Source organism: Ipomoea nil, unplaced genomic scaffold, assembly GCF_001879475.1.
Source record: "Ipomoea nil cultivar Tokyo-kokei standard unplaced genomic scaffold, Asagao_1.1 scaffold1421, whole genome shotgun sequence".
Taxonomy (NCBI): Eukaryota; Viridiplantae; Streptophyta; class Magnoliopsida; order Solanales; family Convolvulaceae; genus Ipomoea; species Ipomoea nil.
Genome location: NW_017617849.1, coordinates 242,501 through 307,744, shown reverse-complemented (window position 1 = coordinate 307,744; position 65,244 = coordinate 242,501). Strand labels below are relative to the sequence as shown.

Here is a 65,244-nt window from a genome sequence, read left to right as displayed (position 1 = left end):
TAGCAATTAAAAAATGTAAATATTTTTTGATAAGTAAATTATCTGCTTATAAATTATTAAATCAATATGGATGTTTTGACTCAGGTAAATTATTTCCTTATAAATGTAGGTTATTACGTTATTATATTATATATATACGGAGTAAGGATTTTACTTAATTTCTTACCAAAGAATATTTTCTTATAAATTACGTTACTTTCTTACCAATTATGTTTTATTAATTATTTTATCAATTGCTTATATTATATGCTAGGGGTGTCTCCCCCGAGTCTACCCGTCCTTTCAATAAAAAAATGTTATATGCTAGGGGATTTTGGGTAACGGCCATGAATGTAATAACATGTATATATATATATATATATATATATATATATATATATATATATATATATGCTTGCTTATTAATGACTTTTTGATTTCCATGTATATATATATATATATATATATATATATATATATATATATATATATATATATATATATATATATATATGCTTGCTTATTAATGACTTTTTGATTTCCATGAATATCAAGTACCATATATATCAATTCCTTGTTTAAATATTTAATATTAGTATATTAGTATTATTAATTATTTTCTTATAAAATAATAGAATAATTATTAATTCATTATTTACTTATAAATTAAGTAATAACATTATAATAGTTTAGCATAATAACGATATATTATTTCCTTAATTAATGTTAAGACGGATGGGATATAGTACATATTCGTGCTGATGGGATATTATTTCCTTGATTAACACTAAGTAGCAATAACATTAGTTTCTTACCAATTATACTTTATTAATTATTTTATCAATAAATTAATTAATAAATTAATAGTATGACAATGTTAAATTATAACTTATGTGACGTACATACTAAAAATTTAAAATATTAAATTATACAATGTTATTAAAAACTATTAATGTTATTAAATTTTATATATAAAAATGTGATATGAGCTTTATTTATTCATATATATAATTTTGTAATTTAATAATTATGTTGATTTGATAAGAATAATTAATAATATACTCCATAGATATTAAAGGTATATTTATCATAAATAAACAATTATTAATCTAAATTAAATGTAAAATAATAACAGTTATCCTATTTTTTTAAAGACAAATTTTTATACACAGAGACAAAACCTAACCCTGCCCATCTTCTCTGCAGCCCTCACTCATTGCACTCTCTTAGCCTCTAACTTCTCTCATGATCTCTCTCTATCTCGCAGCATCGGCGTCTCCGCTTCTCCTCCCTCGGTGTCTCCAACTTTCTTCCTCGGCAATATTGTTAGAGTTACAATTAAAAAGAGTAAAGGGTCAAATAATAGCAAATAAAAAAAAATATTTTTATAACATTGCACATAACTAAAAAGAATAGAATTAAAATGTTAAGAGGATTCTGGGATAAATCTACGAAATTTAGATATTAACCATTATGAATAAAGCCTATTGAAGTTGAAGTTGTATATATACAAAATTTAAATACGAAAAATTGAAAGAAACAATATTAAACTCAATATTGATGTTTAACGAACTGGCTTATATATATGATCAATATATATTCATAGTTTATATAATATATGTAGATAGGTTTTTTTTTTTTTTTTTGAAAAAATATATGTAGATAGATTTTAAATTTCACCAATGGTATGATTTTCGATTATTTATCAAAAAATAAAAATAAAAATTTTGAAAAAATGATACATAGATTTACCAAATCAATGTGCAAGTGTGGTGCAACGACTCTTCTGGATATGGAAGCTTCGGCGGCCACACCTCACGCAGAGAAATGGGTCTTGTTCGTCCTCTTCTCGAAGCTCCATATTCTCTACACCATTGATATGCAGTTGCAGAGAATATTCCATTTCATTCTTTGTAACTTGGTACTATTTGTATTGAAGAGAAATGTGATGTATATATAGGTGTTTAGATATGATTAAGGGTAACAGTTATGGTTTTTATTATATTACCAATTAAAATTAGGATTTCCATTTTACATTTACTTACCAAATAAGTTTTACTACAAAAGTTTTGGCGGGAAAATTTGGGAAGGAGGATTTTACTTTTATATATATATAGATATATAGATATAGATAGATTACATTAATTCATAAAGCTAAATATTATTTTTAATGTTTTAGATTTCAACATTTTACCCTCAATTTGCTATTTATGGTGCGTTTGGAAATCCAGAAAATGATCCAAGTTTCCTATGTTTAATTAGAGGGGAAAAATAGAAGTCAATGAAAAATAAGGGTATCGTCAATGAAAAATAGAGGAGATTTTTCGGAAAATGACTTCACCTTTAATTATATAATATAAATAATTATAAATATTAAAAGAAAATTATTTTTGAAAAAGGGTTTAATAAGATTAAATTTATTTTGCAATGACATGGTATAAAATGATTTGAAATCAGTGTATAATATGCATCAAATATTTTCTCATTATTCTATTTGTAGATAGAAAGAATATATGTTTCGCTAAAAAAAATCATCATCCTTCTTCTCCAAAAACATATGACTGGATTTTTGGAGAACTAAGAGAAGTATATAACTATAAATCTATAATCACATTAGTAGACAACTAGACACTAAAACAAAACTTAATTACCATATTATATCTGAGGATGCTTCGTACCTGCTACGTTTTCGCCAAATAATGACTAATCAAAAATGGTTTAATTGAAGAGTAGAATGAGTATGTATATATAAATGTCTATAGAAATTCCAACAAGCACCAGTGGTCTAGTGGTAGAATAGTACCCTGCCACGGTACAGACCCGGGTTCGATTCCCGGCTGTTGCATCTCTTGAAGCGATGAAGATATCTGCGCACTTGTGGTGATTGGGTCGCCACGGTTTGTCCGACCTTAACTGGATGAATAGCAGCGCCTCTGAGTTTCAATTTTTGAATGAAGATTGACTAGTTAGAGACTAGGATAGATTTATCTTCTTAAGTTTTGAAAGAATGCTAAATGTTAGCTTGTTAAGCTTTGCTAGGAAATGTTTACAATACTCAAATTGTTTATCAATCATCGTATATCTCTCTTAGTTGAAGGAGTAGTCTATTTATATTTTACCATAGATAAATTTGTTTCTTTTAATTTTTCTTATTGGTATTCGTTTTATGATGTCTAGGAGAAGATAATAATCGTGTCTAAGAGATATATTCAGACTTTGTATTATATTTCTGGTTATTAATGTGCTATTCTAACTTTTAACACATTTTGAAGCTTTTTATGAGAACTGCAACGTAACTACTATTACTTTTCTTTTCATATGTTAGGATATATATTATCTTCTTTGATAGTTGAGTCCAACAATTCGATTTTTAGAAGATACTAGATATTTTTGTTTGCCTTTTAGAATACATTAACATTTTTCTTGTACTTCTTCCTCATCTTTGATTGATAGAGTCTGATCTTATGAGATTTAGTGTAGTTCAATATTCTATTTTGCCTCTTCTGAATGTTCTACTATTGTTAATCAAACGTTCTCTTTTGACCTTGAAACTTAGCCTCTTATGATGTTTTAACTCTTTTGGAAATAATACACTTTTATTTTTCTTTTTCTTCTAAAGGGTTAAGTTTTTTATACGATTACTCTTCTATTTGACCCTCCTATATTTTGTCAAATATTCTTATGCAGCTCTTCTATCAAAGTCTTTTGCTCAAGCAATTCTTTTGTTAGTCATTTTTCTAACAACTCTTCTACTAGATTGAGTTTAGTAAAGGTGCATTTACAAAGTGATACAATTAAGGACAATAATAGTTAATAATGTTAATATTATCGTTAACTTAGCTTATAGGGCGCTGACATCATTACTGTCACATCATGATATTTATATTCTAACTCATATATATCTTGATAAATATTTAAAACTAATTATTTTTACCTCCAATATATTAAATTAATATATCCAAAATAAATAATTATAACCATGCTCCCAATGAGATTTGACCACTTGATGTCAACATGCATGTAATTATTTATTTTGGACATAATAATGTAATATATTGGTGATAAAAATAATTAATTTAAAATATTTATAAAATCATATATGAGTTGGAATATAAATATCATGATATGATCACTTAATAATATTATTAACACTATTAACTATTGTCCTTAATTACACAATTTTTTACAGTAGAAGGACTAAATTGAACAAATTATTATAGTACAGGGACCTTAAAGATACTTTGACCAAAATTTTCATAACTTCATTAAGGGTGGCGTGGAATTTTATTTATTTATTTTTTTTTGAGAAAAATAAAATTATTTATGTTTGATTCATGGAATTCCTTAGTTATGACTTATGAGGAAAATGTTTTCCAAGGATAGGGGGCATTATTTTGTTTTTCATGGAACTCGAGAACAAATTATCACATGATAGGATTATTTTGCCCTTATAGAACATTTTTAATTACCTTAAATCAAAATGTATATAATAATTTTTATTATATTATTATAATAAAATATATAATTATAATATTTTAATTTATGATATTGTATTTTATAAATAATAACAATTTAATTTAAAAATGACTATTACTTTATATTCATAATAACAATTTAATTTAAAAAATGACTATTACTTTATATTCATTATTCTTTATCATTTTAAATTTATAACTTCAATCAAACAATGAAAACAATATTTCTAGTAATTTCTCTTCCACTAATTAAACAACAGAATCAACCTTCTTAATAATTTCTTTTTTTATGAGATTTTAATTCTATTTCTTCTCAAATATTTCCCACAAGCTAAACAGCCCAAAAAGTGTTTTGTTTCGTAGAAAATTAAAAAAAAAAAAAAAAAAAAAAAAAAAAAAAAAAAAAAAAGGGGAGGGACCATTTAGGATAACAGAATTTTGATGATGATCCATCTTTTAGCTGCTGTGTTTGTCTCTTCTTTTAATGTTGTTTTCCTACTTTACTGCTAAAGCTTTTACGTAGGTGCAGGTAGCATATGTTATATGTGCATGGTAATGTGGAGTTACATTGAATTGCCATCCACCAAACTTTTCATTTTTAGGTCGCTGGCGCGTTGTACGGTATGATGACAAAAGTTAAATTTAGGCAGTGTTCCGATCCTCTCATCTATCTTTTCCTTTATCTTTTTCTCTCCCTGAAAATAAGGCATTTTTTGTCCCCATCCTTTTTCTTCTCCCAATTAATAATGTGGAATCTTTTTATGTGTATATATGCTGCATTGCTACATCATATTATATTATATAGTTTATATAATAATGATCTTTCAGGAGTTTAATTTGAAATAAATGAACTCAAATTCTTGATATATATATATATAGGGTAGAGTTGCAGTGAGAACATGTGCTTAGGTGAGAACGTGAGAACATATCATGTGCATCCATCTAATATTTTTTAATGGTCAAGATTAGATTAAGTGTGTGCGAACGCGCATTAAATGTGTGCAAACGCGATTTTGTGTGTTTGCACACATTTAATGCGCGTTCGCACACACTTAATCTAATCTAGACCATTAAAAAATATTAGATGGATGCACATGATGTGTTCTCACGTTCTCACCTAAGTACATGTTCTCATATGATCCTAACTCTATATATATATATATATATATATATATATATATATATATATATATTATTGGGTAAATAACTCATCACATCTTGAGTCCCGAGTAAGTCAATTTGACGTTAAGGTCATTTAGGAGTTTTTCCAGAGAAACTTTGAGTGAGGAGAGGGAAATAAGAAGAAAATCATGATTTACGCAGCGGCCAATAAGTGGGCAAAATGCGCACTAGCGCGATTAATATATATTTTCTTAAAGTCTTAATATATTAGAAGGTTTTGATACGTAACCGTTGTCCTTCACATTGACAATCTGTAATAAAAATTAAGAGCCTATATTTAAATAAATTGAAAAATATATTATATATTTCAACATGACAAATATTCAAGAATAAAAAATTGACTTTCTAAAAAATGTTGGTTTAAACATTTACAGGGCGTTTGGTTGGATGGGGGGAATTATGTGGGAAAGGAATTGTAATTCTATGGGAGTTGAATTATTGGGAATAAAGTGGGAATTTAAATTCCAGTGTTTGGTTGACAGTAATAGAATTACTGGGAATTTCAATTCTAATGTTTGGTATACATGGGAATTGAAAGGGAATAAATAGTATAAAGTCCAAAATGTCAATTGTTGTTGTTAAAAGGAAAGATCAGACATTCATTTTCATTTTAGGTTAAAAAAGAGAAGGGTAATTTTGTCTATTCAGTATTTTTTTTTCTTCCTAAAATTTCAGGAATTAAAATACCGGGGGGACATGAGATTTTAATTCCATGAAAATGGGGGAATTGCAATTCCCTCCAAACAAACTACGGAATTTAATGATCTTTGAAATTATGTGGAAATTAAGTGGGAAGATAATTTAAAATCTCTCCAACCAAACGCCCTATTAGTGATCCAACATCCCGACTTGGGAAAATATGTCTAAGCTAATAGCTTTACACATTGTTTCCAAGAAAAAAAAAAAAAAACTGGAAAAGATACTTTCCAAATTATATTGAGGCTCCGACATCGTACACTTTCTAAATAAGATTAATGAATAGTTTAACCATTTTCATGCAGACAAAATTATGAATTTTCCTTTATGGGCAACTTGATAATAATGTAAGTTTATTAATAATTAAGGGAAAATTATGCTTTTTCTCCCCCTTCTGAAATAGCATACCCCATTCTTCATTAATTAAGGTGGCATTATTGTTTTTCAAAAATACATAAATAAAAAAAGTAATGGAGCTATGTGTTGGGAGAGCTCTTTTCTATAACAGGGCGTTTGGTTGGAGGGATTTTAAATTCCCTTCCCACTTAATTCCCACCTAATTCCAAAGGCCATTAAATTCCGTAGTTTGGTTGGAGGGAATTGCAATTCCCCCATTTTCATGGAATTAAAATCTCATGTCCCCCTGGGATTTTAATTCCTGGGAAAAAATAGATAGTGATGAGTCAAAATTACCCCTTCCTTTTTTAACCTAAAATTAATGTCTAACAAAAATAATGGACATTTTTGACTTTATACTACTTATTCCCTTTCAATTCCCATGTATACCAAACATTGGAATTGAAATTCCCAATAATTCTATTCCTGTCAACTAAACACTGGAATTTAAATTCCCACTTTATTCCCAGTAATTCAACTCCCATGGAATTACAATTCCTTTCTCACATAATTCCTCCCCTCCAACCAAACGCCCTGTAAGAGTTCAAACTTTCTTATCAATTAAATTATTGGAAAAATAATTTTAAGAAATGTATTTGATGGAAATAACTCTGCATTGAAAATTAATTAACATGTTTAATGTTATACTAAAAACATAAGAATTAAATTACTTAAAAATTAATTAAGATCTTTGGTTCATTTAAGCTTTCAATTCCTATATTTTTTTTAAAAAAAAAAAAATCTCTAAAATATATCATTGATATATACAAACATTAAAAAGAAAAATCATAACAAATAATTGATAATTTAATAAATCACTTGTAAATTATTAAATCATATGTCAAAAAGTTAAGTACCTATACCCAAGAATATTCAAAATTCAAAATAGTACATATGTAAAGAATGTTGTTAACCTTCATAATGATGAAAGAAACAAATTTTCTATATTTATAAGAGACTTTTAACATAACACTAAAAAAGGATAATGGAAAATGACACTTTTTTTCTCGTGAGTTATATGCTTATAGCATTTTCCCCCTGAATTATTTATGTATCCACATTTGCCCCTTAAGTTATGTTAAAAGTGACGATTTTCCCTCCTTTCCTTTTATGTTAGATGTACATTTTTATCATTAAAAATAAGTATTTCATTTATTTTTTTTATCCAACAAATTATTACTTAAATGTATGGATGATCACGGTTCGGTTCGAACCTAGGCTAACCATACACTGTAGCAGTCGAATCGAAACAGTAAGGACAGTTCTGGTTATGATTCATAACCGGGGAAAAATAAAATAAAATAAAATAATTATTGAATTTAGACTATTTTAAAAATAAAAAATAGAATTTATAAAAATAAATAAATAAATAAATTTTAAATTTGCGGTTCAAACCGAAATTGGAACTTTCCTAAAAGGTTCCATTCCGATTTATCATTTCCAAGAACCGTGAACTGGAACTGAACTAGCAGTTCAAACCGAAACTGGAACCTTTTTAAAAAGGTTCCCGTTACGATTTATCATTTCTCAGAACTGTGAGCCGAAACCGAATCGCAGACATATCTACTTATATGTGAAATTAGAATAAATGTGAAAATGATCAAACACTACTATTGGTAAATGATAAACCCTTTTGGTTTGGTTCCAATTTTACTTTTGAACCATTGATTCAAAATTTATTTATTTATTTTTGTAAATTCTATTTCTTATTTTTAAAATAATCAAAATTGAGCAATTATTTTATTTTATTTTATTTCGATCCTAATTAAATCGTAACCAAATCTGTCCTTACTATTTCAGTTCGATTGTTACAGTGACCGATTAGGTTCGAATCGAACCATACTTATCCTTACATAAAAGCAATAATTTTGTTGGAGAAAAAGAAATAAATGAAATACTTATTTTTAAATGTAAAAATATAGATTTAACAATAGGTATATGTGGGGGTGGGGGTGGGGGTGGGGGTGGAGGGGGGGGGGGGTGGATTGTCGCTTTTAACATAACTGATGACGGCAAATGTGGATAAATGAATAACTTAGGGGGGAGAAAGTGTCATTTTCCCCAAATGATAAATATATAATTGAATAAATTTGGTAGATAAACTCTGTAGATTAGAGAGGCTTTTTTTTTTCTTTTCATTTTTTTCTTTTTATAACTATTTAATGTGGTTAACAATTAGGGGTGTAAACGAGCAGCTTGAGCTCGGGTTGGCTTGAGCTAGAACTCGATAAACAATAGGTAGGCTCGAGCTCAAAAATTGAAGCTTGAGCGCGATCGGCTCGATTATGAAATGAGCCGGCTCGAGCTCGAGAGTGGAGCCGAACTTTGACTGAGTGACTCGTGAACCGCTCAGCTATATATATATATGTGTGTGTGTTGGGGGGGGGGGGGGGGGGGAGGGGGGCTCGCAAGCGGCTCGACGAGCCACGAGCCTAAAATATTTGAGTTAGCTCGAGTTCGGCTTGAGCTCGACTAATTTACACTCCTAGTTAACATTGGTGATTCATGGATGGATCAAATCCGTGAGATATTTTGAGTTTTGGAGATGAATAATGGTATCATGCATGCATAATGAGCAGATCGATGAAAGACAGATTTTAGAATAGCACTAGCTAAGTGCAGGATGAAAGTAGAATTATGCAATTAAAATGCTTAAAAGAGAAGGATGGGAGAATACAAAGATTTGGTAATTAGTGGTGAATTCTCTAGGAAGAAGAGCAGAATGCAAGAGAAAGCATAAATGCTATAGGGATTGACAATCATGGAGGTGAGTAAAATATTTATTAATTAACAAACTAAATAAATGGTGCATATATAAAGCATTCTATTCCAGTACGTACGTCAAGACGTACTCAATTAAGAATCCCTGATCTATCTTTCGATTATTTTATGCTCCATCCCTTTATATTTTGTGTTCACCATTTTGGATGACTTGCATGTGATGAACTAATTAAATTCCAATTAAACCAACTTAATTAGTTGACATGAGTATCGTACACTATTGTCCCTTAATAGATCTTAACTTTAACATGTCATTGTTATATTGATTTTTGAAAAATATTTGATTATTGTATGAATAATTATTTAATTTGATTACTTATTAAAAAAAATTATTTAGTTTGATTTGTAGTAAGATTGACCAATTTATTTACAAGTAATTTATAAATGTAAAGAGTTTTCAATCTTATATATAAAAGAAGGAGGAAATGACTATTGAAAGTGATTTTAAATTTTTTTTTTTTTTATGAAATAGTAATTAGGTAGGGCAATATATAGAATGAATTAAAAAGATTGAAATTGTTGTGGTTTTGTCCCTCAGCTCTTGACTGCAAGGCCGGCCGACAACATGACCTAATCTACAGTTTATTATATGTTATAATTAAATAAACAATTAACATTAAGATGAGATGTAAAGAAATAATAACAATAAAGATTATAATTCTTCCCTACCATGTGGCTTTCAGTATTCCACACTCTCTCCACTTTCAAAGAGACACTAATTAGATTGGATCTCCATCTAATTACAATATTTTATGCATATACTTAATTAAGTAAAATATCCAAATTCATTATATTCTTATATTCTTCTGCTGACAAGTGACAACTACTAAAGTACTAATACAGATCCCCATTTTCACTGAAAATAATGCTGTTAAGGTTTCATTTTCTGTCTTTTTTTTTAAAAAAAAAAATAGGGATTTTTTTTTTTTTTCAAAAAAGAAAAGAAAAGAAAAGGATTGAAGATAAATGGAGAGACAATGATAAATATGGTTTACGTAACGAGAGTTGACAAAGAGGTGGTGTATTTATTAGAATGAGTAATTGAGTTCTTAATTAAATAAAAATTGAGTAAAAATAAATTAATAACTTAGGTGATATTGTAAAAAAAAAAAAAAAAAGTAAAGTTCAACGGAATAAAATTTCCCCTCGTTAAGAAATTTTAAAAATTTGTTTAAAAAGTTGAGAAGTTCGAAAGCAAATGCAAAGGTGTCAGTTAACCCATGTTCTTTCATTTTATTTTTATTTTAACCCATGTTCTTCTACCACATTGAGGAGTTAATTAAAATCCCCATAACTAACATGTGGGATGACTCATCATTATATTGTGTACCACCACTATATATGTTATATATATGTATCTATGAATATGATGGACCATTTCTGCCAGCTCTCTTTATGGTACATTAGACTACGTACTGCAGAAATGGCTAAAAAAAAAGTCCATTTTCTCTTTGGTAAATCTAATGGACTTGGCAAATTTGCAGCACGTCCCTTTGTCTTTGTAAAATTACTTAACAATAACCCCTTTCTACTAATTCAAGAGTTTCAAATAAGTGAGAAGGGAATGTAGCTCAAATGGTAGAGCACTTGCTTTGTATGTGAGATGCACGGGGTTCTATCCTTCGCATCTCTATTTGCTATCTTCATTTAGGCTAATGTTAGGATCATAAGACGGGATGCAGTGGTTTACCCTATATAATTAATAGAATTAGACCAGTCATACTAATTATCACTTTTAATTTATTCAGTGTTGTAAAAATCGGCCTAGGCACCCCTAGGCCAAGGAGATTTCAGTCTTAAGCGGCTTTTAGTTAGCTAGCCGACTAGGCATCCTACCCCGAGTTGGGCGCCTAATTCTGCCGAGTGGTGCCCAACTAGACTGCATCGGCGGCGCCCAACTCGGCCGAGTGATATTTTTTGCCTGCTCGGTTGCTCATCTTCTATATTTCTCCAGCCATATACTCAACTATCTAATATATGTAGTTGAGTAGTTTGTGGGATTATAATAGTTGGGTGGAAAAATGGAAACGATATATTCGACTCCTAGGCGCTCCCGGATGCCGGACTAGCGCCTTCTGCAACATTACTTTTATTTTTAATGGATGACATTTTTACACATAGTATTGTAGCATTTCATGAACCACCAAATTAATGAGTATAATTAATAGGATTACCAAGATGGTATTCATTGGATCAGAAAGTTAGTGATAAGGCTTAAAAGATTGTTATACGACATCCATATTCAAGCTGGGCGGGTGGTTGATCTGCGCTCCCCTTGTGACAATGAAAGATCATATATTCATTGCTATAATAAAATAAAACATATGTGTGGGTCTGTTTTTTGGGAAATAAAATAAAATAAAATTTGTACAGTATAAATGCACACAATAAAATAGGAAAATTAAGGTTGTGCATTGTTCGGAAAGTGATAAAAATTCCAACCACTTTGATCAATGCTCAGAATTACTTAGAAGAATTTTTGCAGATCTCAATAGTGATAGAAAAAAAAAAACATATTTTTGACTGAAATTCTAACTTTTATGGCCATTCAAGTGGTCAAAAATTCACGAAATTCCAATAATGTTGGTGAATTTGTACAAAGGTAGAACATATAATATTTGAAGGAGAATAATTGATAGTTTTTAGTGTTTTGGGGTAAAAAAAACATAGACTAAAAAATATCTATGAAATTTAACACAAAGAAAAGATGATAAATAGGGAATGAAGGTTTCCATGGAGAATTGAAAACCACTAGTTTTGTTCCAACCGCTATGTCCAATAAAGACTATCCAAAAGCACAGTGTCATGGAGACAAACAAATATGCCTTATGAAAACAACAATCCAAAAACACTACTCGGAGGATTACTGCCATCAATAGACAAATTAAAGAAGCTGTAAAAATGAAAATAGATTGATTTACCCTCACAATTCTTCATCTCCCGAAAGGTTGAATCCCCAACCCCAAGAATCCCCACACCCCAATCCGACTGAGCATTTGGGACAATGTAAATTACGGTGACTCAATGATTCAGCAGACATGGTCAAATATCGGTGCGCACAAGGGATCTGCCCACTTTGGGCTTAAACCCCACACTGCAGTTGTCGATGTTCGAACTTTGGTTTCTTCTCTCAAATACTGCCTACTGAACCATTGAGCTAAGTCCGTCACAATCCTGTCGGGATGGGGTCTGGGACCTTTGGGACGAGAAATTTCGCCTTTTTGGACAAAATGAAAATAAAAAAATAAAACTAAAATGTGTTACTATTAAAAAATGAAAAAAAAATAATAATAAAGGCAAAGGAAGCCATCTGCATCAGCATTCTCCCAATCAACAGCCATTTCCCCAAGTACAATAATAATAGAAAATTGTAAGTTGTCTGGGATCCAGATCTTCTGGTTTTCTTGTATAAACAAAACATGGGGTTCCCCCCTCTACAATCCCAAAGAACTCATCACCTTCTTCTTTGCTCTCTCACCACTCACCAATGCCTGCACTTCTAAGAAGCCCTTCTCTTTTCTCCACCTATACCTTTCTACTTCTTTCACTAAACTCCCTCTTCTTCTTCTCTCCTGGCCACTCCATTGATGCACAGGGCCAAGCTCTTCTAGCATGGAAGGCAAGGCTGAACAGCTCAACAGATGCTTTGAAGTCATGGAATGCTGTGGACCAAAGTCCTTGTTCCTGGTTTGGGATATTCTGCAACTCAGATGGAGAAGTTGTGAAGATAAGCTTGAAGGCAGTGAATTTGCAAGGCCCACTGCCTTCAAATTTGCAGCCTCTCAGATCATTGGATACTCTGATCATATCATCTGCCAATCTCTCAGGCTCTATTCCCAGGGAGTTTGGGGACTATCTTGAGCTGGTTGTTCTTGACATAAGTGACAACTCAATCACAGGGACCATTCCAGAAGAGATATGTAATCTGGGAAAGTTGCAGGCTTTGGGTTTGAACACAAATTTGCTTGAAGGTGGGATTCCTGGAGAGATTGGGAGGCTCTCCAGCCTCAAGTATCTAACGCTCTACGATAACCAGATCAGCGGGGAGATTCCTAGGAGCTTCGGGCAGCTGAGCAATCTTGAAGTGTTCAGGGCTGGTGGGAATCAGGATCTTAAAGGCGAATTACCTTCTGAGATTGGGAACTGCAAGAACTTGCAAGTTTTAGGCCTTGCAGAAACAGGCATTTCCGGGGGGCTTCCATCCTCAATTGGCAAGCTGAAAAGGATTCAAACCATAGCTATATACACATCACTGTTGTCAGGCCCCATTCCAGAAGAGATTGGGAACTGCAGTGAGTTGCAGAACCTCTACTTGTACCAGAATTCAATCTCGGGTCCCATCCCCCGGACCATGGGGAAGCTCGAAAAGCTTCAAAGTTTGCTGCTTTGGCAGAACAGCATAGTGGGCACCATCCCAGAAGAGCTGGGAAGCTGCAAAGAACTCACAGTCATTGATTTATCAGAAAATCTCCTGACAGGCAGCATCCCAGCAAGCTTGGGGGGCCTTTCGAGGCTCGAGGAGCTACAGCTAAGTGTGAATAAGTTATCAGGTACCATACCTTCTGAACTATCAAATTGCACTGCTCTGACTCACTTGGAAGTTGACAACAATGCAATTTCTGGGGAAATTCCTGCTGAAATTGGGAAACTTAAAAGCATGACTCTATTTTTCGCCTGGCAGAATAACCTGACAGGCAACATTCCAGACTCTTTATCTGAATGTGAGAGCCTTCAGGCCCTTGACCTCTCTTACAACACCCTCTTTGGCCAAATACCAAAGGGGATATTCTCTCTGAGAAACCTCACTAAACTGTTGTTGCTTTCCAATGATTTATCCGGGTTTATACCGCCCGATATAGGGAACTGCACAGAATTGTATAGATTTCGAGTGAACAAGAACAGGCTGGGAGGCACTATTCCAGTAGAAATAGGGAATTTAAAAATCTTGAATTTTCTTGACATGAGCAACAACCACTTCATGGGTTCTGTTCCTCCCTCAATTTCTGGATGCATAAACCTTGAGTTTCTTGATCTTAGTTCAAACGCATTGAGTGGCCTTGTCCCTGATTCCTTACCCAAAACCTTACAATTTCTAGACATGTCAGATAATAGGCTTACTGGTCCATTGGGACCAAGCATTGGTTCCTTAACAGAACTAACAAAGCTGAATCTTGGGAAAAATCAACTTTCTGGCAGATTCCCAGCAGAGATAGTGTCTTGCACTAAGCTTCAGTTGCTAGACATTGGGAACAATGGCTTCTCAGGTGATATACCAAAAGAGTTGGGTAAAATCCCCTCACTGGAAATCTCTCTGAACCTTAGTTACAATGGGTTCACTGGAGATATCCCAGATGAGTTTTCCGGCCTTACCAAACTAGCAACTCTTGATCTTTCCCACAACAAGCTGACTGGGAAATTAGATGTTCTTGCACACCTTCAAAACCTTGTTTCCCTCAATCTATCATCCAATAACTTCGAGGGCGAACTACCCAACACGCCTTTCTTCCGCGGAATCCCATTGACAGATCTTGCTGGAAACCCATCTCTGTATATTTCTGGTGGGGTTGTAACTTCAGCTAATAGCAGAGGACATGCCAAGACGACCACAATGAAGCTAGCAATGCCAATTCTTGTCACTGCCAGTGCAGTTTTAGTACTTCTGGCAATATACATCCTGGTTAGATCCAATTTGGGCAACAAGGGATCATCAGGGATTACAGAGACATGGGAGATGACACTTTATCAGAAACTGGATTTCTCCATAGATGACATAGTTCGCAACCTCACATCCGCCAATGTGATTGGCACTGGGAGCTCTGGGGTTGTTTACAGGGTGATGATTCCTAATGGGGAAACTCTGGCAGTGAAGAAGATGTGGTCAACAGAGGAATCAGGGGCGTTCAGTTCTGAGATTCAGACTCTGGGTTCTATCCGGCATAAGAACATTGTCCGTCTTCTAGGGTGGGGTTCGAACCAGAGCCTGAAACTGCTGTTCTATGATTATCTTCCCAATGGGAGCTTGAGCTCGCTCCTCCATGGCACTGGGAAGGGAGGAGCGGAATGGGAGAGGAGATATGATGTTGTTCTGGGCGTGGCTCATGCGCTTGCGTACTTGCACCATGACTGTGTTCCTCCAATTCTTCATGGGGATGTTAAAGCTATGAATGTGTTGTTAGGCCCTCGAATGGAACCTTACCTTGCCGACTTTGGGCTGGCAAGAATTGTCCATAGCAATTGCGGCGCCGCCGCCGACGTCAGTTCAAAGCAAGCCCAAAGGCCTCACCTTGCCGGTTCTTATGGCTATATGGCTCCCGGTAAGTTTCTTCAATTCACACCAATATAAGTTATATTACACCCACAACCACTACTTAATCGTAGTGTGTATCAGGTAAATCCCGTCACTTTGTGAATCATGTGGTAAATGAGATAAATCAATCTAGTTGTCCAGTTGGTCAATAGGCGGTTCCTGCACCTGTAACTACTATTTGAGAGTATGTGCATAAACTACAAGGGGTAAATCAACCTAAGTTATCCACCTGACCGTCTAGGTTGTCCAGTTAGCCAATAGGCGGTTCCTGCACCTGTAACTACTATTTGAGAGTATGTTGCATAAACCACAAGGGGTAAATCAACCTAAGTTATCCACCTGACCGTCTAGGTTGTCCAGTTGGCCAATAGGCCGCTCCTGCACTTGTCATTATTATTCGAGAATGTTCACTGCGTAGACCACAAGGGTAAACCAGCCTAAGTTATCCAGCTGATCAGCTGAAACAAAGAAGGCTAATACGTCTCTTGTAGGGAGTATGTGCATAAACCACAAGGGGTAAATCAACATAAGTTATCCACCTAACTGTCTAGGTTGTCCAGTTGGCTAATAGACCGCTCCTGCACTTATAGTTACTATTTGAGAGTGTGCAATGCGTAAACCACAAGGGTAAACCAGCCTAAGTTATCCAAGCTGACTAGCTGAAACAAAGAAGGCTAATAATCTCTTGTAGGGAGTCAAATTTATAACATTGTGGTTACCAAGTAAACAATCTAACGAGTTTGATTGGGGTACGGTTATCGTCCTATTTAACCTATTTAATTGTTATAACACATGGTACTTACAAAAGTAAGTGTGCTTTAACAGAGCATGCTTCGATGCGGCGTATCACTGAAAAGAGCGACGTTTACAGCTTCGGGATAGTACTCCTGGAGGTGCTTACAGGAAGGCATCCACTAGACCCAACATTGCCCGGAGGAGCACATCTAGTGCAGTGGGTTGGGGAGCATTTACACAGCAAGCGCGACCCGGTTGAGATCTTGGACGCAAAGCTGAGGGGCAGAGCTGATCCCCAGATGCATGAAATGCTTCAGACTCTCGCAGTTTCATTCCTGTGTGTGAGCACCAAGGCGGAAAGCCGTCCCACGATGAAGGACGTTGTGGCGATGCTGAAAGAGATTCGACACGAAGATCCTGCGAGCTCGGAGGCGGTGAAGGGAGGCGGCGGTGGAGCCACGGCGGCGGTCCCCAAATCGCCTCCTACCAGCAGGAATGTGTTGCATGGGTCTTCCAGCTGCTCCTTTGAGTTCTCTGACAATTCAATCTAAACAACAGCAATAGAGGCTAAAACATGTGAATATATCCTCCAGGCCAAACAATAAGAGAATCCAATGGAATAGGGCGTTTCATGTAATGTAATGTTATATTGCATTATCCATTTATCCTTCAATTGAGAGGACTTCACAACTTTTTATATTCATTATTAATTAAAAAATGTATACATGTCTTAACTTAAAAGTTTAAATTGATAATTGAATTACACATTGATATTTATATATTATATATTTAAACTCCTAGAAATTCATCTTATGCTGAAACTCGGGAACTACAAAGTCATAAGATTAAAGTACATTTTCAGTTTGGAGAGAGAAATGTGTAAGGGACAAAAAGGACATTTCCTTGGGGGCGACAAGATGTATGGGTATAATTACTCTGTTTAAGGATGAGATCGAGTAGGGTTTAGGTTGAGTGTCTATTTGAGTTGAGTTTGTAATATAAGGACATGGTGGAATGGGGCAATGATTGGGTGGCCGCCTTAATTGCTTCTTTATTACTTTATTTTTTTTTAGTACTATTGATTCGTTTTATTGAAGTACAAAGAGTCAATACTCCTAACTAAAATTCAAAAGTGTGACAGCACAAACAGTCAATGTTCAGGTTTGAAATTGTAACTTTTTGAGAAAGCTACGGTTATACTTCTTAACTACAAAGTTTTTGGCATGAATCAAAAATAAAAAAATTGAGAGATTGTGTTGTGTAGCAGCAGTCACATGGCCCCACGCTTCCAGCTTCACATTTCCTTTTGCATGTGCTTTCTGAATCCAACTTTCAAGTTTGAAGTAATGTGGAGTCTGGGGAGATCTGCGTCCTCGCTAATTGCTTCAATCTTCGTTCACTTTTCATTTTTAAGTTATGCTATTTTGCTTTCTTAGTTCTGACATTATCTTTAATATTCCCAGAAAGCAATTATTTACAGGTATATCTTATGGATGTTTGCGGCTCACCATTGCTTCTACTTTAGTTGAAATGATTGAGGGGTTCTAATGCCAATGTACTGATTTGTTATCTTTTAAAATGTTGTGGAGTTATGTCAATTCATATGAAAAGTAATAAGTTTATTCATGATATGGTGTAATAAGGCTGTAAGGAGATAGGATTAGGTATTCCCGGGATACTATGTCATCATGTATCGAGAGAATATCTAATCTTATTTATGGTGTAGTTGAATTTGAAATAGTTGTGTTTAATATGTGTAAAAGTGGACAAGTGATAAATAATTGTTAGGCTCAAGTAACTTTGACTTTTTAGTGTTAGCGTTATAGGAAATGGATCCAACTCAATGATACTGACTCTATTACAAGAGGTAATAACGCCTCAAAAGTCCAACCTGGATGCCATCTGAACACAAAGTGCTTGGCAATCTATTTTAGAATCTAAGTCCATATAAAGGAGAATAGGACAAGGAGAAGTGGAACCACAAAGAGGAAGCGGCACACTAAAGGCCAAAATGGTCCAAACCACTCCTCTAGTCCTCTCTCTATGAGACTTCATAGTAGTGCTTTTCTCCTCTTTCACGCTTCATCTTCTTCACCAAGCAAGCCACCATTAATGGTTTCTAAGTGGCTCAATCATATTTTTTTTTGGGTATACCCAGAGTTTGTAGGCATCTCTTTTAAATGGGATATCTGACCTGGAAATTTAAAACTGCTCAATTTCCAAAGTCAAGGATCGAACCCTTGACTTTACGCATGTCATTTTTTCCTTTCATGTTTCCATATAAGAATCTCACGTCCTTATTATATAAGGTTTAAGATTTAGAGCTATAGAGAATAGATGAGAATAGATAATTATGAGGCATCAAGTGGATTGATATGGATGTATTTGGGTGCATGCCAAGTGCCTTGTGATCAGTTAGTCTATTATCGTTCCAAACGAAATGTCATAGGTTTAAGTTCCATCCTAACCAAGGATGTTGGCATAATCATGTTGAACATATACTATAGTTAAGGTTATATTGTAGTCACCAAAAAAGTTGGAAAATAGATTGTTTTACTGTTCTTGTTATCCTTGATTGAATGTACAAATTACAATGTGGAATTGTAATGTTCTCAACTTCAATTGCAGTACCATTTCTGATGAAATGTCAAATTTGCAGAACTAGTTAGGGACCATTTTCGGTCCTTTACAATTACTTCGCCATAATATACACACTCTACATTCACATCATATGCCAACTACAAATTGCAGGCTGCACAAAGACATAACAATTGTAGTTTTCCCCAATTAATGATTCCATCAACTGCCACCTAATCTCATCACAACAATAATTCCAGGCCAAACTGGACCCCTATTATGCCAACCACAATCATGCAAAACAAGCTTTCATGCATGGACCACAGTGACATTCTCTTCTCATGCAATGTCCCAACCCGTCTTGCCTGTTGACCCCAGGTGTAGAAAGGCAAGTGTCTAAAACCCGAGGTTTTAGTCGATGTTGATATCATTGATGGCATGGGCTTTAGGAAGGATGTTTGGATTCTAACTTCTTCAGCACGAAATTAATGACACTCCAGTTAAAGCCACGGTACTGAAGCCAATGGATAACTCTTGATTTCCGTGTCTCTCTAGGTGCATCGCGACTCCGTAGCCATTGTTTAGAGGCCTGGACAAGAAGATGATCCAATGAAAGCTTGGACATACCAACCCCTGATTCTTGCTCTTCTCCGGTTTCACTATCCTTGAATACCAGTTTTATTGCCCCGTCTGCATCCATTTCATTTACTCCCTTCTTGATCAAGGCCTAACTCAAATACGATATCCATTAGTCCATTACACGGTGAGAATTGCAGCACACAGGTTCAACCCAACTTAAATATCATGGAGGCACAACAATCCATTTCAATTATAAGAGTAAACTTACTTGTTTAATTCGTCTTGGACTCCAACTTAAGGAAGACCATCTAGATCTCGTATAAGTTTCTGCGTATAAGCAATCATTAATTAGACCCCTGCAGGAAATGACAAGTGTTAATAGCAATGGATTGAGTGTCATCAATAATAAGTGAAGTCAGATATGCATGGAGTAAAATACATTCTAATTCCCATACAACAATGAGCGTATGGGCAAACAAGAATAGATATTCATAACTATTAAAATAACATCTCCCACAATAATCTATGGTTAAATGGTTCTTATTCAAGATTACTTACCTGGTGCACAGGTCTGTTATCACCGAATCAATAGTATGAACTGGAAATCTCTTTCCTTGGAGTTTCTTCTTAAGCTCTACAGCTGTTAAAGCTCTGCATAGTAGGAAAACATACTTCATAAGAATAATAATAGAAAAAGGCACTCCATATCATTTAAAGCAAGATTGAGTGTTTATCATCTTTTTATCTCGGGAGATTTAGCTTCTGAACCCAAAAAAAAAAGGTTCAAATCAGTGAACTTCCAATTAATCATCTGTTTATCTCTGGCAATTTAGCTTCTCAACAAAAATAAGTTCAAATTAGTGAACTTCCAATTAATCATCTGTTTATCTCTGGCAATTTAGCTTCTCAACAAAAAGAAGTTCAAATTAGTGAACTTCCAATTCTTCCTATCCTTGTTGCAAATACGTAATCAAGTTGTAACCATAGTTTGAATTCTAAAGCTTGGCATTAAGGGTCCCACAAACATGATACTGCACATAAGAAGTTGAACTTAGGATTTCAACCTTGCAGCAAGTAATTGAATTGCTACTCTTTCCACATCTTGCCTAGATGCATGGTGATCATTAAAATCCGATATGATCTCTTCAGTCTCTTCCAAGAATTCACAGTTTTCAAACCTGAAATCACCATCAATTTCTTTCTCCATCCCTGAAATTTCATAAAGTGGTAAAGACTTTCAAATTTTCTGAACTTCCCCTCCCCTATTTCAAACATAGACCACATAAGAAACATGCATATCATTATATTTTAGAGACTAGAACTCTTCAGTAAAGCCACTACTTAAATTGTTTTTACCATAATGAAGCTCAGCTCTTTTGGAGTTCCGGTTCACACTATTATGCTTTCCTACATCCACCGGATTCTTTGCGGACAAAGAAGGAGTCTTGGATTCTTCGGAATTCAAAGGTTTCTTGGGAATGTATTTCTCTGGAATTGAAGCGTTGTAGTGTCTGCACTTTGAGCAGCTTGTGCTAATACTCTTCTGCAAACTAAAAATGAAATCTTTGCATAACAAAACTTAGCAAAATTCATATACATTTCACATAAACGAACTTAAATGTAACATGCAGTCATACACGTAACACGCGGACATGCGAATGCATATGCATATACAGAAATGCTTACCTGGGGGTGGGTGTCAGAATAAGTCGACAATGAAGCTGAATTGCATTTTTACAGAAGAAATTTCTCAGGGAAATCGCCATTTTTTGTTTAGGGCGAAGAAATGACACGGCGGTGAAGTGGTGAACTTCCTGATTGTTAGGGTTTTAGAAATTGATTTGGTTGGGAAGGGAGCACGCCGAGGGAAAGCTTGTATAAAATAATAAAATAGTTTTGATAAAGATGACGTGAAAATAATACTGTAACAATAATGCGGAGTAACAATATTGCATTTTTTGTCCTTAAATTATATAATAATTGTAAAATTTATTCATAAATATAAATTATGATCACTTTTTGTTCATAAATTATCATTGACCTTGCATTTTTCTTAGATATCAATAAAAAAAATTATGATTAGTATATTATTTTTTTTGCATTAATTGTTGACAAAATGTTTCTAATAATTTGGATTAAAGTTAAATGGGTTGAGAGAGTTAAAGTAAAATGTTGATTTTAATAATATTATAGATAATCCTCCATCAAATAAGGAGTATGTTACTCCGTATTATTTTATTTTAGAAAAAAGGTCAAATAAGTCCTAGAATATTACTTAAAAAGTCAATTAGGTCTCTAAACTTTTTAAAGTAGCAAATAAACTCATCAATATTGTATTTTAATGGTTCCGCAACCTTCAGCGATATTTCCGACGACAAAAACGACTGACGCCATTCACCATTGAAACCGAGAAAGAAGGCGACCCAGATGGTCACCTTCACGACTGAGTGGTTGTCTTCTCCGTTGATTCAAAGGAGACTAGTGAACATTCAACGGTCGCTGGTTGCTTTATTGTTGGAAATATTAACGGAGTTAGACGGAATATCGTTAGAGTTGGTCAGAATATTGATCGAAACCTTACTGACTTGTGATAGCAGGTCACTAATGAATTTTTGAATTTTATTGCACAAAATGAAATGTTGATGTGTTTAATTGCAACCTTAAAAAGTTCAAATGTCTAATTGATTTTTTAAATATAATTTGAAGGTCTATTTGACCATTTCCCTATCTCATTTTCAAAATCTCAACTAAACAAAGAGTAAGCATACTTTTTTTTTATTTATTTCTTTTGAAAATGGGTCTCACATAACTAGAGTTAGTTAATAGGAAAAAGTGTCAAATTAGCCCCCTAAGTCAAGTGGATAGTGCAATTGGATCCCCTAAATGAAAAAAGCTCCATTCAAGTCTCCTAAACCTGTAAAATTGTTCAATTAAGTCCAATATAACTTGTTTAACAGGTTAAATCGATATAGTGTTGACACATGTCTTTCTTATTTTATTTTTTAAAATAAATACTTTTTATGTATTAAAAATATTTTATTATTAATTAATTAATTAAAATAATAATAATACTTTAAATTTTTTTAAAAAAAAAAAAAAAAAAACCAGCCACCGGCTGTCCGCGCCGGACAGCCGGTGGTTGTCTTCTTTCTTCACGGACCGCCGTGGCCGTCCGTCTAAGGAAGACGGCCAGACGTCCATGGCCGCCTTCCTTAGACGACCGTGAAGAAGGAAGATAGCCACTAGCTGTCTAGTGCAGACAGCCGGTGGTTGTTTTTTTTTTTTTTTTTTTTTAATTTTTAATTTTTAATTTTTAATTATTATTATTATTTTAATTAATTAATTTATAATAAATAATATTTTTAATTTTTAATAAATAAAAAAACATTTGTTTTAAAAAATAAAATAAGAAGGACACGTGTTAGCACCATATCGATCTAACTTGTTAAACAAGTCATATTGGACTTAATTGAACAATTTTACAGGTTTAGGAGACTTGAATGGAGCTTTTTTTCACTTAAGGGACCCAATTGCACTGCCCACTTTGACTTAGGGGACTGTCTATCCCTAAAAAATACGGAGGTTTGGGCTTTAAACGTCTTCATGAATTTAACCTGGCGCTTTTGGCAAAACAGGGATGACGGCTTTTAATTTATCCGAATTCCCTTGTTGCTCGTCTGCTGAAGGCAAAATATTTTCCCCATTGCAGTTTCCTCGAGGCACAACTGGGCAATAACCCAAGCTACTTATGGCGTAGCATGTTGGCGGGTCAACCTCTTTTGAAACTAGGCGTATCCAGACGTATTGGCGATGGAGCAGAAACTAAAGTTTGGGGCTGGCCGTGGCTCGCGGAGTTGATCAACCGGCTTTGGACACCCCATGCATAGAAGCCTTAAAAGAGGCGACTATAAACGGGCTTCTCACGGCGCAAGGCGATTGGGATGTGGAGATTCTAAAAGATCTCTTTGTGGAGAGCGATGTCCCCAGAATTATGGCAACACCAATCTCGATCAATTACCCGGATTCCTGGAGATGGAGGGGTGATATACGGGGAGTCTACACTGTCCGGCAAGGATATTATTTGCTCACGGCTTCTAATGGGGAGATGCTGACGACAGGGGGGTTCACGAAGTGGCAGCTGTTGTGGAAACTTCCGATCCCTCCCAAGGTGAAGAACCTACTATGGAGGTGCGCACGTGCCATTCTCCCAGTCAAAGAGATCCTGAAGAGTCGCGGAGTATGGATTGGTGGGGGCTGCCCACTTTGCGACAATCCGGTGGAAACAATCGAACACCTGCTGTGTGAGTGTGCTATTGCGAAGCAGATTTGGGAAGAGGATGAGGTACTAAGAGGCCGGACTATTCAAGACTTTATGGAGGCAGTGATAAGAGTCGCCAACACAACGCAAGCGGTACGCATGGCAGCGATTTTTTGGGTCTTGTGGGGTGCGCGGAACGACCGGGTTTGGAAGGCGGAGACGAAATCTATCGAGACCATCTTCATAAGCAAGTCCAAGCGTTACAACGCCTATGGGATCCACTGCGTTCGCATACTAATGCAAGCTGTTCGAGTGTCGCATCCACGTCCCTTTGGAGCCTACCTCCTCGTGGTTGGATCAAATGTAACGTTGACGCCGCACTATTTGCGAATGGGGCGGGCTTCGGCGTGGTGGCTCGAGATCATGGCGGCAACTTCATCGCAGCGCATGGTGGTAGGTTGGGGCAGATTCGTGATCCCTTGCTGGCAGAAGCTACCGCGGTCGAACGGGCGTTGGCATGGATCAAGAACCTAGGTTTTAATAATGTAATTCTAGAGATGGATTGTTTGAAAGTCTCTACTGCTTTTAATTCTCGTTGTGTTGATTTTTCTTATGTTGGTTCCATTGTAAAGCAATGTTCTACAATTGCTAATGATATTGGGAACGTCAAAGTTCGCCATATCAAGAGGTCAGCTAATCAGATCGTTCATGCTCTTGCACGGGCAATCCATTCTCCGTCTGTCCTGGGGTCGTGGTGTAATCACCCGACCTCGTGTATTGCTTCTTTGTTGAGAATTTAATGAGATTGGTTCGTTTTGTTTCAAAAAAAAAATATATGATATTTTCTTAACCAAACACCCCACAATTGTGTACTTTGACAAACTAAATTCAACTCATGTGCATGGTCCCAATGCAAACTTGAAAAAAGGAACAATTTTGGAGAACCTATTTCAAATTAAAATAATAAGGCTAAGAATTTCAATCCATCCGTAATGAGAAAAACGTATGATCAGTAAATCAATTAAAAAAAAAAAGGGTTGAAATCCATTTAATCAACCTACATTAGCACATACAATGTTGTTTTCATAATGTGATAAAAGTGCTAACCCAAAGGGAGCATAATAATAATAAAAGGGCATTACATGAAGAATGTGACAAGAACAACATGAGGGAGGGGCAGGCCACATTGTTGGTCAGATCATTCAGTTTTCCAAGCATAAAAAACATGGCAGAATTCAGGTGGCCTGGATTGTGAATCATCACAGCTTTTTTGAGGAAGGCTATTGTCTTCTTCTCCTTCTCCCTTACCACCATTCCCTTGCTTGAAGATGAAAACCCCTGGCCCTGCTGCAACACTGCTGCTATCATCATTGAACATCCAATCATGCACATCCCAGAACACTTCCACTGCCACATTATCCACCATCACCGTTTCGTTCCCTCTGAATCTCCAGTTCAGGTTCATCACCCGAACCGACTCTATCCCATCCACACTGATCCACATCTCGGGCTCAGTAGGCCCCGAGAGGTCGGTTTCTATGATGATGTTGTGCTCCCTTTTCCCTCTCCCCAACATGGTTCTGGTGCAAAAGCATCTCTTTGCATACACACTTTCTTTCTTGTGCACCAAAGTTGCATCCACAACGGGAGGCCTCGATTTGGTTCTCTTGAAGGCCTCACTCTTTTGGTCACCTAGCAATATGACCACCTCCCCTCCCGTGGCCAATGCGACATAGAAGTCTGAATCGGGCTCGGGGCTGCTGGAGAATTTAGCAGCCCTGAAATCCCAGTAAACATCGACACGTTCTTGATCTACATTGAAGGACTTGAGGCCCTTCTTCCCCCAAAACTGCCAGGTTTTCAGGTCAATCTTGCATGTGTAGTGGTTGTCCTCTGAAGGGTTTTCCACGACGATGGAGAGGGCGTGGCCTATCAAAGATTTCGACCACGTTATTGTGATGGTTCGGAGCAAATCTGCAATTTTGGCTAGGTGTATACAGGTCACATAGCTTTGATCTGTTGCACTCTCTTCTGCTTCCTTTTGATCTTCTCGTCTCGGATTCATAGGTCTCAATTGTGCCATAGAAATTTGAGAATTTCTCATTTACTTTTTCAACAAAATCTACATCTCTCACATATTCTTATGTTCAAGCCCCATAAAAGTTTGATCCCCATCAGAACACACAAAATTAGATGAATGTCACCTGGTAAAAGATGATATCATGAATCCATGCAGGAGCCAGGAGTTATTGAATTTCATCAATTTCTGCAACATGAATACAAAAGGTATGACATGAAAATCAAACAGGTTATGAACAATCAATTTCGCGTGACAGATTTCTTTTTCCAGATGATAGAACAGACACAATTTGTTCTTGGACAACCTGTCTCTATAGGATTGATTCTAGACAAAAATTTGTGAAAGAAAATGGGGTTTGGGTGGAGAACAAGACAGGTGATTATGCATTATTGTTCAAATCCAAGGATGGATTTGTTTCCCAACCCAGGTTGTCTGTATTATTCTTTTTATATTTATATTGCATTTTTAGTGAAAAGTTAATTGTGCATTTCCTGATCTTGCGCATCTGTTTATTTTTACATTAGGAACTAAATAACTAAAAAATGTATTTTGTAGTTAATTAACATAAATTAGGAGTTCTTTCAAAAAAAAAAACATAAATTAGGAGTTTTAATTTCTTGCCACAAAAGGCACAATTCTCTCGCCCCTAGGGCTGCCACATCCTGACCCGACAAGATAGTGGATGGGTAAATCACAGTGACTCAGCAGTCCATTAGGTAGGAGGACCGGTATCTAAACCACATTGGATGTAACTCCCACGTTGCAGCTATCAGGACTCAATCTTGTGTCATTATCCACAATCTATCACTCAAGAGCCAACTAAGCTGTCAGGGCGGACAATTAAGTATGGAAAAACCAATCTGGCCAGTACTTTGCCCCTTAATTGGGCCAGCCCAGTGCAAACAGGGATTAGTCTGAGTATAGTACAGGGTTAAAGGTGCCTCCTACAGTTAGGGCCTACTTAGGACACCTCGTGGTCTGACAAAAAAAAAAATAAAAAAATCAGGAGTTTTCATACCTCATACATTGTATATGGACAGTTGATTGACTAGAAACAAAATGTAATCAAGAATAGCCTGTAAATCCAGCAGCAAAGCTCATATACTAGATTTGATGATCTCCCATTACTTTCATTTTCACATAAAAACACTTTCCATGTTCATACATCTTCCAGAGGCTTTTCATTCTACCCTTTCTACAAGTAAAAGAACACAAAACTTTGTATCTATGCACACCAACAAGCTCTAAAATGCGACAGTTTCACACTACAGCTTTAAATACAGTACACAACGTTTAAACTCGGCTTAAGAGCCAAATGATTGTTTCCAAACTCCAACAACTTCAACATCCTAACCTTCTTTAAGTGCGTACGGGGCAAGGGCTCCAAAGTATAAGTATAAGAAAGGCTGTACAAGAACTCTCAAGTGTGATATAATGGATCCAAAATAATGGCCTCAAGATGAAAATTTTTCTCATGGTTAAACCATAAATTTCCCTCGTGGTGTAGATCGGCTCCTCCTCAGCTCAGGAGCCGATGAGTTGTTCACTTCTCTTGCACTCCTTAGGGTGCTGGTTCCATTTGAAGGTTTGTCATTGGGTTTTCTTAATTCAGGAATAAACGAGATACCTGGCTCCTTAATATTAGGTAGAATGCTATTATTGCTATATGACGGTTTATCCAATAAGCTTTCCATTCTCTGTGTCATTTCCCTGTATATATGATAAAATTTCACCAATCAGAACTGTTAAGAGTCCCACATTGAAAAAATAAGCAAGAATATATGGGTTTAGACTAGCTAATTGGTTGGATTCAATCTTTTAGCGTGCATTATAACCCAATTGAGTGACTCTAGCCCAATAATGATACCTTGGTTCAACATTCTGAGAGTTTCTTGAGAAACTCCTTGGGAGGTTCTTCATCATCCTTATGGTACCGGCATGTGATCCAACAGGTATGTGGTCATTCTCGGCCTCGGAAGCATCACTTCTCTGAGCCTCATCGATCGAGCTCCCATCAGATAGCAACATCACAGAAACATCTGATGTTATCTGTATTTTAGTCGATAACTGATGCTTAGCCTTTGCCTTGCCATCATGTTTGCCTTTTCTAATCCCGCCTTGCCTTACATTAAGCACTTGCTTAAACTGCTCTTGTTCGGTGTCTGGTTGAATTTTCCCCGCATTCATCCTTTGGAGGCTGTAAAGAACGTCGGTGATGTTTTCCTGCTTCAACGACCCTCGTGAGCCATGAGGTCCTTGCAAGTTACCCGACGATGGAAATATAGAGGGTACACCCGTAAGAGACTTATTGACGGTGACAGGAACTCTAGCAGGAAAGGGTAGTTTCATAACTGGCGGGTTTTCACTCGTCTCGGGCTTGATCCTACTCTTGATATGGGCGCCTCTATCAGTCGATACTGACCTTCTAACTGGAGGAGAAGGTGATCTTGCCTTATTTGAGGGCACCGGTCCCTCTTCAGTAATTAACGACATTTTTGGTATAGAATCCTTGTCTATAAACTTAGAAGGGAAAGGCGACCTTCGTTGTTTACCCGAGGAAGAGCTTCTGACCTGAAATCGAGTTTTGTGAAAATAAAAATCGGTGAAAAGTTGATCATACTTAGGCAATAATTGTAGCTGAAAGTAATACGTGTTACCTCAGTGCTTCGAGTTTCATCATTCCTATGCATACGAAGAGGTGATGCTGCGCCTCTAGTGTTAACGCCTTTTTGCAAGTGTTCAAGTTCGGCTTCCTTTTTCTCGAGCGCTAACTTCAAGTTCGAGATCTAAATCAATCCAAAAATGCAAAATAATGTCAACTTCTTATAGATATAGAAGGTGTATGATCAAGTGATTCGAAAACTCAGACCTCTTCTTTCATGTCTCGAATTTCACCCGTTTCCTTGCTAGATCGAGCAGCCCCAAGATCAATAGAGGCAACCCTCTCAGCAAATTTCAGAGTGCTGACTGTCTCTCCCAATGCATTGAGATCGGGATTTATATGCACAAACATCAAGGTCTTCGCCTGGCCTCCTACAAAAAGATCGAAGATAACAGGAACACCATTATATGCTTCATTCACATAACTCTGCATCAACCTATTAAATTTGAAGAAATCTTGTAAGAAAGTGTACCTAGAGAATCTTGTAATACTTGAGTGAGCTTGCTATTTCGATAAGGAATATGCGAACTTTTCTTAGCAAGAGCAGATATGACATCTCCCAATGCAGACAACGATCTGTTTATATGTTGAGCTTCCTTCAATCTTTCCCCAACGGCTTCGGATTTATCCACTCTTTCACTTCCAGCTAGATCAACTAGGTGAAGACAACCCTTCAATATAGATCCCGATACCAGTTCTTTTCCTCGAACATGAACCGTTAGAATACTGCAAAATGGCATCACAAGCATGGGATATTGAGTGAAAATCAATGGCAAATGTTTGTGGATATCACTGGAATATATATATATTCTTGATAATTGAAGCATGTGCTCCATCTCAACTAAAAGTCTAAGCTGATAGTTAGATAGCAACACGTGGACCGTAGTCGCTTATCGGGTGACCTTTGGTCTGGCTCTGATACCAAATTGAAGCATGTGCTCCATCTCAACTAAAAGCCTAAGCTGATAGTTAGATTGCACATTAATGGTTATATGCTCAACATTGATAACAATTTGACAAGCATACCTATGAGAACGGCTACTCCGCTCATTTAGAGCAGTGGCACCTATAGCACGGTTTTTTTGTCCAATTTTCATCAAATCAAGAACATCTTCGGTACATCTAACTGGAATCAGACTCGCATCAGGAACATTCAGGCCATTAAGTTGAGAATTGTTGCGTACGTCTAATGTGAAGATTGTTAAGGTAGCACAGATAAAAACTTCATTAATCTATATGTATATATATATGGGCAATGACTTTAAAAGAGACAAGAAAAAGAATAAGGATATCTCCTATTAGTCCCATCAATGACCAATAGATCTCTCACTTGTTCATTGTATATCTCGATCATTTGTACTCCTACTTCATATTCTATAATGTCACTTCGAGTCTGTGAAATGTGGAACAGATCACGCAATGAACGATAATTCACACCCCAGCTATCCTCTGTAGTCATATCCGGGCCACTCTGGAAATATGAAAGAAATGTAGCAATGTGAAATATAAAGAATTCAGAAATCTGTCTAGAAGGCTCATGTTTATGAAGTATTGGATCAAAAGAATAGTAATTTCAAATTACCATTGTATATGTCTTTCCCGAGCCAGTCTGTCCATACGCAAAAATACAAACATTGTAACCATCAAGAACGGATCTAACCAACGGCTGAGTGTCAGCATATATTTGTGCTGCATGCAGAAAACACAAAATCAACGGTGAGAATCTTCTCGACATATGTAGCATTCCAAAAGCTTCAGAATGATTTACAGGAAATCACTAAGCTGAAAAGAAAGACATACATTGAGTCACTTGAGTTCCAAAAACCTTGTTGAAAGTGAAAATCTTCCTCGCATCTTTGCCATGTTTACGAGGATTGACTATCATGATGTCTCCATTTTCTCCAATATAATCTACACTGGACTGTGTATCAGATTGTTCAGGCAGAAAAGGCCTCACTCTACAATAAACTCTAATGGTCCCTGGCAAGAACCAAAAAAAAAAAAAAAACTTAAACTTTGGGTAAAGGGAAAATTTAAACTTGAGAATATTATTAAAAAAAAAAAAAAAAAAAAAAACTCACCTTTAAGGTCTTGAACTTGATTATAGAGCTGACGGTTTTCGTCCAAAACTTTGTGATAAGAATCAGCAGCTACTTCAAGGCCCTTAATATGGTGCTCTGAGAGGTCGAGTGGGGGATCATATTGTTAAAGTTCGACTTTTTAAATTCAGAACTAAAGGATAATATATTAGTGTCTTACCAAACCGTCTAAATTCTTCCTCCCATCCAGACTGATAATGCAGGACTTCTAGCCTCGTCCTTCTATATAAGTTTTTCAGTTCCTGAAATATTTATAGAATAATAAATAAATGATAAGAAATGAACTACGATATTTTCAATTAGTTTCGTAATTAGTCTTGATTCTTCTTCTTTTTTAGTCTCCTCAATCTATTACAGTAATGATCGAAGTTTCTCTAGATTTGTTAATAGTCATACCTCCAACTCTTTTTGGTGAAGATCGACTACTTCATTACTAGCAGAATAACTGATGCTATGCAAGCTGAGTTCACGTTTTCCACCACAAATGCAGAATTTGGAGATATCACTTGAGATCAAACTCGTTCTGTGGCTAAGGTAATTAGATATGGCTTCCAGAAATTCAGATCTTGATATAGGACTGCAGTTATCGCCCAATATTTGCTTGAGTAACACTCTAAGCTGCAAGTGATGAAAAGAGAAGAATGAATTTATTTGGACGCAATAAGACAACAATAAGCCATAAAGCTATAAACGTACCTGATTGCTTTGAGAAACCAGCAATCCAGATAAGTCCCTTACCACTTTCCTTAGCACAGCATCAATCACCTACAAATTTTCCACCTTTAAACTAAACGGAATAGAAAATTTGTTCCATAGCATCTTTTTTGAGTACTACTGACTCTGTTACAATGCAGTATCTGTTCATAACTTCTTTCACAACCTACTGAAACACAAAGAGTCAATATCGCCTCCACTGAGGGGCGAGAACCCACAACCTCCCATATGGAGAGCAACTTGGTGCCACTAAACCACAAGGCCATTGGCCCATAGCATCTAAATTTGAAAAGTGTACAACATTTTATAGGAGATTAACCGAAGAAATTGAGCTGGGCTTACCTACCATTGAATTCAAAGGCAAATCTTCAATCCCATTTCGTTCCGTTAAATAAGCTTTTAGAAGACTAAGACCAAAGCGATCAAAGAGGAAGGCCATAGCATTGGCTGCACTGGATTCTTCACCCGAGAATTCACTAGGTAGCTGCAGAAACTCGAGTAGTTGTTCGAAATTCGACGATTCAGAATCATCCAGTGACTCATCCGCGCTATCGCTGCCAGCAAATGAAGACGAGGATGCCTTAGGGGATGATGTGATCCTCACAGTTCCACCATACCTCCAAACTCCAATTCCTCCAGCTTGCTTCCATTCATAGTACCCTTTCAGGCATAAAATGCAGTCCACAACTTTGCTGGATGAGCCACCCTATGGATTCACAAATTTTAAACCTCTCAACACAAACTTAATAGCACTCTACCAATTAAGATCACATTTGATATTCCACAATCTGGATTTCATTGTTAAATAACAAGAGTATTCATAGCATTATCCTTGCATAGAGACTGAATGTATTATAATGAGGAATAATCAAACATAAAAACGGAACCTTTTCAAGATCAGATGCTTCAAACGTAAGAAGCTGCATTCGGCCAACAGCAACAAGAAAATTCCTCATATTTTCGAAATACTGGATAGCAGACTGGGCAGCACCCTCACAGGACACATCCACCATTGGAATTTCAACCACCTTTCAAGCACAAAAGAACAATTATAGTTAATAAAAAGATCAAGAAAACAACGAAACCATCATTATTTGATGACAAAATCTTGAAAGTGACAAACTTTCTGTTCATATCCAGGCAGAATGATGGAGGGTACCTTGAGAACTGCTCCGGGATTGACTTTGTTGAGGACATTGCAGAGAATGAGGCCATTGCGAAGAGCCAAACAGAACTCCTCTTCAGTGGGTTCTTTGGGGAGGACCGCTGGTGCACCGTGGTCCATCTGACGCAGCCACTCCGCCGCCTCGTACCTCCTTGCAGCTGCATTTTAATCAGAAAGTTCTTTATTTCGTATGAAGTTCAATACCAAATTTCTTCTTTCGTCTTCTTGGTTTTATTTTAGAGACTTGCGCCGCAGGGGAACAAATTATGGGGATGTTTGATAAATAAATATTTGCGCCGCAGGGGAACAAATTATGGGGATGTTTGATAAATAAATATTAACTGATTTAATTAGTAAGCTCGACTAGTTGATAGAATTAACTGATTGTAGAAAAATATTTGATAAATTAGCTGTTAGTTGATAATTGATTACATGTAAAATTACTTTCACAAATAGTTCCTTGGTATTTACTAAGGTTCTGTTTGGTAAAATAGTTAACCTATCAGCCAATTTTAATTTATTTAACCAGTATTAATTGTTTGACTTGGTTAAAAAATCAATATAAGTATTTGGTTAATTAACTTTTTGTAACTTTAAAATGCTAAAATTCAAAAAACTGCTCAAAACAACTTTTTCTATTAGCTTTTTGAGAAAATAAATTATAAGAAACATCTATAAGCTAACAGCTAATTTACCAAACACATGTCTACAATCAGCTAATGTTATGAACTAATTATATCCTCTAATTAACTCAATCAACTAACAGCAATCGGCTATCAGCTAACAACAATTTACCAAACAGGACCATAGTATTTATTTTAAATGTTTGATAAGTCAAATAACTAAATTTGATCAAATTTAAAAAATAAAAATAAAAATAAAATTGCCCAAATGTTTGATAGTATTTATTTACCACACACCTCCAAATTTTTATAATTTTAACTATTTACAAATTACCCAGTTTCACCCCATAATTAATAATCAAGTAAAATTGTTTCCAACTAAAGCAACATTTTTAATGCAAACAACATTGAATATAACCTGATAACAAATAATGTACAGTATACACTCTTAGTACATCATACATTTTCTCTTATCTTAAATCATCCTACGCAAATACATAATTTGATTAGTACAATTAACTTCGTATCATAAATCTCATAAATACTTACTATTATTAAGGTGCAAAATTCAAAATATAAAAATATAATGTACAGTAGCTTCCCATATTTAACATGATTAATTATGAATTATAATGAAGAGTAAGGCTTTGATTTGACAACTAATTGATCATAACGCACAAAGGTAATCGACATTCGACATATTAATTTTGGTTAGGGAAATAAAGCTTTTTGGTGGAGTGTATTTGAAGTTAGGTGGCAGCGGTGCAACCCATGATGATGATGATGAGATTTCCTTTTCTCTTTTTTCTTTTTGGAAGTGGTAAGGACAATTTTTATTTTTGAATAATTAGGAAAATTTAAACCCACTATCGAAGGTAAGGGTATGTATGGTTAAATTGTGCATTGTGATCTTAGTGGATAAAGAGTTACAAATAGGTAAATCAATCTAGCTAGGTTGTCTATAATTAACTAGTTCAAATCAAGAAGGTCAATTGACTACTCTCGTTCAGAGTCGAACTTATAACAACCTATTTAACTTGAATGGAGTGTCCCAATAATGACAATATTTAGTGAGGTATCAAACGCCATGAATGGACATACAAAAGATTCAGCATTGTAGCCTGTTGATCTGAACTTCTTTTTCTCTTCTCTCAAAAGGTTGAATTCTCGACTCTAAAAGCCTCGCACCCTGACCAGTCCTTTTTTTTTTTCAAACATTACGCCCCACCCGCGCACCTCAATTAGTCAATCACCCAATCAACCTCATGAGTCATGATTCTGGTGGACAATCCTGTTTTTCCTACCTTTCCCTTTTCCATTTCTTGCATCAAATATACTTTACGTTGTTTAAGGTGACAAGTGGGTACGTGGGTCACACCAAATTATATTACGCACTCTCAAATTTGTTTACCTGATACATACAAATTTATTTTTAATATAACATAAATTTATTATTATTTTTTTAGTAAGACATAAATTTATATTACAATTACCCATTCGAAACGATAACAGAAATGTCATTACACTTTCATAGTGTTGTATTATACTTTCTCAATTTATTTCTTCACAAGATCATTAATTATATAAAAAGGTGTTTAAAAAAAAAAAGATTGATACCCAAATCAAATGCCAAAAAATCTAAATTGCCGAAATTGGTATTTTTATCCAACTCAATTGTCAAGTTAAGAAATCATTCAAAGTAATAAAACAGATACGTGCATTAGTATTTCATATATAGCAGTTAACCTCAATGCTGATTTATCAGTTTTTTTTATTTTTTATTTTTTATTTGTTGGAAGTAAAAAAAAAAAAAAAAAAAAAAAAAAATACAGAACTAACCTGCTTCTTCAGCTTTTCTTTGAGCAAAGTCAAGGTCATTGAAGGTATCTTCAGAATGGAGCAAACTCTTGAGTCCTCTCAACTTCCCTCCAGGACTACTGTAATTGCTAAATGCAGAACTCAAGTTGCTCATTTCCTGCGGCATTTTTAATTTTTTTTTTTTTTTATGCCGGCCTGCAACAACGCAAACACCCATTAACAGCACAGAAAATTAACCTATATATGTTTCTTTGTCATTTTTCTTAGATATATTTTATCTATCTGGGATACTGACAAGACAAGAACAGTAATATAATATACTTACGTTGGTTTTGTCGTCGCCGGCGTCAGAAAAAGTGGAAGCTGGAGAAGTTAGAACTAACAGAGAAAGTGGTTGATTCGATCCAGTGAACTGAAAGTTGGGGATGGATCGCGTGGGGAGTTTGAATTGATGTTTCTTGATTTTTACGTACAACGACGACGGGTTTCTCGTGTTCTTCACTTAGTAAACAAGAAGAAAAGCAAATTCGAATTTTGGACGCCCAAGAGGAGAGAAGAAGATCATTTAATGCAGGCCAGGCAAGAGAGAGAGAGAGAGTGAGAGAGAACGGGGAGGAGAATCAAGAATGGCGTAAATTAAAATAAGGTGATAATAAGATACCCTACAAAAAGAAACTGAAAGTCTCTCCACTCTCGTCTTCGCCTCCTTGTTTCGGATTTAGACCGCTGAATTGAATACTGAATACTCAAATATTGTAAATTAATCACAATATTGTAAATATATGACACATTATTTACGTGAGTAATTAACCACAATGTTTTAAATTTGACTCTCAATGTTGAACAATTTAATTTATTGACATTTTTTAATTTGATCAGTTGGTAAGTTTATAAGTAATCTAAGCTTGTTGTTTTTGCCGATTAGGATCACAAGGCATACATGCTTTTATCTAGTGCACGGCATTGGGTAATGGTTGTAGATTTCTTTCTTCACCTAACAAAATGTGACACACTATTCATGTTGTGATAGCTCAAAGTTGTTGACTGATTAACATTTAGTCTAACTTCTAATGGTAATAAGGTGGTAGATGACTGATATGACCAGGGATCGAGTCGGCAGTGTGTGAGCAACCTTTCAAAGTAAGGGGATTCCTTGTGCGCAGTAAGCAAAGGTTTAGCCTCTGTGGTTCATGTTCAGTTGAGTTACCATGATTTACATCCTTCCAGATGCTCTGTCGGACTGAGGGGTTGGGGGCCCTTAGGGTTGGGGTTTAACCTTTTGGAAAGAAGATAAGATAGTGTAAAATTTCTAATACAGAGTAATATTTAGTGTGTCAAGTTTAATTAACATTAACTAAAAAAGAAATAGAATCAGTGAATTTGTGCTAATAAATATTGAAGATACGAAAATGTAATAATTTCTTAACTATATTTCTTAAAAGTTACATTTCTTAGCATTTTTTATAACTTCATATTTAGAAAAGTTTACACCTTACGGTGTACTAAGACACCTTATCATGTCAATACTTTGTATTAAGTGATGTCACACTTTCTTCCTTTAATATGTCACTAATTTCAATGATAGTATCGTAAAATATATAAAAATTTATCTAAAATATAATTTTCAATTCAATGGTCATAAAAAAATTATTGCGAGACGCATGACAATATTTTATTGAGACGCATGACAATATTTTATTGATATTGATGAATTTTTCACTGATTAATTAAAATAAATTTTGTAATTACTAATAATTTATTTAATTATAATTAATATTAAGTGATAAAAAAATCATAATTACTATTTAAAAGTGTGCATTGAAAAATTTTAATAGTTTAATATTATATAACAACTGAAAATGCACAGAGTAAATTTTATTCTACTACAATAATCTACCAACCACATAAGAAAAAAAATAAAATATACTAAAAATTTTATTTAACGAATTTGATTGAGAAAGTTAACAAAAACTAAACTCATAATAATTTTTTAATACAAGAATATTTTCAATTTATTTACTTGACTATTCTTGTTGGGATAATATTTCCGAGGTTGTAGGAAGAAATGGGGGTAGACTAGAGTTAAGTGACGTTTGAATTGGGCAACAGGGACATACTGCCACGTGGCGAGCGGTGAGGAGGGATATACGACGTGACAAGTGGGGCCCTCCGAACGTTGGACTGGGCGGCAAGATCTAGCTGAATTGATGAATGTTGATGGATTCATGCCCATTTTCCAATTACTTTCTCAAATAAAAGATGCATTTAGCTTCTTTTTTTTTTTTTTTTTTTTAAAGGTGGATAAATATTTAATTTCTATATGCCTCTCACCCTCTTTATTTATTGCAGTGAAAAAAATATATTTCAATTAACATATAGATGTAACAGCTTAGTTGCACATTGTTTGCACGAGTTTAACTCAATGGTTCAGTATATAATATCTGAGAGAAGAGACCAATGTTTGAATTTCGATAACGATAATGTGGGGATTATGCTTAAAATGAACAAATACCTTATACAGATCTGTAATTTAATTTCTCTCAAATACTCTGTCGGACCTTGAGGCCTCAAGATAAAATAAAATTAGAACTTAAAATTTATGCACAAATATTATTGTTGCATGTCCACTTTAAAGTGGAGAAAATGGCTGAAATGAGTACAACTAGCAGTCCACCCCCTCCAAAGCAAAACTGTTTCAATCCCAGGATGACAATTGTGCAATGCCCACAACATAGATCTCATACAATGAATAAATAATGAATTGCCATAAAAAACAATTAGGTGAGATCCAAATTAATCTCAGGATTCTCTGAACCTTGTTACAAAAATATTGACATATAAAAACATTTTACTCTACTTTTCAATTTAAAAAATACCATTAATTAAATAAAATACTAGTACCCTTGTATATTTATTAATGTTAGGCAACCTACAGGGGAAGAAGAAAAAACAAAAATATAGATAAAACAAATAAAAAATAGAATCATTCTTCTGGTAAAACTAATAAGAAAAATTATACATGTACTCTCGAGAATTAAAACTTTCGATGATGCAGCAGGATTTGGAAGAAGAGACCAAGGTTCAAACTTGGCGACAGCAATGTGGGGATTATGCCTTAAGTGGATAGATCCATTGTGTATATCGATATTTGATCATATTTGCTAAGCCATTGAGCCATTGTGATTTACATCCTCCCAAATGCTCTGTCAGGATTGGAAATCGATTCAACTTTTTGGGAGAAGAAGTAAAACTTTTGATGCATATTGGGAGAAGAAAATGAAAAGATAAAAATAACATGTCTCTTTTTCTTCTAGATCAATTAAAATGTGTCATGTTAGTAAGACTATAAATTAGATAAGAGTAAAAAGTGAGATACGTATAATATTATTTTCGTTGCATCAAATAAAAAAGTAAAAAGTAAAATGAGAGTACGTATAACAGATCAACGTCATTTTTGTGTTTATATAATAAAGGGAAAATGACACTTTTTATCCCTGAGTTATATACTTATAGCACTTTTTCCCCTTCAATTATTTAGGTAAGCACATTAGCCCCTTCAATTATTCTAAAAGTGGTGCATTTTCCCCCTAATATATTAAATTGACATTTATACCCTTAAAGTAAACATTTTATTTATTTTATTACTCCAACAAATTATTGCTTATACGTAGGGATGACCACGGTTCGGTTTGAATTGAACCGGATACTAAAGCAATTGAATTAATAGTTTACGGTTATAATTCAGATCTAGAACCCAATATTTAAATGTCAATTTATTAAAATTATGTATCAAAAAAATTGAATCTTGAACCGTGAACCGGCGGTTCCGGATCTTATTCGCGATTTTGAACCGTCTTTATTTTAAAATTTTATTTTTTATTTTAAAATAGTCTAAATTCAACAATAAATGTATTTTATTTTTTCAGTTCGGAACATGAACCGTCCGTTCCGGTTCACGATTTTAATAAACTCTAAATATCGAATTTCGATTCTAAATTGTAATTGGAATATTTCGGTTTGGTTGCTATAGTGTTTGTTTAGTTTGAACCAAATTATGGTCATAATTTGTTGGAAAAAAAATAAATTAAATATTTAGTTTAAGGGTAAATATGTCCATATAACATTTCAGGGGGAAAAACAACCACTTCAATAATTTATGGAGAAAAAATGTAATAGGTATATAACTCAGGGGGAAGAAGTGTCATTTTCCCTATAATAAATGATGAAAGAATATAAATGGTGAATTGGTGAGAGTTAGTATAGTGTAATTAAATAGTGAACGTTGGGAGATTTTGAAATAGAAAAGGGTCGAAAAACAACTTTAGTGTAGTGAGTAGTGTGTGGAAGAACGTTGGATCCCTCCCATTCAAATGATTTAAGAGGCAAACCTTTTTCATGCTTCTTTTAACCATAATGGGGACCTCTACGTACTTTCACTTTCTACTTTCACTAATCTCCCTATGGCTTCACTTCTACGCTGACATTACACTTTATATTTGGTCAACCACGCCGCACCCACCATATTAACCACCTTTAACTCTCATGTTGTGTTCAATAAGAGTCTATTGAAGTTACTTAATTACAATTACTCTGCCTTTATATGCTAATTTAATTTAGCAGGTGTTATTGAATACAATGTGTATATATATTCTTGTGACAAAAGGTGGAATCGTCCACATTGCCGGCACTTTCACACCCCGACCCGACAGTTTATGTAGAGGTAAATAATGGTGACTCAATTGATAAACAGAAAATAGACTTTTAATTTGCTTATTGCGCACAAGGAGCCTCTCATTTTAACGGGTTGTTCCGACGTAATTTATATAATTTAAAACTATTATGTAAGAGGTTCTCTTAAATATACAATGTTAAGTTTAAAATGAGCTAATAAAATATAAAATTTAGTTGATTTATAAACATATAAAAGTAAGCACAATTTATAAAAATTAATAATTCAAAGATCAAGTCTAGCTACAATGTGGGTATAATTAAAAGACCAAAACTGATTTTTTCCTTTGACTTCTAAACATTGAAAATGATTGGCGTGTAAAATGAATTAGATGGAATAATAATCATAAACTAAATTAAGGTAGAAAACAATAACGATGATGGGAGCAGGGTGTCAAAAGTGGTATGAGCCAAAAACTCCCGAGCCAACCCTAACCATCCCGTGATGGAATAGGTTAGAGTTGATCCAAAGTTTGAATATTACTGACTCTGTTATAATATAGAATTTTCTCACCTCAATAAGACTCAAACTCATGACATCCTATTTAAGAATATCACAAGACCACAAGGTCATTCACAACAATTAATTTTTTTTTTTATTTTATTTCTAAACACGGAAAAATCTAATATTATTTAAGTTAAATTATTAGAATATAGGATAATACTATAATAGTTAAAAAATAAAAATAAAAAATCTGAAGTTGGCTCATAGGCCCGTATGAGGCGGGTTAGGGTTGAGGAATTATAACCCACAAACTTTGCAGGTCAACTCGTAAAGTTTCGCAAGAATTTCAACTCGTTGTGGGGCAAACTAGCCTGCATTGACACCCCTAGATGGGGTTATGTCTCAATTAAGTTCATTCTTCAATGGGGCATGGTAAAACACAAACTAATTAATCTAAAATTTGAAGTCCATTAACAATTAATAAATTAATAAAATAATAATAATAATAAGAGAAGTTATGATGTTTGAAAAAGTCCATAGAATTGCGATTTGTCACACCGAATGCTTGAAAAAGCGCTAAAGGCGCATTAGACGATATATGGTAGTCGACATATAAGGTTCAACCGTAGCATTTGGTTAAGAAAAAGGCAAAGTCATAGAGTTTTGGTTTAATTTGATGGAGTTGGTGAATGTATATATGCAGACCAGAAAATCTGTCAAGAAAAATCACAACAACATCCTCAAGAAGTGGAAGACATATGTGACAAAATACGAGGTATAGAAGCACCAAATTAAACATTCAATTCGATCAACATTTGTAACACCAAAATCAATCTTGGAAAGTATATTTTCTTAAGCCATCCATATTATCATTTCATATTCGCACTCTAAATTTAAAGGTCTAAACAGCAATGCTAAAACTAATTTAGAGTAAATTAGGAAATCAATTCAGAACTTCCAAATTGAAATTTTCACCGTTTAATTTGACTACTAATGGAAAATGAAAAGTATTCATTATAGTCAAAAGAAAAATAACTCATTTTGGTAAAAAATGTTTTATGAGATTTTTACTCCGAAAATATTTTCGGATTCCTATTTTATGCTCAGTTCTCTCTCTTCTTCTAAGTGGTACGGTGTCAAGTGAGCTGGTTGACTCACCATCTGTCTAGTTATTATTTGAACTTGATTTACTACTCTTGTTAAAATGTGAGTTTTGTTGAGCTAGGCAAAACAATAAAAATCTTAACCAACCTATATTATTTATTTTTATTATAAGTTACTTCGTACAAGTTAAAAATTATTTATTTACATTTTTTATTGTACTTATTATTAATCTTTATATCTATTATAAATATTAATTTAATATAAATAATAGTTATTATTTTTAAATTTAAATTTTATTTAGTAAAAATATTAATAATTAATATCATTATTAAAAATTTATTTTTATAAGAAATAACTTGTTATAAATTTATGTTCATATTTTTAAAATATAAATGAAATAGAAAAATACAATTTTCTTATTTTCACCAAAATATATTTTTTAGGTAAACAAGATCATATCAATAAATAAAATGTTAAAGACATACAAGAACCAAATACTTCCAAAATATTTAATCAGGTTGCAACCTTCTTTAACTATTACATACATGCATAATCACAAGTATGTATTAGTAGCAACAAAGTTAAATTAAACCCACCACTGATGTGGACATTTCAAATTTTAGTCGGTAATTGTGATATTTGTTAGAGTTTAAGATTAATTTAGTATAAGCTGAGAAATCTAATGTATATATTAAAAAAAAAAAAAAAAAAAAAAAAAAAACACTATGACATTTGTTAAGGGCATCCAATATACCTCCAAGTCTCCAACAGCATAATTATAATCTTATCATGATTAATGTAGTGCTTAGACATTGTATTGAAATCACTAAACACTGTCTTCTAAATGTTGACAGTCATGAAGTCAACCAATGAATGCTTTGCTACCATCAAATTATTTTGTTGTACCTGTATGTACAGGAACTTAGCTTAGCTTAACTGTTACTTTATTGGATCTTAGAATTATATAAATAATCTCTAAAAATTTTAGTAAGCCAAATGGCCGGGCAATGGCCTTTCTGCCGCATGAAATTAAAAAATTATATTAAAGAAAGTATTTTAATATTTTTTTTAAAAAAATAAGAATATCATATTATTTTCTTGTAGGTTTGACGAGTGACGACTACCGGTAAAGCATGTTTTTCTAATTAAGAGTATGATGTGACATTGGAGTAATCTAACCGAATTGGTCAAATTCTTGATTTGATAACCTTAAAATTTATTGTTATCCTTAAAATATCTTAGTTGGTTAGAGTTAGAAATATAATTTTACCTCATCATCTCTTCTTCAACAGAAATCATAGTCCAACTCCACAATTTAATGGCTAGAAATACAAAATCTGGACTATTGACTTCTATTACAACAATAGAAAATTAAACATACAGAAAATGACATAACATGACATTTAATATTTTATTTTGAAGATTCACTGATAAAATTAGATGTTGGCAAGTTGCTACGAAAAAAAATGTGGTCTCGTTAGAAGCGAAAGCACTTGACAAACAAATTGTCATTAAAAGAAGAAAGAAAAGTAATTAAAGGAAATGAAAGGACCTTAAAATGAGATAATATTCCTCCGCAATTGTGGGGTAATTAGAGTTGTGCTATTCGATCGACAACAACATTGTTAAATTACTTGATGGCCTCATGTTTCATGCTCACAATGAAGAAATAATATGGATGTGCAACCTCTCAAAGTGATCGAGTCTCCTCAGCAACAGTGTGGGAGCAACCTCTCAAAGTGAGGGGACTACTTGTTCGATGTAAGCAAAGGTCTAACCTCTCTGTTTAACTGAATTACTATGGTTTTACATCATTCCAGATGCTCTGTCCAGTCAGGGCATAAAAGGTCCTTAAGGTTGAGGATTCAACGTTTTGGACAATAACAATATGGATGTGCAACTTTAAGTAAGTGGGTGGGGGGAAGATTTATTAACCCAAAGAGGCATCCACAAGGGGGCAATGAGTGTGTATAGCAGCAGGCCAGGCCAGGAGCATCACTAACCTAACAATTTTCATTCTGCTTTAACTGCCTTTTTTGACAAAATTAAACTAAGTTTAAAGCTATGGCTGGCCTGGCATTAGAAAAATATCATTGTTTGGGTCCCTCTTTTGACTTCCCTTTATTATGAAGCCATGCATGCCCGGCCCCCAAATGCTTTCTTATCTATCGCTCTCCCGCCCTGCACGCACCATAGGTTATATATTTACTTATTTTCCAAATAGGATTTAGGTACATTCATACGGCAAATTATGCCCTGGATCCGTGTCCACATTGAATTGTGGACACGGGCCCAAAACGACGTCGTTTTTTTAAAAAAACGCGTCATTTAGTTAAAAAAAAAAAAAATCGCGCGCGTTTTGCCGTTAACGGCGTTATTTATTTATTTTTTGGATTATGAATGTACAGTTATGCCGTTATGAATGTACAGTTATGCCGTTATGAATATACAGTTATGCAATTATGAAATTATGAACACAGAGCTCTAACATTATGAACATATATAGTGATAAAATTATGACCATGGAGCTTTAAAATTGTGAATATAGAGCTTCGAAGATTATGAATGTACAGTTATGGAGTTATGAATGTACAGTTATAGAGTTATGAATCTACAGTTATGGAGTTATGAATCTACAGTTATGAGATTATGAATCTACAGTATGGAATTATGAATGTACAGTTATTGATCGAATTATGAACAAAGAGCTCTAACATTATGAACTTACAATTATGAACATATAGTGATAAAATTATGAACATAGAGCTCTAAAATTGTGAACATAGAGCTTCGAAAATTATGAATGTACAATTATGGAGTTATGAATGTACAGTTATGGAGTTATGAATGTACAGTTATAGAGTTATGAACGTACAGTTATGGAGTTATGAATGTATAGTTATTAACATATAGTAATAAAATTATGAACATATACTCTTACAATGAAGCGGTCTGAAATTAAAAAAAAAAAAAAAAAAAAAAAAAAAAAAAAGGAGATAACAGTGCCTAACGACACTGTTACCCGTGTCCAGCAAGCATGCTGGACACGGGTCCAACGCATAACGATTGCATTCGTACATAAGGCACATACTAAAATCTACTATCTACTATACTAATAAGAGCCCAAGAGAGTTAGGCCTATAATGGGTAGAAAAAATGGCGGTCAAATTTTGTAATCAAATGAATGGATCAGATTGATCAGATTTTAATTTTTTCTTAAGATTTACTAATTTATCCTTAATGAATATGATTTTTCGTTAACTTTTCCGTTAAATATTATATTTTTCGTTAATTTCTGTTAGTTCACCGTTAACTTATTTATTGATTTCAATAAGAAAGGTCTTAGGTTCGAATTTCATCCCAATCAAAGTTGACATAATTAGTACTCTATTTTACTCTTATTAAATTAAATAATAATTTAGTAGCTACAACAAAAAATAATACATGCATATATATACATTTCTTTAATTTAGAATTATGTGTCTACAATGTCTTTATTCAAAAAAAAATTTATTCATTATCAATGAATTAAATAAGATAAATAATTTCATTAGTTATATTGTCTTTATTTTTCTCCAATATAAAAATTCTTTACATTCAATTTCATCAATTGATTATATCGCTACATTATCCCTACAATGTCTTTATATAAAAATTCTTTACATTCAATTTCATCAATTGATTATATTCGCTACATTATCCCTACAATGTCTTTATTAAAACAAAAATTATTCATTATCAATAAATTAATTAAGAGAAATAATTTTATTAGTTATATTGTCTTTATATTTCTCCAATGTAAAAATTCTTTACATTCAAATTCATCAATTGATTATATTCACTACATTGTCTATTATCTTTTTTGTGCACTATTGTTTAATTAAATATCAAAGTTATAATACAAAATAATGTTATATATTTATTTACCAAGTATTTTATTAATATCATGAAAAAATTAAAAAAATGTAATTAATAAAGCCAATCAAATTAACTACTTGAGGGATTTGTTGACAAAGAGAGTATTCAAATCTCACAACAAAAAATGAGAACTACCTCGCAATGTCCTTGTTTGACAATCAGCAGTTAGCGATTTGCGTTAGCGGATTATATTAACGGATTTGACCAGCGAATTATATCAACGGTGGGTAAAAAGATATTTAAAAAAATTAGCTGTTTAGATTAACATATAAAATGACGTAAGGGTATACATAATAATAATAATAATAATAATAATAATAATAATAATAATAATAATAATAATTGTTTAAAAAATATATATATAATTAAACCAATCATATTAACTACCTTAGGGATACTACATTGGGGAACAGATACTATATTGTAATAGAGCCAGTATCATTAAAAAAAACTACCTTGGGGATTTATTGACAAAAAGAGTATTTAAATCATTTACACAACAAATTGAAGTGGGAAACTACCTTGCAATGTCCTTGTTTGGCAATCAGCAGCTAGCTCTTCAATATTAGTATATATTTAATATTTTATGCCTTAATTTTTATTTGCTCTCTCTTATGTCCCGTATTTGGTTTCAACCATACCTATACAATTATTTTATTGACAATTATAATCAATCGTGACTATATTATCTTGCATTTGTAAAGTTAGAATTACCTATTTAAATACGCAAATTGAACATTTAAGTATCTATGCATGAACAATTCCAATATAATCTTGCATTTATATACTTTAGAGTACTTATTTAAAAAAATATTGGGCATTATTCCAATCGCGCAATGCGCGTAAAAAACTAGTTTTACAATACAGGACAGAAATTCATAACACAAAACACAATTACTAATTTGTTCCAAATACATAATTCATATTCATAAGGTATAAAATTTCATAACGCAAAATACAAAAAGTCATAACACAAAATACAAACATATAAACCAGGTTTATAGTATAATGTGAGCGGGACGTTATGCCATGGAACCGTGTTCACCATTCATGGTGAACACGGTTCCAACGGTGTTAGTACACCGTTATCTTCTTTTCTTTTCTTTTTTTTTTTCTTAATTAATTGCGTGACTTTTCTTCTTTATTTTCACATTTTGCGATTTCACTTTAATTTGAGGTGAACAAAGATTTCGGACATTCATAAATTATGAATTCATGCCTGCACATTCACTTTGGAACCATGCCTACACATTCCCGTCCGAAATCACGGACATTCATAAATTATGAATCCATGCCTGCACATTCACTTTGGAACCATGCCTACACATTCACTTTGGAACCATGAGATTATGAATTTTCTGTTATAAGATTATGAATTTTCTGTTATGAGATTATGAATTTTCAGTTATGAGATTATGAATTTTCTGTTATGCGATTATGAATTTTCTGTTATGAGATTATGAATTTTCATTACATTCATTATTTCGGACATTCATAAATTATGAATTCATGTCTGCACATTCACTTTGGAACCATGCCTACATATTCCCGTCCGAAATCACGGACATTCATAAATTATGAATCCATGCCTGCACATTCACTTTGGAACCATGCCTACACATTCACTTTGGAACCATGAGATTATGAATTTTCTGTTATAAGATTATGAATTTTCTGTTATGAGATTATGAATTTTCAGTTGTGAGATTATGAATTTTCTGTTATGCGATTATGAATTTTCTGTTATGAGATTATGAATTTTCATAAAATTCATAATCTCATAACAGAAAATTCATAATTTGATCAAACGCGCGCCGTTAACTCCACATCCGCGATTTTTTTTTTTTTTTTTTTTTTTTTTTTTTGCCTAAAAACGACGTCGTTTTGCCTTGTGTTCACCATTTTCAGTGAACACGATTCCATGGCATAATTTGCGAATGTGAACCATGATTCATGGTATAACGATTGCTCAAGGGCTGATTGGGCTTTGTAGGTGTAATTTGAACTTTATTGATTGGGCTTAGAGGATAGGATAGTTGGGCTTGGTGTGTTGTTTGACCCAGTCTGAAGTGGGTGATTGTTGGGTTTGTTTGTGTGCATTTTTATTTGCTTGCTTAATTTTGTGGGCTTGTCTTTAATTTCATTGGTGCTTAATGACAAGACAAATTTTACTGTGGCCATGGTCCACGTAGCAACGTGGATCATGAACTAAATCTATACCGTATATGAAAACAAAATTATAATTTTTTTTTTATTACAAAGGAAGGGAGATACCCATACAAACTACGCCTACAACGAGGCACGAAACCTAGACCTCCCACATAGGGGAGCAATCCAATACCAGTGGACCACAAGCCACTTGGTACAAAATCCTGAAATTTTAACTCTTCACCCAATTCTTAAAAAAATCTCTCTTCACAATAAAATATATTGATTTCTACTTTCCCATTCGTACAATAATTTTGGGTAAAAATTCTATTCTAAAATTATAAAATAGTATGCTTTTTTTTACACATTAAGTCCTTCCGGCTAATTTGCCGATAGATTTTCGCCGGAATTTCAATTTCATTTCTTTATTATTATTATTATTTTTTGGGGGGGGGGGGGGGGGGTAAAATCGTCACGTATCGTCTGAGAAAAAGGGGGAAAAACGGATTCCCATTTCCCACCTTAATTAACCTCCACGCAACCCTAATTTTTCTGTGAAAAAAGCGCGAAGACAGCAGAGAAGCGGGAAGACAGTGTGGAAGAAGGAAGAAAGCGGGAACAAAGAAAACTCTTCACTTCGCCTACTGCAATGCGTAACTCATTGGCGACTGGAATGGGTTCTGCCCCAAATACGCTACAACTAAGTAAGTTTGAATAATTTTTTAAGAGTTAAAATTGTATGAATTTTATAGTGAATGACTTTGTGTTGTTTGTGTGGAGTGTTTTTTGTGGAGTTGAATGGAAGTTAAGCATTTCTAGGGTTTGCCGTGTGGTTTATATATGCATAAAGCATAATGGAATTTGTACTTGTGTCTTGTGTCTTGTAATGTGGGGGCCATTTTCTGGATCATTATGTTGTTTATTATTGTTAGTATGAATTCTGATGAGTATGGGAAATTGTTGTAGTGGTCGGTGGGGACCAATACTACTGTTATAGTTTACTGATTCTTGTGATGTGCATATATAGGGTTTAGGAAACATTGTTGTTATTCTGTGGGGACCATTATGTTTCTACTTTTGTGATCAGGAAACATTTTCATATGACTTTATTGTTTTTCTGTCTTGTGGGTACCATTATGTTGACTGTTGGCTTTACAGGAGATGGTGTTGGCCCATTTGAAGTTGTCCTTTTCCATAATGGGATAGTAAATAGGGTTGGTGAAGTTAAATACTTGGGTGGTGATGTAGAACTGTATTAAAAAATGGAAGCTAATGAAGTGTGTCTAGATGTGTTGAAGGATAAGATAAAACAGTTAGGGTATACTGAGGTTGGTGCACTGATTTATTGTTATTGGAATGATAGTTTGAACTTGCTACAATCAGACAATGATGTTATATCTATATTGAATGAGGTCAACCCAAGTAAGATGTTGTAGTTTTGGGTTGAAACAATGGATGAGTTGGACTTGATTGAAGCTGATATGGAAGTACTTGAGCCAGAAAGTGATTGGGAAGATGAGATTGAGGTACAGAGTTTGGGGGTAGATGAGCAGGTTGATGTAGGGACTGGGGATGATGACCAGGTTGTTGTAGGGGCTGGGGATGATGACCAGGTTGTTGATTTCACTGTAGAGGATGATAAATTAGATGAGCAGGTTGTTGTAGCTGAAACAAAGAAAAAGGTTAAGAATTTGGATGACATCAACTTTTCTGATGAGGATTCAGTAGTGGATTCTGATAGTGATGATGATGGGGAAAGCAAATGGCTCATATTTAGAGCTGCAACAGACATGAAAGACCCCCATTTCACTTTAGGCATGACATTTGCTTCCAAACAACAGTTTAGGGAAGCAGTTCAAAATTATGCTATCAATAATGGCAAAGAAATTAGAACTCTTAAAAATGACAAGGAAAGTGTCATTGTTAAGTGTACACAGGAGGGTTACCCTTGGAGAATAGGGTTGAGGAAAGTAATAGGGTCATTCTCATGGAGGATTTTGAACATGGTAGATGAACATGAAGGTTGTTCTTGGGTTTGGGAGAACTCAATGGTGAAATCAAGTGTGGTTGCTAAGAGGTGGGCAACTCAATTAAAAGATCACCCAGATTGGATGATGAGAAAGTTCAAGGATAAGGTGTGCACAGAGGAGGGATTTTATGTGAGTGATTCACAAGCATATAGGGCTATTTGGAAGGCAAAGAAGATAAGAGTAGGTGATGAGGAAGACAACTTCAAGATATGTCCTAAAATTGTCAGGAAGTTGAAGCAAATAGAGAAGGCTGCATCTGGTTACTTAGCAACCCAATGTGATTTCTTCAAGTTTGAGGTTAGACACTTATATGGGGATCAACAGCAAGTTGACCTTGAAAGAAAACAATGTTCTTGTAGGAGGTGGGAGCTGACTGGCATTCCATGCAAGCATGCAATATGTGCTACATGGAAAAAATATAATATGGGAAGGGTGGAGTGTTTGACTTTGTGCATCCATGCTATTCAAAAGAAACCTATCTCAAGATATATAGTGCAAGTATCAACCCAATGGCAGGTCCTGCTGAGTGGCCTAGGTGTGATAGACCCCCCCCCCCCCATTGCCACCCTTGTATTCTGCCAAGGTAATTGCTTGATTGCTGACCCTTATCCTTTAACTCTCTAGTGTATCAAAACTGATTTCATTTGTTGATGCTATTCAGGTTGGGAGGCCCAAAAAGTTAAGGACAAAATCAGCTGTTGAGTTGATCCAAGATGGAAATAGAGTGTCCAGAAACCACATTCAACTGCAATGTTCTATATGTAGGAAAGCTGGACATAATGCTAGGAAGTGTCCATCTAATCCAAATAAAAAGGTGTAGTATTATATTCTGTTGCATTAGAGTAAACTGTGTATAAACCAATTGAAACTTAAACTGTTTGTTTTACAGTTGAAGCCAAAGAAGAGGGTCATCTATGCCACTCACCAAATCCCCATCAATATGCCTACAAGAGAGCACCAAAGTGGATTAGGACAGCAGCAGCATGTACAAGGGGAACATAGTGGGTTAGGGCAGCAGCGGGTTGATGACCAGCATGGACAAGGGGAACATAGTGGATTAGGACAGCATGAGGTTGATGACCAGAATGGACAGGGTGAACAAACTGGATTAGGACAAAGTGCACAACAGACTGGATCAGGAGAACATCAAGTGAACCAACAGCAAGCCAAATCCAAGAGGGGAACCAAAATGAAGCAATCAAACAGGAAAAAGCCATATTATACAAGGAGCAAGACAGTAATGAAGTCCAAGTTCTTTGGCAACCATGATGACCCAATTGACATTGAGTGAATGCATGTGAATATTGATTTGGTTTTGGAAACATTTGGTAATGTAATGATGAAGTTAGTTTGTATGTTTTGGTAACTGTTTTGGCTGCTAAATGATTACAAACTGTTTTGGTAATAGCAGCTCTTTTGAAAGCAGCTTGTTTTGGTCATAATGTATGATAACTATGAGATTATGGTTATGCAGTGTTTTGGTAAAACAACTCTTTTGAGATTATGGTCATACTGTTAAATCATAGGCTTGTGCAGTGTTGCTAAAACAGTCAATCATTGGTGAATTGTAAACCAAAACATACCATCATCCTTACATTAACAAAACAAACCATAATTCTTACATTAACAAAACAAACCATAAATCTTACATTAACACAACATACCATAAATCTTACATTACCATAATCCTTACATTACCAACCATAATCCTTACATTACCAACCATTCCACAATTCTAAAATTACCAAAATACATTACAACTACTGAACACTTCTTTGGATCAGTTCACTACCAAAACCTACAACCAATAATTAGTGCAACTATTACAACAAAAACTGCTACAAACTTGTTCATCCACTTAGAACTACCAACCACTTTGCCATCAGCTTTATTACCTTTAAGCTTTCATATTTAATTTCTGTATCTCATCATCTTGTCGGTTGATGCGTTTTAGCAATCCCGGAATTATTCTCTTTGAACGATAGCACATTGGAGGATCATATCAATCAATAAATCCACATCCCACATTACCCTGGATTAATTCAAAGAACATTTATTCAATTTCATTCATACATCCCGTACAAAAACTTACAATAGCACCGGAGGCAACATTGCCAAAATCTACGACCGGGATTTTCATTTGTCCATGAAGTTCGAATTTTCAATTGTTCACCACATCTACAATGGATAATTGGAAACCTTTCTCCAAATTCATTGTACTCAGTAGCAGAATTAGAAGAACAAGAAGAATATGAATTAGCCATACCCAGGACGAGCTGATGGAGAATGGTGCGTGCAAGTGGTGCGACTGCTTTCTTCTCTTCCAAATCGTCTCATGCTTCCTTCGCCTCTCCCAGAAATCCAAAAACCCTACTGCTGCTATCTTCTAAGGTGGAGGTTAATTAAGGTGGGAAATGGGAAGCCGTTTTTCCCCTTTTTTCTCAGACCCTATGAGACGATTTTACCACCCCCCCCCCCCCCCCCCCCCCAAAAAAAATAATAATAATAATAAAGAAATGAAATTGAAATTCCGGCGAAAATCTACCGGCAAATTAGCCGGAAGGACTTAATGTGTAAAAAAAAAAGCATACTAAAAGGACTAAATTTGTAAGTTTTAAAAGTCACGAACTGAAATTACCACCTCCCCTATAGTCATAGGACCAAAAGTGTAATTTTCTCAAAAATCTCTCTTCCCAATAAAATATATTGATTCTACTTTCCCATTCGTACAATAGTTCTGAGTAAAATTCTATTCTAAAATTATAAAATAGTGTAATACAATTCCCTTTGCACATTTATATCTATACTATATATAAAAACAAAATACTGAAATTTTAACTTCCCGCCCAATTCCTAATAAATCTCTCTTCCCAATAAAATATATTGATTTCTACTTTTCCATTCGTACAATAATTCTGGGTAAAAATTCTATTCTAAAATTATAAAATAGTGTAATACAATTCCCTTTGCACATCTATATCTATACTATATATAAAAACAAAATCCTAAAATTTTAACTTCCCGCCCAATTCCTAAAAAATCCCTCTTCCCAATAAAATATATTGATTTCTACTTTCCCATTCGTACAATAATTCTGGGTTAAAGTTGTGAAGTGCCAAAAGTTCGGCAAGGCATAACTTTTGACTCGGTTGTCCGTTTTTGACAAATATTTTTTTGAAATCGCGAATTTTTTCGAGATCTATCCACCGCAAACTGCCGTAGGCGGTTTGGCCCACCAATTTCTAAAAAAAAAAAATGCTTTATTAAATAGTTTCTAAGAAAAAATTATGAGAACCTTATGTTTTATTAATGAATTTTTAAATTAGAAATCATTTAAATATTAAAGTAAAACACTAATGGGCTGTTTGGTTCACGGAATAGGCATGAAATGACATAGCATTCTCTGTAATAGACTTATTTCTCTATTTGGTAACCACATGTATTCTCAGGAACATTGTTCCCGGGAATGATCTATTCCTCTTGCAAGGGGAATAGAGATTCCTAGGGGGGCCCTGGTATTAGGCTATTCCTGAGTTCTCAAGAATAGCCTAAAGTTTCTATTTCCTATTTTACCCCCCCCTCCCCCTCCCCCTCCCCACCACCACCACCACCACCGCCACCAACATCACCACCACCACTATCGCTGCTACCACACCGTCGCCACCACTACCACCACCACCATCGCCGTCGCCGCCACCACCACCCCACCACCGTCACCAGCACCCATCACCGCCACCGCCACCGCCCGCCGCTGCCACAACCGTCGTCGCCGCCACCACCACCACTGCCACCGCCACCACCACCACCTATTTTTATAAGAGTATTTATGTCTTTTAAAACATATTTCATTTTTATTCCTAAAATCAACCAAACACTGTAATATAATTCATAAAGTCTATTCCTTCTGCGAACCAAACAATAGAATACAATTCATATTCTATTCATTACCTATTCCATTCTTTATGGAATAGCGTTCCTATTACCTCAAAATTCATTCCGTGAACAAAACGTGGTGTAACAGTAAAGTTTGAATAATATATAAGAAATTAGCAAAACACGTAATTAAAAAGTTCCAATAAAATCAAGATTCATCCCAATGAAAGACAAACAATATCAATACAACAAAAAATGTTGAGTTCTTATTTAATTTGATGCATCAACTTTACATAGTCCCTTTTGAATTTAAAATTACTTCATTGACATGGTTACTTAAAAGAATCCAACATTTTACATACCAAAAACAAAAGGGAAAAGGGTCAAATAAGCCTTAAACCTTATCCAAAAAGTTAATTAGGCTTTTAAATTCTTAGATGTTGCAATTAAATTCACAAATATGTTATTTTGGAGCAATGAAACCCACTAACTTATTGGTGCCTTGTAATTGCAGGTCAATTAGGGTTCCAGCCAACTTTGGCGAACTTCTGTCCAAATCCTGGCAAGCTAGGTCAAATACAGGTGGAGGCCGGTAAAGGACCAACAAGACTTAACCAACCTAGCTTCCCCCAACAATCCTCTAACTATCAATTGCTGGACTTGGCCTTTTACCCGCTTACACCCAACACATTTCAATATAATTTGTGTAATATACAAGGATTCATGATTTTTATTATTGAAAATGCAAGTTGGATTACACAATCAAGTCTTGATATATATTTTACAGGGGAAAAATACTTGAAACAAAACATGACTATTACTTACGCAGATCAAGCACAGCTATAACAGTCTGTGCAATAGTGAGCGAAAGAAGAAATACAGCTGCAATGGTAGAAATCCCAGCCCAGGGAGTGTTGAAGTAATCGTGCCTTAGTTTTGCCATCATCACATTCCATGGTTTGTTGTAGTGTCCATTCAATTTGTTGCACACATCACTGTAATAGAAGCCATCACAAGAAGAATACACAACCCCTTTACAAAGCCTGTTAAAAAGATCAGTCACTTCTTTGTCATCGCCCAGCCAATTTACGAGCACTCCATTCATCCGAAACAAGTTCACATCTTTCTCTGTGTTGATCAGATTATCCATCAACTGGGCATAATCTGTGAAATACATGTTATTCTTGTCACACGAATGTTGCTCGTAGGCTATCATGTTTCTGAAGAATGTCTCTGTTGGATCAGTGATATGGAACTTGGGGATCTCCAGTTCAGCATGATTGAACTTTATGTGGAATAGACTCGAGCTCTTGACAACCTTTTTAAGGTTAACTCCTGCTTCTTGGAGCTCGGTTGCTGTTCGTATATCGGATGATCCAACTTTAGAATCTTGTGATTGTTTCCCCAGGCTGCAAGGGAAACATAATGTCCAATAATGCCTCTCTTCCTGAATCCCACCATTTTGAGGATTGCAAAGATTGTGAACTATCTGAAGTAAGTGCCCCTTCATCTCTGTGGCATTATTATCCCCAAGATTTGGGACAATTGGGGGAATCAACCTTACCTTTGTTAGCATACTTGCAAATGTGATTTTCACTATATCCAAGAATTTTGGTTTACTCTCATCATAAACCATGCCATGGAGTTCTTGCAGGACAAAAAATGGAAGCTGGTTTTCCAGGAGCAACAGGTCTCGAAAAACTTGAAATTTCATCCCAGTAGGCATGAAAACAGCATTATTATCACATTTCTTCTTGTTTAGCTCCTCCTCCTCTTCTTTCTTAGTTTCTTCATCATATTCCCTGTAAAGAAATTCTGCTATAAAACACCCATCAAGCAACAGCATCTTCACGAATTTATCGCCTGCAGAATCGAGGAGGAGTTGTATGTCCTCATCATCACCATAATAGCTTGCTGCTTTTTCTTTCGAATCCTTTAATTTCTCCCAACACTGCTCCATACTGGGTTGTTTTTCTCTTTTCAAAAATAAGTCTAAATACATAAGCTTCAAATTTTCCATTTTGCTCAATTTGGCATTCCCATGGTGGTAAGGGCCGATGGAGATTAGCAATGGCGTATAAGCATCTGTGTTTGTTCTACGTAGCCCTTCATGCACTTTGAATATGCATGCTTCTGAAGATAACTGTTTCAAATTTTTTATATCCCTTTTTAATGACTCGTAGATTGGTAAATCTTGTTGATCTCCCTCCGTGTTTTCTATCATACCTTCCAAAAAAAAAAAAAAAACATATGTGTTGTTTATGCCAAAATGAAAAAAGCATATGTTGTTTGTAGAACAATTTTTTTTTTTCCGTTTGTTTTTGGTTGAAATTTTGAGTAATTCCAACCATGTATCTTATATTTCATACATTCGTTTCCCACTCAACTAAATGATTCACTCTACTGGCGATCATTTGTGTTAAATTTAAATAATCTTTTAGTTTACCCATAACCCATTAAGTTTCAAAGTTGCCACATCGAAATTCATGAACAAATACAAATGGACAAATTATTAAGAATCAAGGAATAAGGTTCAAATTGGCCACTGAACGTAATCTGAAAGTGCAATTAGGTCACTGAATGAAAAAAAAGTGCAATTAGGCCACTGAATGAAAAAAAAGTGCAATTAGGTCATTGAACACTAAAAAAATGTGTAATTAGACCACTGAACTCTTCAAACGTATGCAATTTTACTGTTATCATCAATTTTAGCAGGTTACCTGCTTACGTGGCAGCTTAGTTGACATTTTAATAATTTTTAATAATTAATTTTAATAATAAATTTTATAAAAAAATTAGAAAAAATTAAATAAAAATAAAATAAAGTCGTTTTTATTTTTTAAACAATTTTTTAATAAAAAGTTATTATTAAAATTTATTAAAAATTAATTAAAATTTATTAAAAATGCCAACTCAGCTGTCACGTAAGCAGATAACTAAAATTGAGGGTAACCTGCTATCAGGTGAAATTGCACATTTTTGGAGTGTTCAGTGGCCTAATTGCACTTTTTTTTTTTCGTTCAGTGGCCTAATTGCATTTTCAGGTTACGTTCAGTGGCCAATTTGAACCTTATTCCAAGAATCAATTACGAAGAACTGCAAGCAAAAGGGTAGGATCTAAAGAAATAAATTAGAATCAATAATGAATAAATAACACGGAATATAATAGTCAACGAACAATGATAGGAGGCCAATGAAGAAATAATACCAGATCAGACAAGATTTCCAGAAATATATGACAAGGAAACAATAATAAAGAGTGAATTATCAATGAACAAATAGTAAAGGAACAAACATCAATTTTTTTTTAATTTTTATTTTCAACACTCCCTTTTAAACCTCATATTCTCATATTATTAAACACCATAATACGTACTAGATTGATAAAATTATAAAATTAATGAATCAACTAATTTATATATATAAAAAAAATAAAGTATTTAAAAGATCATAGGATCAACTTTATATACCTTACTGTCTTTGTAGCTCAGAAATATATATATATATATATATATGTGTGTGCGCGCGCGCGCAAAAGGATAGAGTACGTAATTTGGCAGTGGGTAGCTCTATACGTGAGAACTGGCTGGATTTGAAGCTTTTATAGCACAGAGCCACAGATTGAGAGATAAAGCTTTTAGTTAACTTCGTCACAACTATGACGTTATCCATGACGTTGACATCCAGCGACGTTCACATGCGTGTTTTGCGCATGGATGGCCACACCCACCACGTAGAATATAGCATATCCAATTGGACCAATTAATTAATTTTAAAATACTACTAGACATATTTTTTATATTAAACATTAAATGCATAAATAATAAATATTAATCCAATTGTCACAAAACACAAAGGTTTGTCTATTTGAATAATACTCCGTATATATATATATATAGGGGCACACTCTCGTGATAATCACTACCCATGAGAGACCTATGAATCAATCAGAGCTGTCGTCGAGAAGAATCGAACAAATCTGAAGCAATTAGAGAAAACCATTTGGTAGTATTTTTGTAAATAATACGAATTTTAAAGTACAACTTTCAACACTCTAGAGTGCCGGCCACTAATCAAAACTAGAAAGTGTATTTGTTGAAAAATATGGTGTCATTTTCATAAATAACTCAAACTTTAAAGTGCAACTAATAACACTATAAAATGCAACTATCAACACTACAGAGTATAACTAAGCAAAGTTATAGAGTGCACTATTATTACACATATACATATATATGACTAGAAAACTTTATAATGTTAGTTTTTTTTTTTTTTTTTTTTTTTTTTTTTTTTTTGGGTGAGATTTATAATGTCAGTTGTATGTACTCTATAATGTTGTTAATTATACTTTAAACTTTGAGTTATTTATTAAAATGGTATTGCATTTTTTCCCATCATTCCATTGCTTTAATACTGTTAGATCTTTTTAGATTAATGACTATGAGTGGTTCCTACTTCTCTCAAGCGATAATATTTTTATTTGACTATGGGATAATTGGGTAAATTGGCATACCCGACACGACGAATTCAGGACCAAGCAACAATCGTGCACTTAAAAGGAGACCATACATATTATGAGGCACCGCCTCATTAAAGGAGTAAGAGACCGCTTGATGAAGAGCGGTAGGCTAATTATTGCAGGTCCCATTATAGTAAAAGAGTCGTTGATAAGTATAAATAGTGGACCATGTAACAAAATAAGGGACACGCTAAAAAACTTATATTCATAATCATCAAATTACATTGCTTGTTGCTTCTTTCCAAATATACTTCAATAACATTCTTACCGTCACACACACACACACACATATATATATGTATATATATATATATATATATATATATATATATATATATATATATATATATATATATATATATATATTCCGTCATATATATAGTCTTATTTTATAATAGAAATTCTCCGTCATTATTAGGTGTAAAGGAATATAGTTTTTACCAAATTGTCAAATGGAGACAATAGTGTAGTTGGTAGGGTGAGCATTATTTTGTCTCATATAATCATATGCAATGAGATTGAAGCTTTTGGGTGGCGTTGACGCTCCCTACGTATGAGTATTCCATAGCATATGAATCTTAATATAGAGGCTGATGCGAGGCTCCTTGGACCTTGGCTTGGTTCAAACTGAAATAACCTTGTGGCATTTTGTGTACTAATTGGTACTTTAATTTAAATACCGTAAATTATTAGTTATTCACTCAACAATATTACATTTTCTCATATAAATAATAAAATTTTTATTTCTGATTTATTACATTTGTTAATTAGTATAAATATTATATTTTATTTTGACCCGACTCGTCTTACTGACTCACACAAGTTTTTACCTTACTAATAAAACAATAGATATTAAATAAAATAATAAATACTCCGTATATGAATAAATTAATAGTGTGATTTAGTTGTTTGAATTTCTATTAATTATTCAAGTAACAAAGGTTGAATTCTTAATAGTATTAATGTTCACATGATATGATTTTGTTAAATAAATAACAAGACGAAAAGTACTTTTATTTAAAAAAATTCGTGAAATTTTCAGTTGCATACCCGGTCCCCGGCCTTTATGTACAGCGACATATATATATATATATATATATATATATATATATATATATATATATATATATATAGAGAGAGAGAGAGAGAGAGAGAGAGGCACAAATTAAATTAGCTGTCTCACCTTGATAAAACATGCAACAACCACTGCTGACTTTCAATGTCTTCATGCCCTACCTACCTACCTATATATTAATAACGACATATTTGCAATAATTTACTTGTGTCGGTCCAATAATTATAAAGAATAATTATTGCGTTTACTCTTGTCACTCTGGTGTGAAACTATATCATATATGTTCCTAAATTATATTATGAACCAGGGATCACATTCTATTATTGATCCTGATCCAAAACAATATTCAGATTATATACATTCAATTAATAAATTATATACGTGTAAATATATTAAAGCTACATAATATATTAATTGTAATAGATACATAATTATATTTATTAACTGAAATTGCATAATATGTTAATTGTATGTACATAACCTGGATATATGGTGGACGCAAATCAGCAATATAACAATTGATGTGCGAAAACATAACACTATTATATGTCAATGTAGTTATGTACCTAATATATCACTATATTATATGATTTTGTGCAATTTAGTTTATGTACTTTAAGTTTGTACAATTTAATCTTTATATTTTAAAAATAATTAAGAAGAATCATTAATACTAATAAAATTGACTGTTTATTTTACTGACCTTACACTGACATCATATGATGTCATCAAATTCAAATTTTATTTTATTCATTTAAAGACTAACATATTAATATCAAGATTTACAAAATAAATAAGCACTAATGCCTTAACAACTAGGTTCAGTGTTCTAACCTATCATGAAAATATTATTACCTCACTCCACGGGCTGGGGTGCAATTGATTAATCATCATCCCATCCGATACTTTTGAATAGATTTTGATGGAAAGATAATGAAAGTGTTTGGTAAAAACCTTAATTTTGAAAATACATACACAAGGAAACATATATATCCCGAGAAAAATTACACTTTTGGTCTTATGACTATTAAAATCTTGTTAATTTCAATTCATAACTTAAAAAATTAACAATTTAGTACCCTAATTATGCAATTTTTAACATATTTGGTCAATCCGACCAATTGTCGCCGGAATCTTTTAATCCATTTTAATTTGATTAATTCAGGGGCAGATCAGTCATTTAAAGTTCTTCATTCTTCTTCCTTGCAAATTGGTTACCAGAGAAAGAGAATTTCAGGGCAGCAGTTGCGGCGAGCGAGAAGTGTTACAGGTATCGGGAGGTGTTTTGATCTTCTAAGAAACCGAATCGGACCAGGGTGTTCCCGCCGCCCCTGACGTCAATCAGCGGCAGCGATGAGGTCCAGGTCAGGCTCCGCCGTGAAGGCGGTCGGTTAGTCATCACCGTTGTCGTCGTTACCCTCTGCAGGCTGCAGCTCTTTCGTCCAGGCCAAAAGATTCGACGACCACCCCAGGCTTTCATTAAGAAAAACAAAGAATGAGGTTCTTGAAACCGAGGAAGAATTAGACGACGAGGTGGTTTCTCAGCTTGAGATTTACGGCGACAGTAATGATAGAGAAGGAAAAGGTCATAAAGCCAGTGCGGCACCGATGATGTTGTTCCGATAACAATTTCGGCCAGCAGGTGTAACGAAAGTGAGATTCCGGCGAATTAAACCTAGAATGGCCGATTTGCCCTCGAATTAAACAAATTAAAATGGATTAAAAGATTCCGTCGATAATTGGGCGGAAATTTGGCTAGATGGACCATATCTGTTAAAAATTGCATAGTCATTGTACTAAATTGTTAATTTTTAAAATCGTTGATTGAAATTAACAAGACCCTAATAGTCATAGGACCAAAAATGTAATTTTCTGTATTAAAAAAAAAAAAAAAAAAAAAGTGAAACATTTACATCTGCTTAATATGCTAGAAATTCATTTCACCAATAATAAAAAAGCGATAACTAAGTTGTTAGAGTTAATCCACAATAATTTGGCTTTTTTTTCTTTTTTGAGTAAGGGAGGAAATATGTAGTCACTACACGATGGTATACATTGAGTCAACTTCGTCTTTTGATCCTAGATGGCAAAGGACCACAAGAGTAAACTAGCCTAGATTGCCTATAGCTAACTGACTCAAACCAAGAAAGTCAATATATAGACCGCTCTTGCTCAGAGTCAAACTTGTAATTTTGTGATTTCTTAACACCTTGACCAACTTGGCTATAATTGTCCCATAATATTACATATTTTAATAATACAAAAAATAGGGGTATAATAGTGATATTCTGATCTATATCCTTTAACGATGATCTTTTAAAGTTTACTAAAATCTAAAGATGATGATGCAGAATAAAAATTCATTACTTATAAGGTTAAGGTAGAAAATCAATAGTTGAACCGTAAAACCGTCTACAGTGGTGAAGAATATGGGACAATCTCACTTAAAATGATTGTGAAAGGCATCTTCTAATCCCTTCGGAATTTGGAAATTGGAATCAAGATTTAGTTGCATAGTAAAGGGGTTCTTCATGCTCTTCACTATCTTTATTTTTTCTTTGATTTCTTTTGTTTTTTTTCTTCTTCATAATTAGAGTAAATTTTTAGTGTTTTAAAAAAAGAGAGTAAATTTTTAGTAAACTTATAAACCCAAAAAGAAATTATGTAACGATAACATATAAATCCCAGCAGGAGGGCATTGTTCAGCCCAGTAATGTGCAAACTGATATCCAGCAAGATAAAGACCAAGTTGAAAACATGTCCAAAGCCTTAACTCCACCAATTCATAAGACAACTTTCAGCCCATTTTGAATCAATTCAAAATTCTACATCTTAATGAAGCCCAACCCACTGTTTGTCAATTGCAATCGTTATGCCGTGGAACCGTGTCCATCTTGCAAGGTGGACACGATTCTATGTTCATAAGTATTAAACTATATGTTCAAAATTATAAAGCTGTATATTCATAATTTTTGAACTTTATATTCATAGTTATTGAACTCTATATTCACAATTACAAAACTCTATGTTCATAATTGCTGAACTATATGTTCGTAATTATAAAGCTATATATTCATAATTTTTGAACTTCATATTCACAATTATTGAATCTCTATATTCATAATTACAGAACTATATGTTCATAATTATGTTCACAACTCTATGTTCATAATTTTTGAACTTATATTCATAATTATGAACAATTTTGAAACTGTGTCCACCTTGCAAGGTGGACACGGTTCCACAACATAATTTGTATGTCAATTGTTATATCGTGCACTAGGCGCACAATGCATTGTGGAGTTGTTATGCCGTGGAACCGTGTTGTCCAACTTGCAAGGTGGACACAGTTCTATGTTCATAATTACTGAACTCTATGTTCATAATTATAAAACTTTATGTTCATAATTTTTGAACTTCATATTCACAATTATTGAACTCTATATTCACAAGTATAGAACTTATGTTCATAATTACTGAACTCTATGTTCATAATTATAAAACTCTATGTTCATAATTTTTGAACTTCATATTCACAATTATTGAACTTTATACTCACAATACAGAACTCTATGTTTCATGATTATAGAACTCTATGTTCATAGTTTTTGAACTCTATATTCACTAATTCACAATTATAACAGATTTGGAACCGTGTCCACCTTGTAAAATGGTCACGGTTCCACAGCTTAATTTGTCTGCATTGTGCGCTCTAAAAATCCCATGTTTCGTATATACATAATTGTATAGTAGAATACACATAAACTCCTAACATAATACATATAATCTAACATAATGCATAATACACATAAACTCTTAACATAATACATATAAACTCTTAACATAATATACATAAACTCTTAGGGCTCGTTTGGTTCGCGGAAAATATTTTAAGGGAAGTGGAATTGGAATTCCATGAAAAAACAATTACTAGGAAGATAAATTCCATTGTTTGGTTGGTGGAAAAAGAATTACTCAGAATACTAATTCTATTGTTTGGTTAGATTTTGAATTGTAAGGAATAATGAGTATAAAGACCTATATGTCCCTACAAATTAATAAAAGTAATATAATTAAAAAAGAAAGCAATGGTAAAATAGGTAATCTATTCACTTTTTCTTCCCATCTTCCATGGAAAACAAAATCCTTGGTCCAAACAAGGATTTTGTTTTCCTCAAATTTGAGGAATTCATTTTCCAATAGAAAATGAATTTCATGAACCAAACACTGGAAAACAACATTTTCCTTCACTTTAAGGAAAATATTTTCCTTTGAAAAACATTTTCCATGAACCAAATATCCCCTTAGAGCACAATGCATTGTGCGTACTAGTGCACCATATAATTTGCCAGTGTTTGTATATCTCTTCAAATCTTTTTGGACTTTAGGGTCCTCAAATCATGCTTCCTTATGGGGGATCACGTGGCCAGGCTTCTTAAATTCGGCTTGAGCTTGTTAGGTTGAAACTTGGTCTCTTAATATTGAAAACGGTAAATTATACCCGGGAAACATGTTCGTCATAAATGATGAACACGGGTTTAAATGATACCGTTTTTACGTTAAAAAAAAAATCGCTAATGTGGTGTTAACGGCGCGCATTTGGTCAGATTATGAATTTTCTGTTATGAGATTATAAATGTACTGTAAATTCATAATCTCATAACAGAAAATTTATAATCGCATAAAAGAAAAACATTTATTAAATTATGAATTTTCTGTTACGAGATTATGAATTTACTTTAAATTCATAATCTCATAACAGAAAATTCATAATTTATGAATGTTGAAGAAGCTTGCACTACAGAGGAGCAGCCATGGTTTCGGACGGGAATGTGTAGGCATAGTTCCAAAGTGAATGTGCAGGCATGGATTCATAATTTATGAATGTCCGAAATCATTGCTCACCTCAAATTAAAGTGAAACCGCGAAATGTGAAAATGAAGAAGAAAAGTCACGCGAATAATTAAGGGAAGAAAAAAAAAAAAAAAAAAGATAATGGTGTACTAACACCGTTGGAATCGTGTTCACCATGGATGGTTAACATAGTTCCATGGCATAACGATTGATAGAGAACTCATCCCCCCCCCCCCCCCCCCCCCCGGGGCAAATTATATTGTGGACTCTAGTTCATATTACAAAGTAAACTATTGATATAATTTCATCTTTACTTCATGAAATGGATTTTGAAAAAATAAAAATATTATTTTATAGGGAATGAAATAGATAAAGAATAAAATATAAATTATATTTCATTATTATTTTATAAAATACAATGTACATTATTTTTGTGCTGAATGTACATTATTCTATAGTATACAAAATATGGTCCACACAACTTGTATGGACCATGGTCCACACAATAATGATTGCATACATACACACATAAACCAAATAAACAAATAGCTGTATTCAATGATAGAAATACAAAATTAAATACAGAACCCATTACAGCAATCTTTAGCCGAAAAATACATTCTGCCCAATTTTTATATTAAACCAAATCCAATCAAATATTGCGTAGCCCACTTCAATATATAACGCAGACCAACCCAAACGTTTACCCTAAACCTAAGTATTTATGATGCAGCCGTTTCATCTTCCTCATTTCATATATACCAGATTCCTACACATTGAATACAGCAAAATGTGCAGTACATATTACAGCAAAACGACGTAGTATAATTTGGGCGGGAATCTGATGTGGCAAGAAAGGTTTTGCTATTATATAGAGTAAGATAAGATAAGATTATTATTATTATTATTATTACTAGTATTTGCACCCGTGCAATGTACGGAATGAATTTGTTGTAATATATTAAGAATATATGAATCGATATATAATTATTTAAATTAGAACATCAAATATTATATAGTGCAATTAAAGATATTGTTTGGATCGTTTATATATTTTGATGTTATCATTGCTTGAAATTGTGTAAATAATTGCTCAAATTAATAGCTAATGTCTAGATGTACGCATACAGTGCTATAACTTTAAAGATTTTATTTATCATTATTTAGTATTTTTATAAATTAGGCAAATGTCCTCGTTCGCTAACAACTCAGTTATAGAAATGAATTGGTATCTTTATTCATTTGTGTGTATATATATATATATATATATATATATATATATATATATATATATATATATATGTATGTATGTATGTATGTATGTACACACACACACACACACACACACACACACACACACACACACACATATATATATATATATATATATATATATATATATATATATATATAGCAATTTTTTC

The 65,244-nt window shown here is 34.0% G+C and overlaps 5 protein-coding genes, 1 long non-coding RNA gene and 1 other non-coding gene across 9 annotated transcripts; 3 read left to right on the top strand and 4 right to left on the bottom strand.

Moving 5' to 3' along the window:
• Positions 1-2,753: 2,753 nt before the first annotated feature.
• TRNAG-GCC lies at positions 2,754-2,824 on the top strand. Its single transcript has one exon. It is a non-coding gene; the product is annotated as a tRNA-Gly (tRNA).
• A 10,007-nt stretch (positions 2,825-12,831) lies between these two features.
• Positions 12,832-17,241, top strand: LOC109188377 (probable LRR receptor-like serine/threonine-protein kinase At4g26540). Its single transcript, XM_019339026.1, has 2 exons — positions 12,832-15,823; positions 16,642-17,241. Exons 1-2 carry the CDS (start codon positions 12,997-12,999, stop codon positions 17,100-17,102), a joined length of 3,288 nt encoding a protein of 1,095 aa, XP_019194571.1. The 5' UTR covers positions 12,832-12,996; the 3' UTR covers positions 17,103-17,241.
• Positions 17,242-19,147: 1,906 nt separating this feature from the next.
• LOC109188378 lies at positions 19,148-21,572 on the bottom strand. Its single transcript, XM_019339027.1, has 6 exons — positions 21,394-21,572; positions 21,064-21,257; positions 20,772-20,916; positions 20,266-20,358; positions 19,976-20,063; positions 19,148-19,855 (listed from the first exon to the last, which is right to left on the bottom strand). Exons 1-6 carry the CDS (start codon positions 21,471-21,473, stop codon positions 19,574-19,576), a joined length of 882 nt encoding a protein of 293 aa, XP_019194572.1. The 5' UTR covers positions 21,474-21,572; the 3' UTR covers positions 19,148-19,573.
• Positions 21,573-25,011: 3,439 nt separating this feature from the next.
• On the bottom strand, positions 25,012-26,464 carry LOC109188469. Of its 2 annotated transcripts, XM_019339169.1 has the most exons (2): positions 26,170-26,464; positions 25,012-26,041 (listed from the first exon to the last, which is right to left on the bottom strand). In XM_019339169.1, the coding sequence occupies exon 2, from the start codon at positions 26,028-26,030 to the stop codon at positions 25,164-25,166; it is 867 nt and encodes a 288-aa protein (XP_019194714.1). In that variant the 5' UTR covers positions 26,031-26,041; positions 26,170-26,464; the 3' UTR covers positions 25,012-25,163. The 2 variants fall into 2 exon arrangements, with proteins under 2 accessions (XP_019194714.1, XP_019194713.1); XM_019339168.1 differs by having other exon boundaries at positions 25,012-26,464.
• A 683-nt stretch (positions 26,465-27,147) lies between these two features.
• Positions 27,148-35,833, bottom strand: LOC109188468 (kinesin-like protein KIN-14F). Its single transcript, XM_019339167.1, has 18 exons — positions 35,452-35,833; positions 35,148-35,321; positions 32,680-32,843; positions 32,408-32,548; positions 31,867-32,226; positions 31,503-31,571; positions 31,203-31,424; positions 30,967-31,048; positions 30,789-30,884; positions 30,508-30,687; positions 30,290-30,396; positions 30,000-30,178; positions 29,734-29,898; positions 29,180-29,433; positions 28,915-29,078; positions 28,703-28,831; positions 27,913-28,616; positions 27,148-27,755 (listed from the first exon to the last, which is right to left on the bottom strand). The coding sequence occupies exons 2-18, from the start codon at positions 35,290-35,292 to the stop codon at positions 27,524-27,526; spliced, it is 3,393 nt and encodes a 1,130-aa protein (XP_019194712.1). The 5' UTR covers positions 35,293-35,321; positions 35,452-35,833; the 3' UTR covers positions 27,148-27,523.
• Positions 34,570-36,337, top strand: LOC109188470. The gene is made up of 3 exons (XR_002055429.1): positions 34,570-34,589; positions 35,047-35,048; positions 36,247-36,337. It is a non-coding gene; the product is annotated as an uncharacterized LOC109188470 (long non-coding RNA).
• Positions 36,338-54,084: 17,747 nt separating this feature from the next.
• On the bottom strand, positions 54,085-56,947 carry LOC109187292 (UPF0481 protein At3g47200-like). 2 transcript variants are annotated; one of them, XM_019337466.1, is made up of 2 exons: positions 56,843-56,947; positions 54,085-55,598 (listed from the first exon to the last, which is right to left on the bottom strand). In XM_019337466.1, exon 2 carries the CDS (start codon positions 55,594-55,596, stop codon positions 54,190-54,192), a length of 1,407 nt encoding a protein of 468 aa, XP_019193011.1. In that variant the 5' UTR covers positions 55,597-55,598; positions 56,843-56,947; the 3' UTR covers positions 54,085-54,189. The 2 variants fall into 2 exon arrangements, with proteins under 2 accessions (XP_019193011.1, XP_019193010.1); XM_019337465.1 differs by having other exon boundaries at positions 54,085-55,602; positions 56,835-56,908.
• Between the last annotated feature and the right edge of the window lie 8,297 nt (positions 56,948-65,244).

Bases quoted from the DNA above. Each gene is read 5' to 3' on its own strand.
- LOC109188378 (XM_019339027.1), bottom strand. From the start codon at position 21,473: ATGGCGATTTCCCTGAGAAATTTCTTCTGTAAAAATGCAATTCAGCTT. The intron at 21,258-21,393 runs GTAAGCATTTCT...TTTCATTTTTAG, and splicing joins ATTCTGACACCCACCCCCAG to TTTGCAGAAGAGTATTAGCA. The intron at 20,917-21,063 runs GTAAAAACAATT...ATGAAATTTCAG, and splicing joins AAGAGCTGAGCTTCATTATG to GGATGGAGAAAGAAATTGAT.
- LOC109188377 (XM_019339026.1), top strand. From the start codon at position 12,997: ATGCCTGCACTTCTAAGAAGCCCTTCTCTTTTCTCCACCTATACCTTT. The intron at 15,824-16,641 runs GTAAGTTTCTTC...GTGCTTTAACAG, and splicing joins TTATGGCTATATGGCTCCCG to AGCATGCTTCGATGCGGCGT.
- LOC109188469 (XM_019339168.1), bottom strand. From the start codon at position 26,069: ATGAGAAATTCTCAAATTTCTATGGCACAATTGAGACCTATGAATCCG.
- LOC109187292 (XM_019337466.1), bottom strand. From the start codon at position 55,596: ATGATAGAAAACACGGAGGGAGATCAACAAGATTTACCAATCTACGAG.
- LOC109188468 (XM_019339167.1), bottom strand. From the start codon at position 35,292: ATGCCGCAGGAAATGAGCAACTTGAGTTCTGCATTTAGCAATTACAGT. The intron at 30,885-30,966 runs GTAAGACACTAA...TCGACCTCTCAG, and splicing joins GGAAGAATTTAGACGGTTTG to AGCACCATATTAAGGGCCTT. The intron at 28,617-28,702 runs GTAACACGTATT...ACTCGATTTCAG, and splicing joins ATGAAACTCGAAGCACTGAG to GTCAGAAGCTCTTCCTCGGG.